Source organism: Camellia sinensis, chromosome 9 (assembly GCF_055761805.1).
Source record: "Camellia sinensis isolate YWXY chromosome 9, ASM5576180v1, whole genome shotgun sequence".
Taxonomy (NCBI): domain Eukaryota; kingdom Viridiplantae; phylum Streptophyta; class Magnoliopsida; order Ericales; family Theaceae; genus Camellia; species Camellia sinensis.
Genome location: NC_138969.1, coordinates 151,412,197 through 151,484,285, shown reverse-complemented (window position 1 = coordinate 151,484,285; position 72,089 = coordinate 151,412,197). Strand labels below are relative to the sequence as shown.

General features: G+C 32.4%; 2 protein-coding genes and 1 long non-coding RNA gene across 4 annotated transcripts; all 3 read right to left on the bottom strand.

Moving 5' to 3' along the window:
• Positions 1-25,743: 25,743 nt before the first annotated feature.
• LOC145799822 (uncharacterized) lies at positions 25,744-28,949 on the bottom strand. Its single transcript, XM_082889450.1, has 3 exons — positions 28,887-28,949; positions 27,079-27,339; positions 25,744-26,309 (listed from the first exon to the last, which is right to left on the bottom strand). The coding sequence occupies exons 1-3, from the start codon at positions 28,947-28,949 to the stop codon at positions 25,941-25,943; spliced, it is 693 nt and encodes a 230-aa protein (XP_082745576.1). The 3' UTR covers positions 25,744-25,940.
• A 1,137-nt stretch (positions 28,950-30,086) lies between these two features.
• On the bottom strand, positions 30,087-35,450 carry LOC145798799 (uncharacterized). Of its 2 annotated transcripts, XR_014340439.1 has the most exons (6): positions 35,234-35,450; positions 34,657-34,732; positions 34,270-34,544; positions 31,808-31,967; positions 30,691-30,806; positions 30,087-30,227 (listed from the first exon to the last, which is right to left on the bottom strand). It is a non-coding gene; the product is annotated as an uncharacterized LOC145798799 (long non-coding RNA). The 2 variants fall into 2 exon arrangements; XR_014340438.1 differs by having other exon boundaries at positions 30,089-30,227; positions 34,270-34,732.
• An 11,639-nt stretch (positions 35,451-47,089) lies between these two features.
• LOC114306444 (uncharacterized) lies at positions 47,090-51,481 on the bottom strand. The gene is made up of 3 exons (XM_028251685.2): positions 49,446-51,481; positions 48,628-48,914; positions 47,090-47,977 (listed from the first exon to the last, which is right to left on the bottom strand). Exons 1-3 carry the CDS (start codon positions 49,702-49,704, stop codon positions 47,483-47,485), a joined length of 1,041 nt encoding a protein of 346 aa, XP_028107486.2. The 5' UTR covers positions 49,705-51,481; the 3' UTR covers positions 47,090-47,482.
• Positions 51,482-72,089: the final 20,608 nt, after the last annotated feature.

The following is a 72,089-nucleotide window of genomic DNA, read 5'->3' as shown; positions in this document are numbered from 1 at the left end:
GCATTGAAAGAGTGGAACATGTGAGAGTGTGACTACACTATATACACTGAAATTACATGCTAAATGATGCCAAAACATGCACTCATCACATACACAACATGTCAAAGGCCTCAAAACCCAAAGCAAGTCAAGGCCCTTTACACTACAACCATACAAGGCAAGCCTCAAAGGACCAAGGCCACTCAAAACAGAGTTAAAGCATGCTAATACATTAGTAAAAACATGCTGAAACAAAGCTAATACATGCTAGAATGATGGACTAACCCTTTAGGCATTCAAGGCTATTAAGCAAGATTACACCACAAGTATAAGAAGCAAGCAACCAAAGACTAAACCAGCCTAAAAAAGAGTTATAGTAGGTCCAAAAAGTCACAGAAAACATGCTTAAACCAAGCTTCAAAAGGCTAGAAAAGCATGCTCACTTGGTAGGCCATTTATGCATACAAACAAGATATAAGGAGAGGGGACCACCCCCTCCTATTTTGAGCCTCAAAACCAACTTTCTACCACTGAAATTTCTCTGAGTTTCAGTGGTAGAAAGGCCAAACAAAGGTGATTACAAAGGCTAAGAAAGGTGGCTCAAGAGGCTTTGCAAGCCAAAGAGCAAAAGAGAGGAAACACCCCCTAACCAAACAAGACTCAAATCAACATTTTAAAGTCTTAAAATTAGAGTTTTTAGGAGGTTAAAACCAGCCTTAAAATTGCATGCGAAGGTGATCAAACACTTAATCAAAACAAAGCTTAAGAGGGACAAGTTGTTACCCTTGAAGAACAGTAGCAAGACAGGTCTTCCTCTGAGCCAAGACCAGCTTTTGAGCTCCAAACAAACCTTTAAGAACCTTAGCTCCAAGGTAGTGGTGTTTGACTAGGTGCTCTAGTGCAAATATGTGAAGAATACACTTTCAAGCACAATATAGAGAGAGAGTGAGAGAATTCTAGAGATTTTGCTCTTTCAAAATTCAGAACCCCTGAAAATGAGGAGGGACCTCCCTTTATATAGAAAATGCAAACCAAAGCTTCCTTGACAAGCTAGAAGCTTGTTTCCATCCCTCCATACACGTGTATGGATAATGGTTTCATTGTTCAACAGCTGGCACACAAAATATCTGAAAAAGCACAAAAAAGGCCGTCGGCCATTATCAGTGGCCGACCGGCCATCAGTGTAGCCGACCGGTCATCACTACACTGATGGCCGATGGACATAAGCCCTGGCTGATGGGTTGTAGGGCTGGCCAAGAGGCTACCCTCTTCTCCCAGAAGCAAAGCTACAAGCCCTTGGTCCACAACCAAGCACAAAACAGGCAAGTTGAGAGGCTCCAAGGGAAGGCGCACAGCTGAGACCTTCAGGAACTCAAAACGAACACGAACATGGATGATCATCGAGTGTTCAAACGATGACGTCCAAGTCTTGAGGACGGTCAAAAATGAGGTGTCTACAAGGAGTATTGAAGATCTCATCTTCATTAGTTTCAGTAGGTAAACTAGAAGTACTATGGCGAGAGGATTGACTATTAGGTCTATTAAATCGAATATGGACAGATCTGTCATTAAATTGTTGAATATTTTGAATATCATGACTAGTAGAGGATTGTTGATGTTAGGAATAATTTTCATTGATAGTAACCCAATCATCAAAAAGATTAATATCTTTCCAACAAATCATTTTTGGAATAGAAATATTAGTTTCAGTAGTGCTATCTTGGATTAATAAGGTTTTATCTTTGGGACTTTTAGTTAAAGCTTGAACATTCAAATTAGTTTTGATACACTTGTAATAAATTCGATAAATTAAAGCAATGTTATGAGTACTTTCTAACATGTTAGTATATTCACTAGATAATTGAATATTCAATGTTAAAGCTTTTAATATATGGGGATCCCGTAAACTTAAAGTAAAATTAGGAAAACAATTAAAATGTACTGATCCTTTATGAAGGCCAGATTCCATCATTCCCATTACACTGGCATTATAATCAATAAAACGAGCATCGCGTAAACATAAAAGGACAGAAGTATTTTTCCCTGGTTTATTCCGACTTGGATTAATCCTAAATGGATAAAATTATGACCAGCTTTAAGATGTTTTCTGATTGACTCTTTAGATATTAATTAATAAGTTTCTCTTACTTTGGTTAAAGCATAAACTTGTTCAACAGTTTTACCTTGTAAATCAACATGAAAGGTAGATAGTAAAAAACTGGTTTTGGATATTTCTTTAGTTTTGACTCTAGGAATATTCCAACTTGAATCAATTTTAATATCTTGATATTCATGTTCTTCTTCATTAATTAGTACATCCGTACTAGGAATAGGAGTTAGAGTTGTAGATCTAGAGCTAACTGAAGAGTTACTTCTGAATAATCGACTCATTTTGATTCTATAAAATTAAATCCAATTTTCTAAAACTTGTTTTGTAACTTATTATGTTTTCACGTATAGTGTGTTCGCTCATACTCTTTTCGGGAACCCCTTTATCCTTCAACTGCCTAAACCTAAGGATTTACACTGGATTGGGACGAAAAGTGGGTGGCTACTGGCAAAGTGGAATACAAAGATAAGTTAAACAAGAATAGAGAGACTGGAGTTAATTTAAATAGAGTAAAAATGAGAAGAATATAAACAGAAAAGATAACTCAACAAGAAACTCAACATAATAACAACTTGGCTCTGATACCAAAGAAACGTAAATCCATTGTTCACCTTATTTGCTTACAAATGACAAGGCCTTCTAGTAAAGCCATTGTTCCAACTAGTAAATCCATTGTTGTTCCTCCTATTGACTTAGTCACCAGATATCATCCTATTGACACTATCAACCGTTACCAAGTTCTTGGTAATATCCCTAAACCTAGTTATACATCCGCTCTTGCTTCAGATCCATTGGCTTCTTCCTCTCAGTCACTCACTCTTTATCCTCCTAACCCAGTCAAATCAGTCCAATCTGATTATGTCAAATTTCAATCAACTAATCTCTTTTTCAAAGAACCTATTCACAAGAATACCCATAATGTTCTTGATCTAGTTAAATCCTATTTCCCTCCTGGATGGCATTTTGTTCCACTCCATCCAGAAAAGTCAATTACCTACTACAAAGATATTCTCTTTCATCATCAGTCAATAGTCATTAAACCCATCTATGATCATACATACACTAGTAAAATTATTTACCATTCTCTTTACATCCACAATATAATTTCTCTTGATGAATGGGGTCCTTATTTTCAACTCAGAGATTTACCTGGTTATACAATCCAGTATAGTTGTTATGACTATATGGATGCCTGGTTTAAAGTTCTCCTATATCAAAATGAGTCATACAGTCACTACTGGTTCCTCCAATTTGACCATAAATTCAAGTCAGAATTTCCCACTTGGTTTCTTCGATGATGGTCTCAGCATGGTGCTATTCTTGAGATCTTCCCCTCTGTTTTAATTGAACAAGTAAATTGTTTCTCTTCTGTTTTTAAACTCAGTCAACAACAAAAACAATTTCCTTAGTTACTCATTTTTATATCTAAATACAAAGTCCCCTGGATATTTAAATGGCAATATGCTATTTCTGATAACCTGGTTGTTCGCCAACACTTTGTTAAATGGTAGGATAATTTTAAACCCCAACGCATAATTGATCAAGTTCAAAAAGAATTCCCAGTCAATCTCCATGCACCAACACCTCTAATGGTCAAAGCTCAGCAGAACCCAACTGCTTCAGTCACCCAAGGAACTCAAGGAAGCCCAATTCCACCAGTCAGACTTGGAAGCCCAACAACCAGCTCTTCCAAGCCCAAATCATCCAAATCCAAGTCAGCTCAGTCAAAGCCCAAAGTTAAGATCAAGTCATCCAGTGATGAATTGATCCAGATGGCCAAGCTATTGATGGCCCAAGCCAAGTCACAGGTTGGAGATGACACCTCTGAAGAATCTAGTTCCTCTGAGGCCTCAACCAATAATGATCCTTATGGGCCCCAGTTTCAAGATGCTCAAGACCCATATGCTTAAACAATCAGCCATTGGATTCTCTATATGTATAAATCAGCTTCAGTCACTACTCTTACTTTGAGAAAAGCTGCTGATATATATATATATATATATTGATTCCCCATCGGTCAACTGTGCAGTCACGTTCCCTCACTGCAAGTATAAAAAAAAAAATAGTAAGAAAATTCTCAGTCACAAAAAGATGCTCTTTGCACCCATGTATCTCTTATTTTCAAGCTTTTCAGAAGTCACAAGTTTCACAGCATTTTCTAATTTTTGAAGTCACAAGCCTCACAGCTCCAATCATAGGTCTCACAGTTCCAAGTTTCACAAGCTCAACAGTTATCCACTTTGCCTATAAAAGGGACTTCTCAGTCAAGACCAAGGCAGAGGGAGAAAAAAAAAAAAAAAAAGGAGTCCACAATTTTCTTTCGTAATTTCTATTAGTCTTTGAAAAATTTTAAGTCTGTTTTCAAAAATTCAGTTTCTAAGGATGCAAGTAGAAGCTGTATTTTCCAATTACTTCTAGTAAACAATTTTGTATTTTCCAGTAACCAATTGTAAATTAATATTGTGAGCTTAATTTACTTATTTGTTCTTATTTAAAAATATTTTATTTAGTTTATTTAACTTGTTTGTTTTCAATTTTAAACTTGTTGTTTATTTAACTTATTGTTGTTTATTTAACTTACTGCTTCCGTTTCTTGTGTTTTAAATTTTTATCCATGTGCATCTATCCAAAAATATAACTAGTAGTCTACCCAAATATTTTCCATACACATCTATCCAAAAATATATAATTCCTTAAAAAATGTAACAAGTACCAATTAGTCCTGTACAATTCAGCTTGTTGCATGAGTTCATCTATCTGTACAAAATAAAAAGACAAAAAAAATGTCATTTAATGTTTTTATGAAAATATTTTCACATCAAACGATTGTAAAATTAGACAAAAAAAATAAAAAGTTCCATAGAAAATAAAGTTAATATGAACAAGAAAGTAAAGGTAAAAATTAAAATGATACTTTTTGCCTTTTTTCCTCACATTTTTGTGTCTAATTCTCTTACCATGCTTCCTAGCAATTCACTGCTTGCTCTCACAAGTTTGTTTAATCTAGGCTGAGGTAACCGTGATGATCTCGGAGCTGTTACCAATTTTTTCTCCCAAATGACCCGTTTTCGCCTTTTATCTCACATTTTATTGTCTAAATCTCTAACCATGTGTCTTATCGATGCACCACTTGCTCTCACAAGTTTTTTTAATCTAGGTTGAGGTGACCGTTATGATCTCGAAGCTATTTGGGCATGTTTCCAATTTTCGCCCCAAACGGCCTGTTTTTGCCTTTTTCTCTCACATTTTTTTTGGGTCTAAATCTCTAACCATGTGTCCTATTGATGTGCCGCTTGCTTTCACAAGTTTGTTTAATCTAGGTCGAGGTGACCGTAATGATCTCGGGCTATTTGGGGCCTGTTTCCAATTTTTGACCCAAATGGCCTGTTTTCGCCTTTTTCTCTCACATTTTGTTTTGTTCTAAATCTTTAACCGTGTGTCCTATCAATGCGCCGCTTGTTCTCACAAGTTTGTTTTACCTAGGCCGATGTAACCGTTACGATCTCGAGGTAGTTTGGGGGCTATTTTCCATTTTCGCTCCCAAATGGCCTGTTTTCACCTTTTTCTCTCACATTTTTTATGCTATTGACGCGCCGCTTACTCTCACAAGTTTGTTTAATCTAGTCCGAGGTGACCATGATGATCTCGGGGTTATTTGGGGGCTGTTTCCAATTTTCGCCCCCACATACCATCCTTCAAAATAAAAAAAAAACCAAACTAGAAGTGATCAAAGCAAAATAGAGAACAACCCTCAATAGCAACAGAGCAAATGAGCGCCTGCCCTAAACTATGGGACCATCACAGGAGCAGCAATAGAGCAAAGGCTCTTTTGTTTGGTCAGTAAAAACTTAAGGCTAATTACTTCTATTTGTGTGGATCCTTATATATACTCTTGAAATTTAACTTGAGAAGATATATTGCATATTGATGTTATGTTTGATCTATTGTTTGTTATGTTTCAATAAATAATTTATAATTAGATCAAACACCAAAAACTGACAACAAAAACATTACCTATAAACTCTTTAACATACTTCCAATTGCAAGGTGGTGATTTCCCTCTCAATACCTAAAGCATGATAAAAGTCCAACTAACTACCATTACCAATTGGACATAAGAAATATATTTTTCTCAATATGCAGCAGGCTCAGCATCCTCATGAGTGTTTAAACTGAAAAAAAAAAAAAAAAAAACTAAAGAGAAAAAGTTTCCATACTGGACATAGAAATAACTTGCTTCATGAGTAATCTCAAAGATGTTAATAATATAAAACACAACTGTCCATATTGGGAAAGGAAATATATGATATATGACTATAAGAGGTTTGAGAAATTCTATGACTATGTTATTTTACTTTCATCAGTAATCAATTTCTACGACTACGTTATTCTACTTTCATGCAAACACAGACAGAACACTACTATAATCAGCAGCTATGGCTGTGATTGATTGTTGTAGCTAAAATGCATTGCAGGGAAATATATCACACTATAAATTGGTTCATCAATGAGTTGCAAGCGGACGACAACATTATGAATCACCAGCCATAAGTCCAATATACTTTTAAGTTATTTCCAATCTTAAAGGGTTAGAATATTGAACATGAATGATGGAAGGGGAATTCTAACCGAACAACACAAAAGGTAAGGTAAAACTTACCAAGAGATGGAGCAAAGAGCTTAAACTAGGTCATGTTGAGAAGCTCCTAATCGCCCACTAAAGTAGGGTCCAGATGAACCCTATACATAGAGAGTGAAGAGTTTGTTGAAGATGCTTCACTGGTAGAGAAACAGATTCCTGTATGTGGAGTAACATCCATTCAAATATTAAGTCCTGATAAACTGATAATATAAAAGTTGATCAACTCTATCTAGGAAACCTGCAAACCAAGTTGAGAAGCAAATTCTTCTAAAAAAAGACTTCAATTTGAGTTTGATGAGACATTCAAAAGGAGAAGGTTAAGCTTTATAAGGTACACGCAATGGCAATCTTGGAACGCTCGTTTCACCACCATGTCTGGTCCACAACAGTCTGGAGAATAATAATTCAATGCCAATGTTAATACCAATGTAAAATGCCATAACAATGAAGGGTTGTATGAAAGTAGAATAACATAGTCATAGAAATTGATTACTCATGAAGCAAGTTCAATCCCAAAGATCTTAAAAATATAAAACACAAAAGTCCATATTGGGAAAAGAAAATATATGATATATGACTATTAAAAGTTTGAGGAATTCTATATAAAGTGAAATGGTAAAATACAATTAATATAATTGATCCTATATAGTAGGGAGTAGGATTTGTCTAATTATGTTTTTTATATTAGCAAGAATGGCAATCAGAGAGTTTCAAGAGTATATCAAATAACTTACCAGCTGACCACAAGTTTATTATATCCTTGCAGCAAAACAGAATATCTATCTCATCTATTGTCCAAAACATTGGTATTTTATGAACATGTTTTCGCGTTCTCAATTGATCCCAAGGATTGCAAAAAAAAAAAAAAAAAAAAAAAAAAAACCTCCACAACCAGCTACAAGTTAAATACAAGAAGCAAAAAACTAATGAAAAAATAGCCAAGAAGAATCATCAAAGGAACCAAATGAACTTATTGTCAAACACCAAAAACCAGACACGAAAGTTAGGTAGCCAAGTAAGAGGTAGCAACATTTCAGGATACCTCAGGCTCCAAGAGACCTCATTTTTCAAACAAATGTCCTAAAATTTATCATCCACCAAATTCTACCAACCCATAAATATTCTTAATCATATTCCATGCACCAAACTTGACAAGAAAAAAATATAAAATAAAAAGGAGATGGCATTCTCACTATCGTTCTTTTTCTTTTTCTTTTTCTTTTTCTTTCTTTTCTTTTCTTCTTCTTCTTCTTATTCTTCTTCTTCTTCTTCATTTATTTTTATTTTTTTAAAGTTCAAAAACTAGCTAAAAACTTTTAGCTGCAGCAAATAAAAGAGAAATTTTGATTTATGTTACAATGCCATCTAACCACGTGATTTTTTGCATTTTTCCATAGCAACATTTGAATATTTAAAACATATATACAATAGGATTAAAAGAAAGAGAGAAGAAATACATATAAGGGGTCCCTCATCATTTATACTACTAATATTTTTAAATCATTAGTTTGGTTTTGCGTAGAGAATTTGCTTACCCATATGCAGAACTCCATTGTGATAAACCTTTCCAAACAAATAATGCCTCAATTATTCCACGTTTTGCACCCAAAAAATAAATAAATAAATAAACAAAAAATAAAAAGAAAATAATTTTAAACAAAACAAAGTTAACAAGGCTATAGAGCTTATACAAGTGGCACAAATGAGATAGCTCAACTAGAAAATCATAGTCAACTTATTAGAGGGAAGAGTAAAACAGAGAGCAACTATCTAGTAATGCATAACAAGTCAATACGAATAAAGTACATGTCCCCTCACAAAATTAACAAAACTTAAGAACCACACACACTTAGGCAGGTGGAATCCTTCCAAATTTGCTAAGCATCATTCAAATATTCCATTGTTAGGAAAAATGATTAAATAAAATGATCCAATGCTCACTATTAAGTTAGGCAAATATAAAGCTCACTATTAAATTGGACCTTCTACCACTTGTTACTTGCTTCTCATAAAAAGTTGTCATAAATATATTTCTTACCATGGTCAAATAGACGATTGCAAAAATATAGACGCAAAAAGTCAATTTTCTAATAGTGTCACCTCAAAAAGACAATATAACTAGTCCCTACTTTTATACCCTTACCAAAAAAATCAATGAAAAAATATTCAAATAATTGGAAGAAAAAAAAACATTAAATCTTCATTTATTAAGCAAAGAGCACTTACTAATATATATATATATATATATGTGCAAAATTACCTACATTGATGAATTAGAAAGAATATATTATTTAGTATTTCATAAGACAATAAATGTCATGAATTGGAAGTACTGTATATGTAACAATAAATGTCTTTACTTCTTCAGATCATTACACTTATATGCATACTGATATTGAATATGAATTCAAAAAGAAACTTACTTGTCATGCAGCTGGAATCCTATTTTTTTGAAGTATGCATATTGAACCTCACATGTTACTAAAGTTTAGGACCTCACTTGTTACTTGAAAAGCTCTTAAATCCATAGAAACTCATATGATATATGTGTGTGTGTATGGAACATGGAATGCAAGTGCAACAAAGGTATACCAAAAACACCAAATTACATCTGGTTTCTATCTCAGTCAAAATCCCAGGTTGGAAAAACAGACCAGCCTTACTACATAATAGAAAAGTGGAAGAATTCTGATATGCTCAAACAACTTCCCTAATTCAAACATCAAGCACAACCTGAATAAAATATTATGACTCACAACACAATTTTTTTCTTAATTATAAAGTGAATAAAAAAAATTATACTACAATTTATAGATGTTTATTTAAATTCAAACAAAAGTTCAAGTAACAAGTCTTTTATTTTAATTATTAAAAACTATTTCTATAACACTTGGGTTCTATAAACTACTCTGTATTCAATTTAATTATTTTAATTTTGGGAATATTTGGTGTTGTTGTATCTTGGTTTTGGAGGAGTAAAATTCGATTTAATCTTGTTAGGATTGTTCCTTCACGCTTATTTACGTCGAAAAGTTGTTTGGGAACATGAAAATCTTGTTCTGGGGTCGACACCAATCTTGGTGGCGTCGACACTTGCCTTTTGTTATTGGCCTCAAGGGTCGACCCTTGTATGTTGCAGAATCTGGGTGTTAGTTGCTGGAATTTGGTGTCGACCCTTCCTGTCTAAAGGTCGACACCTTGCCTGTTGCACACATTGTTTTTCTTCCTGAAGGGTCGACACCTCTGCCCGAAGGGTCGATACCTGTGTGTAATTTTTAGATTTTTGGATTGGTTTAGGCCCTACTTTTTGGGGGTTTTTGACTTATTCTTTTCATTGACCTTAGGGCTATTTTCTACTACTATAAATAGACCCAAACCACTTCTCTCTCATTGTTTTTCCTCTCATTTCTCCTCCCAAGCCGTGAGTTCTCTTCTCTCTCTCTAAACGCAAACTTTTCCACCCAAGATCGTTAGATCTACTCACCTAGAGTGATCTTTTCACCTTGGTCCTTTGAGAAAGATTGTGGATCTCGTCAAGGGCTTCCTTTTGGTCCGAATAGTTCGTGGTTTCGTCACCAATGATTTTTGGGTCGTCATCTCTTTGTTTCAAAAGGTAGGGGTTTCTAGTTCTTCTTCAATACCCTTATTTATATAAATATAAAGTTTATATTTTTCATGCATATTGTATCTAATCATGAGATTGGGGGTTAGGGTTTGAAAAGTTGGGGTTTACTTGTTAGGTTATAAGCTTGGGTCATGAGTTTGGGTGTAAAATTAATAAAAGAGTTGGAATAAAAAGTGTTTTTGTGAAAAGCCTTAATTTCTCATAAAAAGCCTAGTTTGGTTCATGAAGATAGATGATGGTTGTGCTTAAATTGAAAGTAGTATCATGAAATTAAGGCGTTAAATTACACATGTACAAGTTTAATTAAAATTTTAAAGAGTTTGAAAATTTATGTAAAGTTGCGATTGAACCCTCAATGTTGATGTTTTAAATTATGTCATAATATGAAACTAAACTTGGGGAAAAGAAATTATTAATGGTATGGATGATATGAGCTTTGTGATGAAATGATGATGTGGATGTTTAAGAGTTGCATTGGATTATGCTGAATTGTATTGAATGGTGTTGAAATGGTTGTGTTAATTTTGTTGTGTGTTATGTTGAATTGCATTGATTTATGTTTAAACGTGTTGAGTTGAGTTGAGTTGTGTTGAGTTGTGTTGTGTGGAGTTGAGTTGTGTTGTGTCGGTATCCATGTGGGGAGTTGAAAAAAGTTTTTGGGGGCCCACGTCCCGCCGTATAATAGCCGGCAAGTGTGGGGGTGGTTTGAATTAAAGGTGCCCAAATGCCCTATCTAGGCTTATCGCTGGACGAATGTGGGAAAAATGTTTTTGGGTGTCCACACAGTCCTGTCGTATAATAGTCGGCAAAAGTGGAAAAATGATTTTTTGGTGTCCACATAGCCTTGCCGTATAATAGCTAGCAAAAGTGAAAAAACGGATGATTTTTGAAAATGTTTTGGGTGTCCACCTGCCATATAATAGCTGGCAAATGTGGGGGATGGTTTTAAAAAAAAAAAAAAAGTTGAAAGTGGTTTTTGGAAGAAAATGGTTTTTGAGAAAATGGTTTTTGGAAGTCCACTTCCCGCCCTATAATAGCCGGCAAAAGGTGGAAAGTGTTATGGATTGGGTGTCTGCTGTCCCGCCGTATCAAGTCGGCAAAAGGTGGAAGGTATTATGAGTTGGGTGCCCATTACCCCGCCGTGTCAAATCGACAAAAGGTGAAATGTGTTGAGAAATGTGTTGAGTCGATGATAATATGTGTGAGTTGAGATGAACTTATGAAATTACAATTGATGTGTAATTTGGCACGAAATGGGAATGCATATAGAAATTATTTGAAATTGAATTAAAAGGGATTTATTATCCTTGTGATAAGTTGAATTATAATTGATAATGCAAATGTGAATGTGATGTATTTGTTAGGCAAGTAGGAGTTGAGTATAGGATAATTGTTATTGAATATAAAGGAGTTATAGCCATAATGGAAGGACAAGTGGGAATGGAGTATATGAGAGCAGTTTTTTTGAGTATTAAGGGAACTTGAACGTTGAGGTTATGGAGTTATAATAAATGTAATTAGTAAAAAAGGAAAATGGAAATAAAAAGAGGAGTGTTATAATGGATTTAAATGAGGAATATTTTGGAATTGGCTAATAAATTTAAAATGATGTTGTTCCTTAAACATATTTGTTTTCAAAAAGGATTTATGGTTTTCTGATGATAAGGGAAAATGTTTATGGCTAAAGGTTTTTCTTAAATGTTCAAATAAATTTTGAGAAAAAGAAACTCTCCGTATGATATTTTGAAATTACAAAACATTACCTTACTATATGGTATCACCATGCATGCATGATCATTTCTGTCTATAGGATGGTTATTATTTTAGAACTATGAGATTCCTACTACGCAATTGTGCTCACCCCTTGTTGTTTCATTTTCCTACAGGAAGAGAAGTCAGATTGATTGGTTCGAGGATTAAGAAGTTCATGTGTTTGTTACGTGTAATTTCATAGTAGATGTGAAAGAAATGAATTTTGTACATTGATATTTATAATTATTTATTTGTAACTCCATAGCGGGAGCATAGCATGTATTATTATTGTTGTTGTATTTATCATGAGAGAGTACTATTATGTTTCTATTACTCAAGAGTAATAGATATTTGTTTTCAAAAAAAAAAAAAAAAAGAGGACCTAAATTAAAGGCTTTTGGTAATAATTCCCAGTAATTAAAAATTGGGGTGTGACAATTTCACATCTACCTTTTTCAAACATTCACATGAACCCAACACAATTTCCTCACAATATTTTACAAACAAAACAGAAAAAATGTCACACAAGTTGCATCTAAGCAAGCCATACCATACATACCAAAACCCAACCAATTTGAAACCATTTATTGCCCTAACAATTCAATACTTGCATGAATCATCAATGACAAAATGTATCACAGTTCATAAAATATCTATCATTTAAAGCGTCTCATTCTATTAACCCTAGATTAACCTTAAATCATTAAAACAGTAAAAACCCAACAAGAAATTTAAAATCAAATTGATGATCAAACACAGTTGAATTAGAAATAGACATGAAAGAGATTGATAGAACACCATAATAGTTACACGAAGATTACTTGAAAATGTATTTTGAAAGGGAGATAAGTGTTAATTTTGACATACAAACACAAGAGAGGAAGATGTGCAAGGCTATGTTTCAACAAACCTGTTGCAACAAGCTAGCATAAAAACCAACAATCCAACAATTCCCACACCTAGGAAACAATAAACAAGGCTATGTATCAAACTATAATTAACAACATATCCATGACTTCTTCTGTAGGCTTGCCTAAAACAAATTTTTAAGCACACCATAAAAAATAAAAAAACAACAAACAACACTAACCACCAAGGCACTAACCTTTCCATCAAAGACAATTGATAAGGGGATAACCTCCATACAAGACCTAACAGAATCAAAAACCTCGAGGGTAGAAAGGGAATAACGGTACCACTTTTAATTGGGAATATTGATATTAAATATGAGTCCTAAAAGGAACTAGTCATGCAGCTAGAAAACTCTATTTTTAAGCATGTATATTCATATTGGATATGAATGAAAAAGAAACTAGAAGCCTTATAATGTTTCCTAACAATGATTCACCATCCATGATCAAAATGGGATATAATTTTGCATACCTTTGGCAAATTGCTAACAAAATTTCATATGAGAGTGTGGATGGCAAAAACATAGCTATCATAACAGGAAAGTGTAATTTCCCTAAGTTAGAATGGGATATAATTGCACATACAACAGAGCTATCACAGAATTATATCCAAATTTAGGGTTAAAAACAGAGCTATCACAGTAGATATATTGCACATTGATGTTGTGTTTTATCTATTTACTTAATTTTTGTGATCTACTAGGATGTGTTTGGATGCCTCAATACTAGTGAGAATGCTCCCATTTCACTATCTATGGCATTCAAAGTGAATATTTGTTACAAAGCTATTACAAAACTAAGGGTGTCATCCCACTTTCTTAAATGATTCTATTGTAGGCAATAGATTTTTAAATAATGGAATTGTAAAATGAAGTAAAATAAAAAACAAAAAAAAAACTAACATTTAATAGGTTCATTTTTGTCTGCATGGACATGATTACCAATACCATTTATATTTGTTATTCATTGGTTACATCCCCATGGTGCTATAAAGAATACTAGATGTATAATTTTATTATAAAAGGACACTAAAGTCTCTAAAAAGTTGAAAAATAATAATTAAAAAAGTATGAAAGCAATGGCATATCCATTTACCAAAAAGGATCAAAACAATTTAATAGGATTTGTATTTTGTATTTTATTACAACCCAAATAAATTAGTTATACACAAATGAAAATAAAAACAAACAAAACATTGAGATCTGGATTGTATGCCTCCATACACCATAATCTATCAAAGATTTATGTACCCACAAAAATTTATAAAAAAAAAACTGCAAATAATAGATTGATCACTCAAGAAATAGATACATCTTTCAGTTAAGTATGCATAAAACACAAATATATAAGAATTTCAAGCTAGAAAACACAACAAAACAATGATCAATATATTTGCTATGTAAGGAAAACATGATAAATCCCAAAACTAGATTAGCCACAAAGTCAACCTCTATAAATAATAATAATAATAATAATAATAATAATAATAACAGAAAAAAAAAATCACCGAGATCTATAACTTCAGTCCTTAGATCATCCAAACAAGAAAATCTCCCAACAAATACACACACACACATATATATATACACATTATATTTATGCAAGAACATGAAACCAAAAGAATTGAATAACCCAGAAGTTAGCAAGATCGGATTAAGAAAATACATATTGGGCTCAGCAATAGCCAATAGTGTCAAATTTCATAATCACATTAGTTCTATTTGACTGTAGGAATGCTAGATTCTAATAAACAACTAAACTAAACCATATATATTAATATGCAAAATTGATGATTGATAGTATGGGTGAGCAGCGGATATACCGATCCGCCAAAACCGACCAAAGCAAATCGATCCGCCGCATTTTGGACGGATGCGTGATGACGAACGGATGGTTACGGATTGATTTTCTCCAATCCGCAAATCTATCGGACGGATGGCGGATTTGAGATTCCTTTGGCCGCAACTGAACCGCCAAACCGCGAACATCCCTAGTAATTTATACAACTTTGTATTTTCAGTTTGTTTAAATATTCTATTTGTGTTTTCATTTAAAAAAGAGTTTAAATATTCTGTTGAAAAAAAATTTTCAACTTGAATATCTTTTTTGAATTGAAAAAAATAAACGTGTTATTTATCTATATTTTTTGGTTTTTAAATCTATCTCTAAAAATAATAAATAGAAAATATGATATATGCTGGCTGGTTTTTATTTTCAAAAACAGATATAGATGTAACAATACAAAGGCATACAATCTCTACTACTGCTCTATTTATGGTTTTCGTGGTTTGAATTGTTTTTATATTTTAAGAACCACAGATTGTAATACTTTATGTGAATGAGGCATACTGTGATTGTAGTATGTGAATGAGGCATGCAGTGATTGTGATATTTTTAAGTTTCAAATTTCTTACTTTGAATGAGGTATTCAGTGCTTGTAATATTTTTTTAAGTCATTAACTGTAATACTTTCTTCTTTTTTCTTTTTTTTTTAGAGGAAGTGTACAAGTTGAATTATATTGAAAATTTATAAAATTTTAAACCGCTAAACCGATTCGCATCCATCCGCCAAACTGCCAATCTGTTTAATCCACATCCGCCGGATTGGTGGACGGATGCGGATTGAATTTCTCTAATCCACCAATCTGGCGGACGGATGGCGGATTAGATGTTCCATGGCCGCAACCGACCTGTGCCCACCCCTAATTGATAGGGTTTTGAAAAATTAGGGAAAACAAAGAGAAGAAATCATTTATGAACATAAACAGTGAAAGAGAGAGAGAGAGGGTTTATACCTCAAATTGAATTTAGGGAGAGTTGAAGATGCTATAGAAAATGGAGAGGTCCAGGGCCCTATTGGGTGAGACATTGTAGAGCAAGAAGAGTATGAGAAAGACTAGTGGTGAGGTAAAGAAAAGGTAAGAGAGAGAGAGAGAGATAGATAGATAGATAGATAGAGATATACAAAACCCTTATCTAGATGACGGTGGTGAGGCAAAGACGAACGGTGGCGAGGTGAAGACGGACGGTGATGCTAACGGTGGAGAGGAGAGGACAGCAGGTAGCGGTGCTGATGGTGAAGACGCGAGGTGAGTAGAGCGATTTAGAGGGCCAATTGTGATTAGGCACGATTTTGGTGAAATATACATTAGAAGGCTTTGAATTTGTTTTAATTTGTTTTCCCTACAATAGTGCTGGTCGGCCAAAATTACACGACATAGCAAAATGATGTCATTTTGACATTTAGACCAAATTGCATCAGTCGCTAAAAGATTTTAGTCTCCCACCCAATTTTTCACCATCCCGTATAATTTTTGGTGACTAAAATTTCAAATTAGTCGCAAAAAATCACTTTTGTGCGACTATAAACTTTAGTCGGTAAAAGTAAAAAAAATTTAGCTACCCATTTTTTTATTTGTCGGAAAAAATATTTTTTTGCAATCAAAATTTTTTCAATCAGCAAAAGTGGTCGGTAAAAGTGTAATTTCCTATAGTGTAACCACGTAAGATTTAATTGAACAATAAGCAAAGCTAAAGAGAAATTCCCATTTTACGCACTAATACATTTATCAAACCCTAACTTTCTCAAATCTCATAACTATCAAGAATAGCACATAAAAACATTAAATAACATGCACATCGTTAATGAAATCCCTACTTCAAGAAAAGAGAGAGAAATGAGAGAGAGAGAGAGAGAGAGTCAACGCCCAAAATCTCGCAGCGACGAAAATGCGAACTCTTCCTATTAAAATGTTGCTCTTGATGTGCTCTAGCTTTTGGCCTTTAGAACTACGGGTAAATAATGAGTGGAACTAGATGAAATCAAAGGTTTTAAAGCTCAAAGGCTCAAGAATGGCAGACAGAGCTATGAGGAAGAATGGGTCTAAAAATGGGTTTTTATGCACTAAGTATTATTTTTAAAATTCGGAATATCGCGGGTGCGAAAACAAGTTCATAGGCACGAACCCCCCATCACGAACACAGTAAAGAGGTTGCGGCTGCGACCAAGTTGGCAGTGCACACTGCTATGGTTTTTCTAAGGACAATATCAAGGCGACTTGTGTACAACTCAAGCAAAAGAAGTAGAATTCAAACCCAACAGGGTGAAATGTATAACTGGATAAAGTAGAAAGGGTCGGGTCTTGACCCGGGCCGTTATAACACGAGTCTAAATATTTGTTGCAATCTAGAATTAGTATAAAAGTTCAGAATTTTTAGTTAGCTTTAAGCTTAGAATTCATGAAAATGAAGATATGTTTAATTTCTCATGAAAATGACGATATGTTTAATTTCTCATTAATAGCTTGTGAGAATAATTTTAAAAACTTCACAAAATTTAACTAAATTAAAAGGATGATTCAGTGCACGAGACTCTCACTAGAGCGAGATTAGAAAAAGTGCAAGATGTAGGCAAATATATGCATCTTTATTCTTTACCCAAATTTTGTATACTGTTTCTGTTACTACCGGGCTACTAAAATGTTACCATTGGATGCCGTTTCATTAAAGTCAAATATTAGTGAAAAGAATGAAAATACAAAAAACCTATTTTCATGAAACTATTTTCAAACTGTTAATTTGATTTTCCTAATAAAAGAATGAAAATGAATTATGTTTTCAATCTTCTATTTCTTTTTAATTTCAAAAAATACAAAAAGTATGAACTGCAAATGAGAGTAGATAGGAACAATGAATATGATTGCCAAATGGGTTGGTTTTAAAAGTTCAACCAAAGCATACTGAAGTTCACCATCAAGTGCAAAAGTTTTTTGGACCATCAAACTACCATGAAGTCTAGTGATACAAAATCAATTACAAAAAAATAATAATCAGGTGATGAGGCCATCATTAAAGTGACTGTTTCACTAATAAGAATGATAAATTCTATTAGCAAGCTATTCAAAGTTTATGCTTCTCTTTAACTTTTTGGGATGCTTTGGAATCCTGGTAGTCTTTTTCCGCTGGCAAAGATACTGTAAAAGTGGATTGCAAATGAGGATCAATTTGGGACATCTCTCTATGGTGAAGTCTTCTTGGCCCAATTTGATATGGGCCATCTTTCCCAAGCCCACAATATCCTTTTTGATTTCTGTCTTTTTGGTGTTTTAAAGAGGACAGGACCACATGGGCTTTCATCAAAAATGGATCTTCCTGAGTTTAAATTCAGATAAATAGCCCATAAAACTACCTTAACCAACTTGTTCAAACCCTGTGAAGGCTCCCCTTTCAAATCACGTATTTAGATAGTTTGATAGGAGAGAGAAATTGGGAGAATTGGAGCTTAAGTTTTATCTTATACCCCACTTTTTGAAACCTTCTAAAAATTAGAGAGAAAAAGACATAAGAGTTACCAATGAATTTGCTAAATGGGGGCTCATTAGATTTGGACTTGTGTGCTAACCAACCCCTTCAAATTTCGTCTTTCGACGACTCCTAATCATGCTAGTGTTAAAACTTAATTGTATGCATGGCCCATTTTGGACACATTATAAAGTCGGTGCATATATAAATTAAGAAAGGGAGAGTTATGATACAGTAGTAAAGTTGTTCCCTTGTGAATTAGTATCATAGATTCAAATTACAAAAATAGTCTCACTGCCCGAGATATGTTGTATGTAAGATTAGTTTGCATACATTTCACTTTACTATGACAAGAGTTTCATGCACTGGAAGTGTCTTACTAACATATAGAGATTTAATAGATGCATAACAAATGAACATGAAAAATGCATTGGTTTTCATCCTTCAATGGGTGATCTCAAAGGCAACCTTTGAATCCCTTTCTTCAGCATGCCATGGGATAATGCTTTATTTATTTATTAATATAATTTATTTATTTTTTATTTTCTTCCATCAAAAATAAAAATAAAAATAAGAATAACTTCTAGTTCAATTTAGCTATGCCTTCCCTTGCCAAGGGAATCTTGTGATAGTGTATGCTTTAATTTAAAATCCTCTGGTTTCAGTATACTCTTTTGGGGATTCTTTTCTTTTCTTTGTTCAGTATTTTAAAGCTTTTTATTTTTCAGTGCTTTTGCAAAAGGAAAAAAAAAAAAAAAAGTATTCCATCATATGTGGCATGCTCTTTTTTTATTCCTTTTTTATGCTAGCATGCCTGCATTACAGCTAATCACAGCAGTATCAAACAACTTAATTTTGTTTATTAGAGAGAGAGGGAGAGGCATATGGCAACACAAAGTCCACTTCGAACATTTTTAACAATCTTATCCACAAGTAAATGCATTTTTTTTTGAAACACCTGATAAGTTTGTCACCATAAATAAACTACTTAGACTCAATCTTAATCAACGCACTGATAATGTTAGTGTATAATTGTTAATAGTTGTTATAGCATCATAGCTTAGCATTATAGCTTTAGCACTTTATCTTTTATATTGTAAATGCTTTATGCTTTCGGTGGGCATCCAATGCATCATATCCTCTCTATAAAGAGAGTGCATTCTCTTTGTAAACTAATATACACAATTACAGACAATTCAGTCTTTCTCTCTCTCTCTCTCTCTATCCTCTCTCTCTCTATCAAACTATTGTTTCATGGTATCAGAGCCCAGGTATACAATTCTGGCATTTTTCAATTTTGGTGTTTAGTCCCGTACACATTGGAACTACACCAAACGGCTCGGAATCTCCTTACGATTCCAACGGCACCACGCACGTCATCAGAAACTCCTTCACGCGCTCTTACGCGCCTTCTTTGTGATCAGCGCGTCTCTTCTTCCGTCGCCACTCTCACATGCGCCTTCAGGTCTGCTCCTTCGTGCGCCGCGCCTGCTACCGTGCACCCGCGTGCATCATCCCTCTACCGTGAGCCGCGCCTGCGCCGTTCCACTATCGTGCACCCGCCTACGCCATCCTGCTATTGTGAGCCGCACGTGCGCCAGTTTTGCTAACGTGCACCACTAACATCATCTTGCATTCTGCTGACATCATCTCTACACAGCACACATTTCCTAACTATTTTCGACCTTCCGGACTCATTGGTACACTCTGTTTTACCTAATTTTGCTCCTACAGGTCTATTCCTATTAATTTAGCCCGACTCAACTAGTATTATAGATCGTCATGATGCCTCGCATCCCATTTCCATTATTTTGAATGGTTCAAACTATGTTCTGTGGGCCCAAGCCATGTCTTCCTTCCTCAAAGGAAAGAAGCTCTGGCGAATTGTCACCCCGGATGTGACCAAACCGATAAAAGACAGTGACACTAATGAAACTACTGCTACTACTGCTACATATGAAGACCGACTTGAGGAATGGGACAATAAGAATTACCAAATCATTACCTGGTTTCGTAATACCTCTGTTACCTCTATCAGTCTTCAGTTTGGTCGCTTTCAGCTTGACTCTGTAACTACTCCTGCAAAAGACATCTGGGATTTTTTGAAAGAACGATACCAGACTATTGGTCTTGCCCATCAATATCAACTTCAGAACCAACTTCACCGCATGCACCAAGAATCTACTCAGTCCATTAATGACTTCCTTTCTCAAATGTACTCTGTTTGGAATCAGCTTGCTCTTTTAGAACCAACTTGGCATGACCGAGAAGATGCTGTTTTATTTACTATCTATCATAACCAGCAAAGGTTGGTGCACTTTCTCATGGCTCTTACTTCCTCTTTTGAGCCCGTACGTGCCTCTCTGTTTCATCGCCATCCATTGCCCACTCTTGAACAAGCAATTTCTGAGTTGCTATCAGAGGAGACTCGTCTCGGTACTCTTCAAACTCATCATGTGGACTCTGTTCTTGCCACTCCTCCGTACCGGCCATCATTTACCCAGCGGACCACTGCTTGCCTCTATTGTCAGAATCGAGGCCTTCCTTCAATCCATCTCCTGGTCAATTGCCCCGTCAGATCCTACCGCTACTGCAACAAACTTGGTCCTGGTCATCTGCAACAGGATTGTTTTCGCAATCCATCCCGATCATCCTCCACTAGCCACTCCTCTCACGGTGGCTCTTCCCGGGGGAGCTTTCATCATTCCGAGAATCAGTCTCATTACACTGCTGCTGCTACTTCCGAGAATCAGTCTCATCACACTACTGCTGCTGCTTTTGGGAATCAGTCTCATCACACTGCTGCTGCTGCCTCTGAGGGGTTCTCTGAGTCACCTGCTCCGTCTACCCCTCTCTTTTCTCCAACGGATGTAGAGGCCATGCTCAAACATCTTCTCTCCCCTTCTGGTACACCTCCTCCTACTAGGGCTGCTCGCGGGTCGGTTCTGGCCGGGTGCGGGTCAAAACCGACCCGACCCGCACTTATGCGGTTGGGGAAAAATGGACCCGCAACCGCCCGCGATGCGGTTCGCGGTTTGTGCATGCGGGTGCGGTTCGGTTTGCGGTTTAGTGTGTGTGTGTGTGTGTGTGTTTTTTTTTTTTTTGTTTTTTTTTATTTTTATTATTTTTTTTTTTTATAACTTAAGCAAATTTGACATTTTTTGTTACTTTCTAAACAATTTTTTTTTTTAGAAGAGTTATAAATTAAATTACAAGATATACAATTCATGATCATAATAAATAGTCCACATGTTAGATAAGATGATATGGAACCATGCTTGAGGATAGTAATTAATCTTCCTCCTTAGCTTGCAAAAACAAACCCTTAAAAGTCAAACTAGTAACACTAATTTAAATATGCAAAAATAAACCCTTAAAAGTCAAACTAGTAACACTAATTTTAATAGTGGATTAATCTTCACTGTTTAATTTTTAATATGCAATAATGTGTAATAGAATGACAATTCAAAATACTAGACTAATGGAATATAATGATTTTTTTTTATATATATATAAATAAAAGTCAAACTAGTAACACTAATTTAAATATCATTATATCATGATAATGTATATAAGTGCTCATATAATAAATTTTACTTTCATCCAAAATGTAAAAATAAAAATAATAACTAGTTATCTCCATCCATCCAAAATGCAAAAAATAATAATAATAGCTAGTTATTTTTTCTTAAAAAAAAAAAAAACTTGTGGGTTGCAGGCAGGTCGGGTTTGACCCGAACCCGATCTTTTACGAATTTCTTGACCCGCACCCGCCCGCCTACCTACATCGAAACCACCCAAAGCACTGCGGGTAGGGTAGGGTCGGGCGGTTTGTGCGAGCGGGTGGGTTTGTTGCCCAGCCCTACCTCCTATTGCTTTGTCTATGATCCCAAGTAACTCTTCTTGGTATTTTGACTCTGCCTGTTGTAATCATATGACCTCCAGTTCTACTATATTTTCTTCCTTCTCCTCATCTACTCATATTCCCTCAATTCATACTGCTGATGGTTCCCTCATGTCTGTCCGTCATGTTGGTACTGTTTCCACATCTTCTTTATCTATACCTCAAGTTTATTATATCCTTGCTCTCACCTTAAACCTTATTTCCATTGGTCAATTATGTGAACTTGGTCTAACTGTCACATTTTCTGCTACTGATTGTTTGGTACAGGACCCTCAGACGGGGCAGACTATTGGGATCGGCCATAAGCATGGACGTCTCTATGAACTCATTCACCTTCATGTTCCTGCCTCTCCTCAGATCGCTGCTCCTGCATCTACTTCCTCATTATCTCCCTTTCATCTTTGGCATTGTCGCTTAGGGCATATTTCTGTTAATCACTTAAAGTCTTTGGTTTCTAGTGGACAATTGGGTCATGTAATTCCAGATAATTTCGATTGTATACCTTGTCAACTTGCCAAACAACTTGCTTTATCATTTAATAAAAGTACTTCTATTTCCCTTGCACCTTTTGATCTTACACATTCAGATATTTGGGGCCCCTCCCCTACTACTACTATGGGGGGATCTCGCTATTTTGTTATTTTTATTAATGATTTTTCCCAGTTTACTTGGTTTTGTCTCATAAAAAAATAGGTCTAAACTTAAACACATTTATTATAGATTTGCCCAAATAGTCCACACCCAATTCTCCAAAGCCATCAAAATTTTTCGCTCTAATAATGCTATGGAATATCGGGATTCAGATTTCCTTTCCTTTCTTCAGCATCATGGTACACTGCCTCATCGTTCCTGTGCTGGCACGTCCCAGCAAAATGGCCGCGCTGAACGGAAACATAGGCATATTCTTGACACTACTTGCGCTCTCCTTCTATCTTCTTCCTGCCTTGAAAACTTTTGGGGGGAAGCTGCCCTCACTGCTATTTACACTATCAATTGTGCTCCTACCCCTGCCATCCATAATCAAACTCCCTTTGAACGTCTGCATGGCACTCCCCCTCCTTACGCCAATCTTCGGGTTTTTGGCTCTGCTTGCTTTGTTCTGCTTCAATCCCATGAACACACCAAGCTTGAACCTCGTTCTCGTCTTTGTTGTTTTCTTGGGTATGGAATTGAACATAAAGGCTTTCGCTGTTGGGGTCCTCTCTCTAAACGTCTTCGTATCTCCCGACATGTCGTTTTTTGGGTGCACCAAATGTTTTCCTCGCTATCCTCCTTTCACTTACCCGCACTTTCCACTAATGTACTGTTTACTAATCCTTTCATAGATCTTTTCTCTGATGATTTTGATACAGGTTCCTCCTTCATCGAGACGCCCTTGCTCACTCCTGAACCCGTCCAGCCTGCTCTCCCTGAAGGTCCACCTCTCATTACCAGACCTCCTTCTCCACCTGTTCTTCCTCCCATCGATCCTCCTACGGGTCAATCACGCCGGGTAACTCAACCTCCTATCCATCTTCGTGATTATATTGTTGGATCTGCTGCCTTCTCTACTTATGAACCTACCTCCTATCGTGAGGCTTGTACTAATCCTCTTTGGCAACAAGCTATGACTGATGAACTCCAGGCCTTGGACAAAGCTCATACTTGGGATCTTGTTGATCTTCCTCCTGGCAAGACTGCGATTGGCTGCAAATGGGTTTACAAAATCAAAACACATTCTGATAGCTCTATTGAACGCTACAAAGCTCGTCTTGTTGCCAAGGGTTTCAACCAGGAATATGGTATTGATTATGAGGAGACATTCTCTCCTGTTGCTCGGCTTACCTCTGTTCGCAGTTTACTTGTTGTTGCTGCTGCTCGCCACTAGGGGCTCTTTCAGATGGATGTCAAAAATGCTTTCCTCAATGGTCATCTTCTTGAAGAGGTCTACATGCAACCTCCACCTGGGTCCACTTTTCCACCTCATCAAGTTTGCAAACTACAGCGTGCTCTCTATGGCCTCAAGCAAGCGCCTCGTGCTTAGTTTGCTAAATTCAGTTCTACCATTCATGACTTCGGGTTCACCTCTAGCTTTTATGACTCTGCTCTTTTTATACGAACTACTCCTCATGGTACCACTCTTCTTCTTCTGTATGTGGATGATATAATTATCACTGGTAATGATGAAGCTGGTATTCTCCACCGTCAGTTTGAGATGAAGGACCTTGGTACTCTTAACTACTTCTTAGGCCTTGAAGTCTCTCATGATTCTACTGGTTCCTATTTGTCCCAGGCCAAATATGCATCCGATCTTCTGGCTCGTGCTGGTCTTACTGATTGCAAAACTACCTCTACTCCAGTTGATCCTCAGATTCGTCTCACTCCTCTCGATGGGACTCTTCTCTCCGATGCTACTCTTTATCGCCAGCTCGTCGGCAGTCTTGTCTATCTCACAGTGACTCGTCCTGACATTGCCTATGATGTTCACATTGTCAGTCAGTACATGTCGGCTTCTCGCACTCCCCACTATACTGCTCTACTCTGCATCATTCGCTACCTCAAAGGCACTCTGTTCCATGGCCTTCACTTCTCTGCTTCCTCCTCTCTTAAACTGTGTGCCTTTTTCGATGCTGATTGGGCTGGGGATCCTACGGATCGACGCTCTACCACGGGATTCTGCTTCTTCTTAGGGGATTCTCTTCTTGCTTGGCGTAGCAAAAAACAATCCCTCACTGCCCGCTCTAGCACTGAAGCTGAATACCGAGCTCTTGCCGATACTACTCAGGAACTTCTCTGGCTTCGCTGGCTCCTTACTGATATGGGTGTTTCTTTTTCTGGTCCTACCCCTCTCTATTGTGACAATCGGAGTGCCATTCAGATTGCTCACAATGATGTTTTTCATGATCGCACCAAACATATTGAGATTGATTGTCGTTTCATTCGCCAGCATGTTACCTGTGGTACTGTTCATCTTCTCCCTATTGCTTCAGTCGATTAACCCGCTGATATCTTCACTAAGGCTCATCCTCTTGGACGCTTCAATGATCTTGTTTCCAAACTCAACTTGGTTGATACTTTTCCTCCTTGAGTTTGCGAGGGGGTGTTAGTGTATAATTGTTAATAGCTGTTATAGCATCACAGCTTAGCATTATAGCTTTAGCACTTTATCTTTTATATTGTAAATGCTTTATGCTTTCGGTGGGCATCTAATGCATCATATTCTCTCTATAAAGAGAGTGCATGCTCTTTGTAAACTAATATACACAATTGCAGACAATTCAGTCTCTCTCTCTCTCTCTCTCTCTCTCTCTCTCTCTCTCTCTCTCTCTCTCTCTCTCTCTCTCTCTCTCTCTCTCTCTCTCTCTCTCTCTCTCTCTCTCTCTCTCTCTCTCTCTCTCTCTCTCTCAAACTATTGTTTCAGATAAATATATTATAGCAAATGCTTTAGACAAGCTACAACTTTGCTTACTTCTATGTCATCAGTGACATCATATTTTCCATATCATAAAATTCATGAAGAATAAAATAATATATACTTAGAAAAGCATCCAGAATTTAAATTCATGGTATAGATTTAAATTTGACAAAATAAATTTGATCCGCACATTTCAAATTTTGGATATTTTTCTGATTATTTTTTCTGGGTACATGGTATTTCTGTTCTTGGACTAGTTCGCTGAGAGATATTGAAAATGCTCGACTTGTCCAAGTTGCTACAAGTGAGTGTGAAAAGTCTCTTATTGGGTGTAATTAGCAAATTGTTGTTCATCCAAGGCTCCAATTGAGAGAACTCTTTTGATGGTTTCAAGTGTAGCTTTCATTGAGAAGATTGTGGAAGATTGGATTTCGGAATCTATATTGAAAATCAAGTGCTCTGAAGATCCTCCATGGAAGTCAATGTGTCCTTGTTCATCTACCACTTCACCTTCTTGCGGAACCACTTCAGAGTCTTTCAGAAAATTCATTTTTTCCATGATATCTCTTTCTTCAAAGGGCCCAATGTCAAGTTGTTGAGGGAAGCTTTTGTTGTTGCTTTCTTGGCTCTCTTTTCTTGGAATTGGTATGTTGTTTTTTTGGCGAACGCGGCATAGAACCCAGTCATCCAACTGTATCAAGAAAATAGAAGAGAGAGGTTCACTATGAGTATGTACTAAATCCAATTCATATAAATTAAAATGTGAAAAAAAAAAAGAAAAAAATTTATCTGATGATATATAGTAGCTCTTTAAATTATATTGAGTAAGTTGGTGTGCAAACCGAAAGTACACATGTGCATTAAGAGAGAGAGATAGTGAGGTAACGCAAGTTTGGTAAACCAAAACATTATTGGTTGATTGGGGTAAATAATGGAGAAGTTCCATGAAGTTGGTACACTTTAAAATAAAAAATAAATGAAAAATTATCATTTGAAGTTGATGATCATGCTAATGATGTTCCCCTTCAGCTACCAGCTGGACATGTTTGTTTCAGTGTTAATTTCTCTCCAACAAAGAGTTCCATTTATAGTTTTTAATGTTTTTTCCTCTAGACTTCACTTAAGTCTCCACTTGATTAGCTCTGTTTGTGGTTAGTTTCATTTGGGTGCAGCTCCTCTGTAAGCAGACTCAGTGTTCTTTGTTCCATTTAGCTGTAGCAGATTTAGCTGGTCAGTTTCTTTTGGTTTTGTTCATTGTCTTTCCGTTGGTTTCTCACCAACGAGGAGGTTGGAGCTCCGTCTAGCTCCAAGCTCCTCTTTGTTGATGTATTACGTTTGCATTCATCAATAAAGTTTCATTTGCCGATCAAAAAAAAAAAAAAAGTCTCCATAACACTACATTCTGAACACTTTTGTTAAATATTTTTAAGTCTGTAGCATTGTTGTATCGTTAAACTTACTCTCATTGATCCTCTAATCCTCATGGATTGACGATTATCATCGAGAAGTCTGTATTCATACATCATCCAATCGGTTTTGATGCCCTTGGGAGGACGACCTCCATAGAACACAAGAGCTTTCTTCACACCAACACACTGTGATCCATAAGAGGAAAGAATCGGTTTATCGGTCCCAGTGGCTTTCCAATAACCCGATGAAGCCGCTCTATTAGGGCGAGCCCCATTTGGATATTTCCGGTCTCTTGGGGTAAAAAAAAACCACTAAGAAAATTGATGTTATAAAAAAAAGAAAATTTTCTTAGGATATTTCCAATATTGGTGGACGCATTGCGTGGGTATCGGAATTAGTCGAGGTACACGTAAATTAGCCTGAACACCTAGTTATAAAAAAAAGTGATGTTATGGTGACAATGTAGGGGTACTAATTAACCCTAAGAAAATTATTTAATACTTTCGAAGTATTCTATGGCTCGTCTACATGCTACTCTTGGCTAATGAAAAATTATAATACATACTAAGTGTGAGTTATTTTTTATTTCCTAACTATCTAATATAGTTGAGTCAATATGTTATACTCGTAAAATTTTCTGTTACATAATTAATTCATAATATCATGTAAAGAATATCACATGCTGCTTTGAGATTTCTTCTGATTATTTAATTATGAGTCTTGAGTCTTCAACGACCCCTAAAATTGGTCATTACCCAAATTAAAAAAGCCCTCGATACTTGACTCTGTCTTTAATCTATTTATCTCTATTAACGAAGACTATGATTTATGATGTTCATTTCAGATTTATCCTTGCAATAGGTGGAGCAAGGGTTAAACAATTGCTGCTATAGGCTCCCACTTCAACATGGAATTTAACTAACATATGAGGAAAGGAATACTTATAATGTGAAAATGGAATATAAATGTTTATTTCCTATAATTAATGTTTTGTGAAAGAGTCATATCAATATATTTTGAGTAAATTATAATTCGCCTCCTCTATATTCGGCCATTTTCCCATTTTAATCTTTAAAATTTGATTTTTTTTATTTTTTATTTTGGTATTTCATATTTCAAGTTTTTTTTTTTTTTCATTTTACTCTTAAAATTAATTATGTTAAAAAATAGATAGAAAATGTCATGTTTACTGTCACATAATATAAAAATATATTATTATATTAGGATTTAGATTTGTGTCAGAATTGTGCGTTATATATAATAAAATATTTTTAAATCATGTGATTGTTAATTTATCATTTTTTTGTCTTTTTTTTAATTTTATTTTTATTTTTTTACATAAGTTAGCTTATGGAGTAAATTGATAAAAATTAAAAGATGAAAGGCCAGATGGGAATTCCCACACACACACACATACATAAAGAATCAAACTTATCCCCCCCTACCCACACACACGCGCGCGTATATACTAGCGGTTGCCACACGCGATGCATGTGTAATTCAAATAAATAGAAATAAAATAAAATATTTATCATATATTGTGTGTTAGTTAAGTGGTAAGAATCTTATTCATTTGACATAAGTCTAAGGGTCAAATCTCCTCCTTTTATTTATCTAATCTAATTTTTTTTTTTTATTTCAAATAAAAAAGTTCAAAACAAAAATTTTAAATTTAAATTTGTGTAACAATTAAATGCTGATGATTTTGGATTTTAATGATGTGTCCTAATGACAAATAACAAATAACTAATTTTGTTATTACTAGTAATTTGTAAGTTTAATTATCACAAATGACAAAACTCAATACTATAAGAGTTATAACTAAAAACAAATAAAAAATTTAATAATTAAATATTACATGAGATATAATCAAACGACTCGTAATCAAAATTTTGTCATAACCAACATCATAATATTTCATAATTAACAACACAGACGTATGTACCATATAATTTCTCTGTTATTGAACACAGTCACTACAGGAAATGCCACTTTTGGCGACCAAAATATTGGTCGCCAAAAGCCCCATTTTTGGTCGCCGAAACAATTAGCGACTAAAATATTTTGTCGCCAAACTAGTCGCCTATACGCTGTCGGCGATAGTATTGGCGACTAAACTATTTTTGGTCGCTGAAAGTGAACGTTTTGGCTACTAAACTCTGGTTAGTCGGCAAAGGTTATCTTTTGGCGACTAAAATATTAGTCGCCAAAAGTGAACATTCGGCTACCAAACTCTGAGTAGTCGGGAAAGGGTATGTTTTGGCGACTAAATATTTAGTCGCCAAAAGTGTTGAAATAAAATAAATTAAATTTTCAGCGACTAAAATTTTTTGTCGGGAATAAGTTTTAGTGACACCATTACTACATTTAGGGACTAAAGAATTTAGTCGCCAAAAATATTATTTTTCATTTTATTAAACTTTTGGCTACTAACCATTTAGTCACTAAAAGTTCTACCTTAGGCGTGGTGACTTTTGCCGACTAAAACTGTTCGTAGCCAAAAACCTATTAAGATTCATTTCTTTACTTTTTGCCACCAAAAGTTTTAGTCGCCAAATGATACCATTTTTTCCGTGACTAAAAAATTTAGTAGCCAATAGTTTATTTCTCTAATTCTCAAATTTTTTAGCTACTAATTATTTGGTGGCAAAAACGTTTTGGGTTATGTTTTTGCTACTAAATTATTAGTAGCCAAAACTTTTGATTACCTATTTGGCTACCAAAACATTTGGTGGCCAAATAATTTTCTGTTTTTTTTTAAAAAAAAAAAAAAAATTTGTAAACAACCTGTATTCATTTATATTACATGTACCCTGTATAAACAATATAATCCATCAACACTAAAATATATTATCAACCATTAAAGCATTCAACATAATACATGAATAACCATGATTTAAATCACATACATAATACATGAATAACCAACGTCAATAATTTAAATTACAACCTGTACCCTGTATAAACAATATAATCCATCAATACTAAAATATATTAGGGTCAATAATCCATACATAATCCATACAAATTTCATACACTCCAAGTCTAATCCAACGTCAATAATTTAAATCCATACATAATACATGAATAACCAAATTAATTTGTTCGAACCACTATATATACAAATAGAGGTATAAAAACAATGCCCTCCCGTAATTGTCAAAAAATTATATATCCACATTTGTATGTCCAAAATCATCTGAAAAAAAAAATAAAATTCATTAGTTGGGTGCCTATAAAATGTTAAGAAGGGTTAAAAGCTTTCCCTGTTAATGACATAGATATTCTTACATATAACACTTCTATGTTGAGATATCAGTTCCACAAATTAACTCTACATTTTAGTTAAAATAAGGAGAGAGAAACAATTTATAAAATTAAATGTCTCAGAGAAACAATAGAAAAATAATGATATTCACACAACACTTTTAGAAAAGGGCCACCACATATGTGACCACACTCAAATGTCTACCAACTTCCTTTATTAAATAATCAAATATAGGATATATTATGGCAGAATGATCTATAATCACCGAGAGCTTCAAATTCTTACCATAACACAACACAATAATCTGCTACCCTCTCAATCAAGAAAGCAAAAGGATTTAATTACTTATGACAAATAGGTTTTATGTGGAGCCTTCTATAAACATATCCATTACCTTCCCACTTCTGAACTTCAAGCACTTAAAGCAAACCAGGCTCAACAACCGCTTCAGTTCGCTCACATGGGAAGGATGATATACTGGAATTGGTAATTCTATATACCCAAAGTGACCTGAAAGGTAAAAAAATGAACAAAACTTTAGCAATACTTCAATGTGTCCAGATTGGGCCAAACCTAGAGTGGCATATATTTCCTTACTTTCCCTTAATCATCATTAGGTAAATCACACATTTTGATCTTCAAATTCCTTTTAACATGAATCCCAACCCTCCATTTTATGGCTCCCAAAAGAAAAAAATGACCATTAAAACATTATGAATAAAACATTAAAACATGACCATTCTTCTTTTTCTTCTTCTTTCCTGACAAAGTAAAAAATTAATTCTTGTAAGAAAAACGATGACATACTCCAATGCATAAGGACCAACTTGTTTCTCTCCATAATGACATACTCCAATGAGTCTACCCCTCGCACAACAATAGGTAAAACCAACAAAGCTAAAAGTGGACAAAAAATCTAAGCAGCACAAAACTCATTAATGAAGTGGTCCCAAGCAACTGCCAATTCATTATCAACATCTGCTGCATCAATGTTTACTAAGTAACAAGGAATAATATACATATACAAATAGAAAAAGTACAGAGTGGAAAGAATTGATTTTTGATTTACTAATGGACATGTAGGGCAGCTCCACTAAGATCCACACTTGCCACAAATTTTAATTCAGTGACAGTGTTATCGGTAACCCAAATATGCAATCAATCACCAAGTGTAGAGGCCTAATAAAGTATGAAATATATACATGCACAGCTCAAGACTTCATAGTCTCCTTAGAAGCCCAAATTTGCCTCTCTGACATAATTTCACTGTAGGAACTGGATACATGCTTCTAATATTTTTTTTCTTCTACAAATAATATTGATAAAAACTCTCCAACAATAATCAATTTCGTCAAAAAAAATTAATGAGCAACATTTAAATATTCTACATGAAATAACAGTCCTCATCACTAAAAATGTAAAGCCATTGCCATGCCATCAACATAATCATCAAAAAGCACCAACCCAACACCCTACACTAAATTGATGAACTCAAAATGGAAGAACTATACCTGTTATCTCACAAGCAATTATCAATTGTGGAAGGCTGCCTCAAGAGTTCTTCTGCCTGCACAAATTCAGCATTCCAAAGTGCTGCTGGGTACTTTGGAATGCAAGCTTGCACAGTATACACCTGAACTGAGTAATTGCCATTAAATTCTTGTTTGGATTCTGCAAATAACTCAAGACAAGACAAATCCAAATTAACATTTCTTCCCTGCTGTTGGCAACAGGATTATCCATAACTAAGAACTACAGAAACTCATTAAGAAAAACTTCATCTTTCACATTTCTCAGAAGAAAAGAAATACATTTGGATTTCTACCAGGCAGATATTAGAGAATGATAATTGTTAGTTTCAGTACATGGTAGCCTCAATTAAATGACAAAAGACAACCTAGTAAAACAGGAACAATTTATATTACCCAAATTTCATACTAACTAACTAAAGAGCAGCAACATTTTAGTCCATATCTAATATCTTCAAACTGCATGTAACTAAAAATTTTAAAGGCTTATATCTTCAAATGTGTACAATATTTGAATTATTCTAAGGGCATCCACACCGATGGAAGTGATGAGTGATGTAGTGGTTCTAATTGAAAGCACCAGATTAACAATATGAACATTTGCATACATGCATACTATAAAGCATGAACACCTTGACAGGCCAAAACTTCCAAGCATTCAAGATAGCATAGCAGGGGACAAAGCAGACTCTGTGCATGTAAAAAAATGTATGGTGTTTCTCGAACAACTTGATGTTAGAAACTATATTAAAAGAGCTTATTTAACAAATTAAAAAGAAAAAAGAGAGATGGTTCAATAAGTAGTTAGAAATTAGGAATAAGGATTTTTCATAGCATTAACAATGAATATAGCTATCATTATTACAAATAGAATGAGTTTTTTTTTTTTTCATAGCATTAACAATGCATATATATATAGCTATCATTATGCAAATACAAGGGGTTATAAAATTATAAATTGGAAAAGGTCTTCTTTAGAAGAAAAAAAAAAGAATTAAAAATAACGTCATCAAATACTAGTGTATAAGTGAGAGGAGGGAATGGAAGGTTATGTTATTTTGTGTGATATGTGGTGTGTTGAGAGAGAGAGAGATCTTTTTGAGGGGAAGGAGCTTCAGATTTCTAGCCCAAAGGGATGCCCCATGGCTCTTGAAAGTCTATTTGTGTGGCTTAAGGAATCATTCCCTATTAATTAACTAGGTGTAACCTAGTTGGCCACTACGACTTTCCTAAGGGCTTGGTCTCTAGGGGGAGGTCATGGGTTCAACTCTCTCTAGGGGGTGCTTTACAATGGGTGGGGAGACCAACTCCTGTAGGTACTAATCTAACAACTAACAACTAACTTTCACCGATCAAAAAAAAAAAAAAAGTAATCATTCCCTGTTTATTTTTATTCTTTGAACCTTTTGGGTGTGGTACCTTATTCAAGATATAAAGGGGGAAAAGGGGGATTCACTTTTATACTTTGCACGTGAAGAGTTTGTTCTCTTTTTTTTTTCTTTTTTGCTGCCATAATAATTGAAGTTCATTTATTTATTCCCAAGACGTAAAAAAAATCAATTTAAATATCGTTCTTTTTTAACTTGGTTACATGAACTTCTTACATCAAATTCATTGACATGTAATCATGCACCAGGCCTTGTAATGTCTTTTATCAAGGCAGAAAGCATATCTATTTTTGTAATAAACAATAAAGCATTCATTTAACCTACTACATGAATATTTCCTTTCCTCTGTATGGAAGTATTCAATTTTATTATTTTATTTAAAAACATATATTATAAATAAACAAAACAAAAAAAAAAATCTTAGAACATACCCTTCAACAACTGTTGCAAGCATATTACTGAATATTGTTTCACATATACCTGTCCCTGTCATGTCCCAATTTCTCTTTTTTAAGATGTGACTTAATATGTGCCTATGTCCTATCAAATTCATGTACAGCATCATGCCCACACCTCGCAGATGACTTTAATGCGATCTAATTTACATCCACTTTGCTCCCCAATAATTTCTAGGACTCAAACAGATCCTACACAACAAATCTTAAAGAAAGTTTGTTTCATAAAATCCGAAGAATAATTTTGGTATGCACAAAAGGGGTAAGAGGTATAGATGAATAACAGTAGACATTGAACATATATGAAATTTAAAGGTCTTATTCATCTCCATGATTAGTAAATGGCTAGCTGATTCTTTGAAGTATCAAGGTGGTTATAGAGTTTTTAGTTTTCTTAAAAAACAGAAAATAAAACTAACATAACAAACAAGGAATCTTCAGATATAATATAACATGTCAAATTAAATAAATATCAAAACTACTTAATTGAAGAATAAGAACACAAATAAAGCATTTCTATGTTTAGAGATATCAAATCAATATTAACTTAAAATCAAGAGACCATGAATCTCTGTAAGAAAGCCAATTAGAATGAACTTACAAAATTTTGAGATCAGACAATTCACCAATGTAATCTGGGATTGGGCCAGTAATTAAGCAATTTCTCAGTATCCTATGTAACAAAAATAAAATAAACAAATCGGTTAGGTAACCACACCACAAAGTAATGACACAAGATTGCACTCTTCCCATGAATTACATCTGGATTCAACTTACAGTGTGTTCACCCTTCTGTTTTAATAATCATATAGCCATGATCAGCTGACTAAAAGCATCACTGAAATTTACAGATTAAATAGGCAGCTGATAGTGCAGCTGAAAATATGACAAGACTACTTTAAATATAACATGGTTTCATTGATCAACAAGTATGCAAGTAATTTAAAACCAAAATACATCTGAAGAATAATGGTGACAAGAGGATGACCTGAATAAGTGAGTATTGTGGCTGACCTTTGCTCTGTCTTGCAGCTTAAACTCAAGCCACTTATTTGGATTGAGGGCTGGGGAAATCAAACCCATGTGATATTGAGATTAGAAAATTACCAAATTCCAATGTCAATTTCCATAATAACTATAGCATTATTCAGAATATCCAAAAGTCTAATTTCCAAATGCAATTACACTCAAATTCCATATTGCCATAAGCCTTTAACTGATGATTATACACATGTTCACATCCAAATGTACCAACATAATTCAAACTACGCACTTCAATCAGGTAAATTCGAACACTTTTAATACCCCTAATACATAATTCTTAAATTCTATATACATACTCAGGTTTGATGACTTATGATGAATATTTTTTCAATATTAACACTACCAAAAAACCCAAGTCCACAATCATCAACATATTTCAATCCACATACTTTGAGCAAAACCCAACATTCAAAGCCCTCAATACAAACATCTAATTGCAAAGAATTCATTTTCAGAAAACGACACACTTCATTTCCATAAAGTTAAAATCAAACCCAAATGAAATTGAGATTAGAAATTACCAAATTCGGTGAAGAAAAGTAGTAGTAATACGAGATTCCACCAGAAATCGCAGTAATTGCTCCGAAGGGAACTCGAAAACTGGGGAAACTCGATTTGGGTTGGTCACGAAATGCGTGACTGAATGCGATCGATATATATTTATTTATTTGGGGCAGATATATAGGAAGGACAATTGGGGACATATAAAACCCTAGCAAGTGTGAGAAATGAAAAAATAGAGAGAGAGAGACCGAGAGTGACAGAAAGCGAGAGAAAAATCTGTGAATTTTTCAGATTGGGTATTTTGGTTCAAGAGATGGGGAGGGGGGAAGCCGAGCGGGAATGGAAAAAAGGGGGTGGAAAATCGAGCGGGAAATTTTTTTTGTTTTTTTGGTAATATTTAAACAGCAAAATGATTCTTTTTTTAAAAAAAAAAATTATTTTTTGTTAAAATAATTTTTTTTTTATAGTTAATGAATTTATTTTTTTTGCTTCTTTATTTTTTCCAGTTATAAAGGTTGAAAATTTATTTGTTTCATTTTTATTTTAATGAATAAAAAATTATTCTTATTTTTTTACTTTGGTAGAAGTAGGAGTAATATTTTAATGAAAAATAATTTCCATAAATTTTATAAATTGGTTTTTGTTTATTTTTAGAAAAATATAAATTACAAACGCGTTTGGTTTGAACAAAATGTTTAAAAAAAATTAAAAACATAAACTAAAAAGCATGTTTGTTTAGGCCTAAAATATTTATATTTATTTTTTGTATTATTTATGACGATGGAATTATACACATTATAATTGAAAAAAAATATTTGAAAAAATATATATTTGAAAAGAGATGAGAGAGATAGAGAAGAGAAATGAGTAAGAGAGATGAGTGAAAGAGAGAGAAGAGAAATGAGTAAGAGACATAGAGAGTAAGAGACAGAGAGAAAGAGAGACCCATTTCATTTTTTGACTTTTTCCTCTTTCAATAATAATGGGCTCAGAGAAAGAGATGAGTGTGATTGAGAGAAATGAACGATTGAGAGAGAAGAGAAATGAGTGAGAGAGAGAGAGAGACAGAGAGAAAGAAAAAAAGAGAAAGATAAACAAGATGAGCGAGAGATAGACAAAGAGAGAGAGAGAGAGAAAGACAGCAAAAAGAGATGAACAAGAGATATAGAGAGAGTGAGAGGGAGAATAAAGATAAGCAAGAGAGATAGAGAGAGCCAGCGAGAAGAGTGATAAATGACAGAGAGAGAGAAAAAAAAGAGAGAGAGAAACAAGATGAGCGAGAGATAGACACAGAGAAAGAGAGATAGAGAGAGAAAGACAACAAAAAGAAATGAACAAGAGATAGAGAAAGAGACATAGAGAGAGAGAGAAGAAAGATGAACAAGAGAGATAAAAAGCGGAGAGTTTTGAGAGAGCCAGAGACAGAGAGAGAGTGTGTGTGAACACAACAACACCCATCTCTTTCTTTCTCTGTACTACAACACATTGACCGAGATCCACCAACGTGAGAGAGAACGTGGAGAGATAGAGTTCTAAGAGACGTGTTTGGCAGACGTGGGCGAGAGAGAGGGTAGAGAGTGTTTGGGCGGGAAAAAATTTAATCTGCACCCTTAGATATTGATTAGGAATCATCCCAACCATTCAAATGAAATGTATCTCTTATACATTTTAACATATTTTCAAAAACCTTCCTCCCTTATTATATAGATATATATATATATATATATAATAAGAAAGAAAAGAAAGAAAGAAAATTTAAAAAAAAAGAAGGAAAATTTTTTCTCCAAAAAATTATGAGCCAACTCAACCCTTGTTTTTTTTTTTTTGGGACTCCTGCATGACTAACTAGGCACTAATCAATATTTTATAATTTTAGAACATGCAATATGTATATTTTCTCATAGATAAAGACAGATGAAGAAATCATGTGTCAAGTGGATTTAATTAATTTATTATTCAGTTGTAACTAGCAGTCAAAATCATTTTCTCAAGCATATCTTAGCAGTCAAAATCATTTTCTCAAGCATATCTTAGCAGTCAAAATCATTAACGTACAACTAAAAAATATATACGCACAGCCCCAGCTTAGGCCTTTAGTTCAATTAGCATTAAATCGTCAATTACTTTTATAAATCCCTCAAATTGAAAAAATATATATATCTAAATTAAGTGAATCTAAAAAATAATTAAGTGAATCTAAAAAATAAACAAATTTGCTTTAAATATTTTAAAAAGTTGAAAAAATTAATTATTAAAAAATTAAGAAAAATTTTAAAATCTGAAATAATATCAATAAGTCTTACAAATATGTATTATTTACTCATAAGCCATGATGAGTGAATTTTTTTTATACACTTAGCCCTCGCAAAAAGTGTGAATTTTTTTTACACACTTAGCCCTCGCGAAAGAGATTAGTGGTGAAGTTGTGGTAGTGGTAGTGTAAATGGAGTGGCAGGGGTGAAAGAGAGGTAATGGTAGTAGTGGTGGTAGTGGAGTGGTGGTGATGATAGTAGTAATAGTAGTCGTAGAGGTGAAGTGGCGATAGTGGAAGTAGTGGTGGGGGTGGAATGGCGTTTGTAGTAGTGGTGAAGGTGGTACTAGAGATGGATGGTGAGAGACAGAAATGAGTGAGAGACAGATAGAGGAGAGAGAAAGAGAGAGAGAGAGAGAGAAAGAAAGAGATAAAGAGTGAGAGTGAGAGACAGAAAAGAGACATAGAGAGAAGAGAGATGGACGAGAGAGACAGAGAGACAGAGAGAAGAGAGATGAGCGAGAGAGACATAAAGAGAAGAGAGATGAACGACAAACAGCCAATAACAAGTTTACTGGTAATAATATTGAAAAATTTATTAAAATGATAAATAATTGGGATATTTTGTCTTTTATTTGTGAATTTTGATTTATTCTTAATTTATTAGTGTTATTGAAATATGATGATGTAAAAAGTATAAATAGTTTAATTGTACTTTTTAAAAATAATAAATTTATTATTAAAAATTAAATTCATCAGACTGACCTGTAACTATGCCTTTAAATTTTTGCAATGTAAAACTATCGACAAACAGCCAATAACAAGTTGCCCATTTTAGCATACCTTTCGCGTGAGGGCCCAATTATTACAAGATGTGTTCAACCATCAAATGAAAGCCGACTACTTCTTCCATCTAAAAATAATAATCTATTTTCAGAATTTAATTTCTTTTTATAATACAATTATTACATTTTAAAAATATTAATTTTTCAAAATTACCGTTTGATAGTATATTTTTTTAGACATATCAATTGTCATAATTGTACTTTTTGTATTATTAATGTATTTAAAAAAAGGACAAAATCAGAAATTCATATTATTTTAATAATTAATTTTTAAAAAAAATTAATATTTTGAGATAATAAAAAAAAATAAGATATTAATATTTTTGGATGGTGGGTGTACAACCTCTTAATAAAAATAAAAATAAAAATAATTAATTTTCTTATTTTCATTCGGCTACCAAACAATTAGTAGCCAAAAGTAGGTATACAGCGACTAAAAAAAAGTTTGTCGCCGAAACATGGCATTTGGCGACCAAAAGTTTGGTCGGGAAAGATTAAAAATTAATTTTTTTATTTTCATTCGGCTACCAAACAATTTAGTAGCCGAAAGTAGGTATACAGCGACTAAAAAAAAATTTGTCGCCGAAACATGGCATTTGGCGACCAAATGTTTGGTCGGGAAAGATTAAAATTTAATTTTTTTATTTTCATTCGGCTACCAAACAATTTAGTAGCCGAAAGTAGGTATACAGCGACTAAAAAAAATTTTGTCGCCGAAACATGGCATTTGGCGACCAAATGTTTGGTCGGGAAAGATTAAAAATTAATTTTTTTATTTTCATTTGGCTACCAAACAATTTAGTAGCCGAAAGTAGGTATACAGCGACTAAAAAAAATTTTGTCGCCGAAACATGGCATTTGGCGACCAAATGTTTGGTCGGGAAAGATTAAAAATTAATTTTTTTATTTTCATTCGGTTACCAAATAATTTAGTAGCTAAAGGTACCTCTACGGCTACTAAATTTTTATTTAGTCGCCAATTGTCATATGTTTAGCTACTAAAAATTGTTTTAGTCGCCAATTGTAATATCTTTAGCTACTAAATTTTTTTTAGTAGCCAATAATCAACATTCCCCTACTAAAAAAAATTAGTAGCTAAAAAGTTGACTTTTGCCGACTAATATTATTTTTGGTAGCCAATTCCGTGACTTTTGGCGACTAAATTCGTTTTGGTAGCTAAAAGTGGTCGGCAAAAATGCTTTTTCTTGTAGTGAGTACAACGACTAAGTTTAAGTCTACAAATGAAATTCACATATTAGATATGGTTTTATTTATCAGTCATTGCATTATTTATATGTCGATACGTATTGGTATTTTGGACCTCTTGAAACGAATAAGTTTAAGTATACAAATGAAATTCGCATAATAGACATAGTTTTAAATATCAACGGTTACATTATTTAATATGTATTGGTATTTTGGGCCTCTTATACTATTTTTACCAATATATAGGCGATACTGTTTGATATGGATTGTATTTGATTGTATCATTGATACTGACCATGATAATAGAACATAAATGTGAGACAAATATTGAGTTGCACATGTGGATCTCACATTATGTGTGATCCACCTTTTCCCTCACATCTATATCTTATCTCGTAAATTTTATGTGTATTGTGAGACTTGCCACACTTATGAGTGAGTTTTAAAATTTTTGGTCATATATTTGGGACATCTCAACATTTTTTACTAGATCTTTAGACTATGTTTGAATAATGAATTTAGATAAAAAAAAATTGAAAAGAAAAAGAAAAAGAAAAATGTCAAAGAGTTATAAATGAAATATTAGTTCAATTTTTTTTTTCTTTATTTTTCTTTATTTTTTCAAATTCTTATTCAAATTTATTATTCAAAGAAGATATGAAGGACTACATGTAGAAGGGTTCAGTCTCCAACGAAATTGCAATATGAACACAATACTAGCTCAAAGATCTTCTGAAATCAAAGTATGATCAGACCTTTTGAAAATCATATATTATCCGCCATGAAAATTCTTGTTTGGTGAACTTGTCTATTTCTCAATGCATTGTAGTTCTCGTAGCATCAAAAAGTCCGTTGGGGTGGCCCAGCCAAACGACACCTTAAAGTAAAGTCCTTTTTTTCAATAAGTTTTGGATAATATAATATAATCTGATCAACTTCTTGTGAAATGCAAATTAGTGATCAAATCAAAGCCCATTTCATATCTAAACCAAAAAAGCGACTTCATGACAATTAAACCTAATCTCTCTTAATTAAGTTATGTTATGACATTGTATACCTTGAGGTTGACTCCAATATTGTTTATTTAAATAGCATGTATGCCGTACAATGACCTTTTTAAATTTTGATAAATTACAATTACAATTCTTGAAATTTTTTTAAAATACGAATTGTTCCCTATGATTTTGAAAATTACAAGTACCCTTTTCAAAAAAATTTATTTAACAGAAAAATAAAATAAAATAGAATTCCTAACTAATCTTATACAACAATAAAATTGCTAGAATTGTTAATTAAAATATATTTCTGACATCATTGAAATTGTTAATTGACTTAATGATATATTAATATAATTGGTCATTTGTTATACGATTAGAAATTTGAAGATGTAAGATGTAATTTCAAAAACCGTAAGGAACAATCTGTATTTTAAATAAATATTAGAACGTATATTTGTAATTTACAAATTTTTTAAAGCTCTTTATGGACTCTTGATACGTATAATTTTTTGTTTATATATGTGTGTGTATATATATATATATATATCTGTGAGGGGTGGTTTCATAATACTCTTTCGCTCCAAACAAACCTTGAAAGATCCTAACCTTGATGCCTGAAACAAGAAAAGTATTTCGATTGAGGGTGCCGGAATTAGCACTTCGACGAGCAAATCAGTATCTGGTTGAGAGAAGAAATGTTTTATATTTCTAGTGAATCTCAGTGATCCAAAAAACATGCCTTCCTACTTTGAATTGCCCCCTTCTATAGAGGTCCTTCCCAAATATTTCTCAAGTAGCTTTCATATTTACCTCATGATCATCACCATACCAGAGCCTGACTTTCTAATACACCACCGGAAAGGGACAGTTTAGGCCCACGTGAAGTGGATTGATTCGCCAATCCGACTTCAACATTCAGCATCAATGTATATAGGCTCAACATCACATGATCGACACACGTCTCAATCTCCTTGGTTCACTCAGCGTACATCTACTTAAGCCCAATGGGTCCAAGTTAAATTTGGCTAATTAGTGATGGGCTTGGGTTTGCCCTGTTTACTGATTAAGGAATTTATGTACTCAGCTCCCACAATATCAAATAATTATCAAGCCTAAACTAACTAGAAAATTAAATTTGTGTCTCAATTGTTTAACGAAGGTAGATGATTATTGTTTCATTCCTAAAGTCTTTCATTACGCTACCAATTGTGAGTATTACATAATATATATATATATATATATACTTATTTATTTTATAAAGTAAAAATAGGTAATGAAACTAGAGAATATTACCCATGAGAGCATAGAATCTACTTTGGGACAATCCATTTGGTTACCTATCTCTATCTCTCTTTTATATTAAATTAGATTTAAAATAGTTTTATGTCACATCCGTGCATGCATATATTTAATTCAATTTAAAGAGAATTTGCTTGCTTGAAAGGAAGGGATTCTTGATAGAGAAAGAGATAGATTTCAGGTGATATGCTTCATCTTCTCCAACATTTTTTAGTCAATCAAGTCATTGTTGTGAAAGATTCCGGCAGGATTTTGTGTGTAATATATTAATTATACTTTCAGGGCAATGCATGATCAGATTACAACCTAATCACATATTCATGGAGTCATGTATGTGTATTCCAAGTCATGAATTATTTGATTAATAAAGTAATACAGTCAGCATTGCTTAAAGCATACCTTAACAGACTAATAATAAAATTTATGAATTGTTTATAGAAGGCCAATATATGTATACTTTTCATGATAATGGTTTTTGTTTTCTCTTTTTCCTTTCTTTTAGTATGTGTAATTTCTTGTCTCGCATATATTAAACAATTACTAAATTTGAGCATGGAGTGGCCTTAAAGATTGTGGGTATAAAACTTTTGACTAGTGATTCACTTTTATATGTTTTAAGAAAATTAAATTTGTTGACTTACTTTTTTTAGTGTAACAACCATACATAAAAAATGATTGGTGTTAATATGCGGACTCCATACTCAAAAAGTGTAATGATCTCATCCAAAATCGGAGGTCCCATCATTTTATACCAATCAAAATATGTGTATTGGTTACATACTCAATAAGTGGTTGAATAAAATCAAACTCTATTTGCCTCCAATTGTTCTCTGGTCCATTTGGAAGTCAAGAAATGATTGTATTTTTAATGAGTGCAGCTTTGTGGATCAAAGTTATGTGAGACTATCAAGATCAGATTTGTCTTGTGGATTAAAGCTTCTTCAAAAGGGATTATGTGCTTCGTTAATGACTTCATCAACAACTTGGATCAGATAAAGGAATGCATCTGAGGGTTGCCAACTGGTTTTGAAAGAGGCAGATGATTAGGCTGAGAATTGGGCTTTTTGATCTGCTGCTGCTATTTGGTCTGAGCTGTGGTTTTTGCCATCCGTGAATTTTGCCTTTAGTTTGGTTTCAGGCAACAGTTTGGTTCTTTAGTTTTGTTTGAGCCTTGTTTGGTGTTTGTTTCTTTGCTTTCATTTTATTTCTAATTTTCCCCTCATTTGTTGGTTTCTCACCAACTTTCATGACTTGAGATAGCATATGATTATTTGATCTTCTTGGTACCAACCTTTTAGGGTTTGGATCGCCACTATGTTGCTCTTTGCTCTTGCCTCCCCTTTATTGTATTACCATATTTATTGTATATGTTCTATCATTAATAAAGTTTCAGTTTTGCTGATCAAAAATCAAACTGTATTTTGAGTGTTTATATATACAAAAAAGAATATATACATATATATATATTGCCTTTTTTTTTTCTTTTTTTTTTTAACCTCTCGATAGTGATGCATTATAAGATATCAATGGGAATGAAAATTTGAAATTTATTGGCTGATTCATAATACGCATTAACTCATGACTCGGTTCACTGTTAATAATAACAACTTCATATAATCGGTATGAGAAATTTAACTACCTATTACTTAGTACTGTTACCTTGCAATAGATACAAATACCATTATGTGAAACCTTGCTAAAGACAATGAATTAAAGAGAATGACATATGAAAAAAAGTCATGACAAATAAAAAAAGAATGGCGAAATAAATGATTCAGACCCAGTCCAAGATTTTCTTTGGCACAAAACTAGTAGATTTGAAGAGATATGCTTCATATTCACCAACATTTTATAGCCAATCGTATCATTGTTGTGAATCATTCCGGCAGGATTTTGTGTGTATTTGGTGTAGGTTTATTAATTATTTTTTCTCATTCAACCTAATCACATCATTTTGTATGTAACTACTACTTTGACCAATAATTAAGTTATTGTTAGTTTATAGAAGATACTTTTCATCATACTTTTTTTCTTAGGTATAATACAATTGGGAAATTGTATTTTAGCCAAACAGTGAAGAAATAATTTTATTTTTATGGTAGTATAAGTTTATTCATATGTTCGGTGTAGATCTTTTCTATGTGTCAAAGTTGTACAAAAAAATATATTTGTGGTGCAATTATTTTATAATTGTCTCATTTATTTGTTATTTTCTCTATATATTTTTTTATCTCACATATATCAAATAATTATCAAACTAAAGCCTTGAAATGGTCCAAGGGGATATGGGAATAAAACTTTTAACCATTGATCCATCTGCTAAAACTTGAATGCATTACTTCTCATATGTTTTCAGTATTTTTGTGTATATATGAAAATGTTTTTCTCACAAATTATTAGGTTTGGCAAAGCCACAAGACACTCAAATTTTAAATATTGGTTGATAAGTATTTGATTTTTTTTTAACCATCGGTGGAAATGATAATTAAATATTTATCATTTAGTTTGTGATATATATTGTTTTATAGTCGATTCATGACTTTGTTCGGTATAGTTGCTTTACAACAGATATGGTCAGATTAACTCTTTTATGCAACAGATAATTTTAAAAAATATACAACTACATTACTTAGTTATCAATTATACATATTCTTTGATACTGTTACCTCGCAACTCGCAACTGATACAAATAGTGTCTTGATTTCTCATAACTAAGACTTCATTTGGAAAGTTGGATTTTTTAACTTTTTTAACCTAAGTTAAAAAGTTCGTTTGGGTTTGATTTTTTTGATTTTTTTTATTTTTATGAGAGAAAAAATAAATTGATTGTGATTTTGATGTGACATTTTTTTATTGATTTTTTAATCTATTTAATTTTTTTTTTTTTGACTAATTTAATTAAAAAAACCAACTAAACTTAATTGCCAAAGGACAGCTGAGTAGATTTGAGGTGATGTACTCATATTCTCCAACATTTTATAGCCAATCATATCATTGTTGTGAAAGATCCCAGCAGGATTTTGTGTGTCCTTAGTGTTTGTATATTAATTATTTTTTCTTGGTATCAGGGTCATATCACAATCTAATCTTATCATCATGGATTCATGGAGTCTACTTTGATTAATAAACTCATAAAGTCACCTCACCATTGTTTAGAGCGTGTTCTAATAGACCAAAAAAAAGTTTCGAATAGCCCATTACATTTAGATATTTTTCATGATATGTTTCAATTGTTTTTGTGTATATGGAATAATTTTATTGGTCAATCATCACATTCGGCAAAGTTTAAAAAAATCTAAATTTTAAATATTGATTAATACATATTACTTTTTTACGTTTCAATAATGATTGCTTTCAGATGTATCAATGAAATAAAAATTACATACATATGAAGTACTTGTTTGGCACATGCTAAAATGGCAAATGCTATTTTAACACATTATTCTATTTGGGTTACAATCATCTTATTTGGGTCATATCACTTCTCTACCACATTACTTCCAACCCAACTCATATTTCATATTTTTTTGTAAAAAGTCAAAAAATATACTAATCTGGCACTTCCCAAACAATCCCTGACTTATTCACTATACGTATTGATTCATAATTGATTCATAACTCAATTTACAATTGATGTAGCCAAGACGACCAACTTTGTTATTTTTCACTGTAGATGATTTAAAAAAATATATAATTAAAAATTCCTGAGCTTATTACTTGATTTCAAATTTTATATATTGCTTAATACTATGGATATCACTACATTACAGTTGTAACTGATTTGTTCCCAATATTGCTATTTGAAACCTTATTGAAGACAATGAGTTAAGAGTGACAAGTGAAAAATGTCATACCTAATCAAATAAGAATGATGAAGTAAATTATCTAAACCCGCTCCAAGATTTTCTTCGGTACAATACTAGTTGTGTTGGGTACCATACCCTAGAACCATTACCAGTTGTTAGATCCGGATAAGAAAAAAATTGAGTTGCTAATTGATGATTGATGATGAGTAAAATCGGATCGCAAAAAAATAAAAATGAGGTGGGACTCTAGAAAATTAGTGATTTTTGAATCATACTTATCACTGAAAATGATCACATTTCGCTATAATAGGAGTCTCAAATTGATTTTATACCTGAACAAAAAATGAGATCTACTCACCATTGAAATTGACAATGAATTGACAATTTTTTTCAAGCATTTACTAAGTTTATTTGCACAAGTAAGCTAACATGGGACAACTGATTAAATTATATATTGAAATTTCACTGTCTTTACACGAAAGGAAACAAGAAGAGAGACGGAGAACCTTGGGTAGTATATTCCTAAGATGTAAGAAAATGTTTTTGACCTAGCATATAGCAAGATTAATTGAATAAGGAGCAACATTGGATTTGCCAATATTTGATTGAGTCATTTGGAGGAACCACAGAGTGACAAGTGTCACTTAACATGCAATAAATCAATAAATAAATGGATTTGGGAGTTGGTGCGTTTAATGGATTTTGCTTCCACAAAGAGGACTAACATGTAAACATCTAGGGTTCTAATTGATGACGTATGCTATTACGAATGTAAACGGTTTTGCTGTTTTGTTCTTTCTTATTGTCATTTTCCTTAGGAATGTACATATCAATTTTTATATGTAGGAGAGGAAGTTGGTTTCTTGTGAGTGAGTTAATTTGTTGAGGAGATGCTCCTTGTGGTGAATCTAAAATTTTCCCATGAAAAATACACAAACAATTTCTACCAAAAATCCTAATATGTGTCATCGATTGGACCAATTAGAGACAAAATCCAAATATCAAGAGAAAAATTGATACAAGTGGTACTACATAGACCAAATTAATACAAACAACGAAGTATAGAGACCACTAGTTTAATTTACCATAAAAAAAATATTAAAATCCACTTGATATTTTTCATGCACAACAATGATTCATCCCACTAAAAACACAATCACTAATAGCACTAATGCATTAAAAAAGTAAAAAAAAAAAAAAAATACAACTCCAAGACCAAAACATCACATCATTAATGGCGGGACCCACTGCCACCTAATCAGTGGGAGCACTAATTAGTGCTCCCAAGCATTTTTCTTTTCATGCATGAATTTTTTTGTTGGTTGGGATGCCATTCAGCTCAGTGAGTTTATGGGATGAAATTGCTTCATCAATTGTTATAATATGCTAGTAAAAAAAATTAAAAATTAAAAAACTTCCATATTAATTAAACACATACTAGCTTTCATTTGCACAAATAAAAACAAACTTTAAGCAAATAGTTTTCTTGTATATCTCACAGTAATATATCTAACTACATCTATTTTCCTTTCTACAAATCTCAGTTCCTCTTATGTTGTGTTTGGTTGAGGGATTTGAGGAGGGATTTGGAAAGCGAAATGAAAAAGGTAGGTGAAATGTGAAAAAAATATACCTACATTTCACATAGTTTCACACACCTTTTTCCTTTCTCTTTCTAAATCCCTCCCTAAATCCCCAATCAAACACAGCATTAATCTCTTTCTAGGAACAGAAAGAACTAATAGACAAGAAAATAAATGAAAAACACAGGGTAAATATCTAACACCATCATAAAATTGTTTTAAAGCGTCATCGCGCATTTTCAAGAACACTTAGAATGCTTTCATTGCTTTCATTTCATTCATACACAGTTAGCAAGATAACAGATTTGGAAAATGCTTGAATCCTCCATGCTATCAGTTGGTGCTGTGTGCAGCCTCTTGTCATTACTTGGCGAGAATGGAAATTCTTCGCCAAAAGACACGACAGAGATCGATCTTTTGAGGGATTTGAAAACATCTTTGATTGGCAAAACCGATTCTTCATTTGCGTACTGAGAACTTCCATCTGTGCTTGAGGACATGGATTGTCCTCCTTGAAAGTTTAAGTACCATTGTGCTTGTGCTTGTTCTTGTTCTTGATCATTTAGTCCTGTTCTCGCTTTGGGCGATTGGAGATGAGTTTTGATTTCGTTGCCAGAGTCTATTGAGTGTATTGTGTTTTTGTTATGTGGATCATTCAAGAATGGGAAATTGAGTCCAGGGATGGAATTGAAACTGCTTTCTTCTGAGAATTCTGAGATTTGTTGTGGGATGTTGCTTTTTTGGCGTACTCGGCATAGTACCCAATCATCCAACTGAAAAATACAATGGAGAAACTGTTAATTACTACAAGTCTAAAATAGAGCATCTCACAAGAAAGAACAATTTGTGATTAAAATTGAAAATCTTAACTAGATTTGTAAAGTGTTTTCAAAGTTGTACTAAAAACTAACATGATTGGCAACAATGCTACCTACTCAGAAAAATATTTTTCAATGTGTAGATCAAACTCATTATTGTGACCGAGTTTAAAAGCACACCGCAAATCCAATTAGATACTCTATGTTTTTTTAGTGCAAATTACATTCATATCCATGCAATTTGCCTCTAATATGAATTTAGTTATTTTATTTTTAATTGCTTCAAGTTTAACATTAAATTTTTTATATTGTATCAATTTAAGCAAAATAGAGTAAAATGAAATAAAATAGTCCATTCGAGTGGTTAACGTCAAAATAGTCAACTCAAAATGATTCATTCTCTTTTGAATTGACCATTCACACGCGATTCTTATCCTCTGTTTCAAATCACCTTTCTATCACGCAACGAACCAATCATATTTTGAAATATGACATAGAAGTAATGAAAAACAGGGGAGATGAAAACAGAGTGGATTCAAAAGCTAAAGCACTTATGATTGCGGAAACAGAAAACAGAGCAGAAGCTTTTGTCAATGGTGGCTTACCCGCATCGATCCCCTGAGTCTCGGGAGCGAATGGGAATCTTCGAGAAGTCTGTACTCATGCATCACCCAATCAGTCTTCACGCCCTTTGGAGGACGGCCTTGATAGAAGACCAGAGCCTTTTTCACACCAATACACTGCAACCCACCCGAGTTTAGGATCGGTTTGTCAGTACCAGTTGCTTTCCAGTACCCAGCTCCAGCTGTCCTGTTTGGACGAGCTCCGTTTGGATACTTCCTATCTCTCGGTGTGAAGAAAAACCACTCGTTACTGCCAAACAGAGCCTTGCCTGTAGAAATTCAGACAACTATTATAAGCAAATTGAATGGAAAAAAAAAAATGTTTAAATAGATGTTCAACTGATCAGTTAAGAAACTCTGTTCCCAAATTTCTCGCTTCAAAAGAAAATAATTGTTTTTAAAAAAAAATTGTACGCCAACCTGCCAATCACTTTGAAGATAGTGAATTGACTGTTTTATCCCTTGATATCGGTTCAATTTTTAAACGGCGTGCTATCAATTGAATAAAGTTGACACAATGTGAAAAATTCAAGAGAAAATTTGATATAGAGTCGAATTACAAAGATCAAATCGACACAAGATGCATACTACAAAGATTACGAGTTTGGTTTACCTTATAATTTAAGAGCAATTTAAAACAGAAAGATAAGGAGATTTCAAAACAGAGGATCCTCCCGAGCCTCAAAAGACAAGAACCCATTATTATTTGCATCTTTCTCTTGCAAATACAAGCACAAACAACACCAACCAACATATGCATAACCACATATGAAAAGAGATGATAAAGAAATTGAAAATACCAGGAAGCTCCCATGGATTGAACTTGTAGAGATCAATATCAGCTATGATAGAGAACAGAGGACTAGTAGGTGATGAGACCTTTTTCTTCAGATAATAGACGATGAGCTCTTCGTCAGTGGGATGAAATCTAAAACCTGGTGGGAGATGTGGACTACACATTCTAATCTGACCTCTGATTGGACAATTACTCAAGGAATTTTGAGACTCTGTTTCCCAAGTTGTGGGATAAGCTATTGTCTTAGTGTTCCTGAAAACCATGGTGTCTCTTTTTATAAAGGCTAACAAGCAATGGGTTGAGAAAATTTTGTTGTGTGTTGGAGAGACCACCCATCACTTTCTATATAATATTTGGTACAACAGGCCATGATATTCCAACATGACCTTTTGTGTTTGATTTGCTCAATATTTTTATGAATATTATATCCACATAATCAAATGGCAAATTAGACCCTATAGTTTTGTGTCAATTTGGTTTTTGTTTTTGTTATTTTATTATTTGCCAATTGGTAAGAAATTTATAAGTATAAGAAGAGAATTACATCAAATGGAAAATCATAGTCCAACTACTAAACTAACCCAACAGCTCAATATTAACCACCAACATAAGAACAAGTCCATAATGAGAGGAAATAAATCCAATACAACAAAGGTTCAATAGGGGAGAAATAATCAATCTTGCCTTGGATAATGATTGACTCCCTGACATTTAGTTAGGAGAATACATGAGTAGCTAACCCGATTACTGTGGTTGGTGGACTATTTGTTTGCGAAGGCCGAAGGACTGAACTAGCTTAGTTGGTTCAATTTGGCCATTGTAGTTTTAATTGTATCAATATATATTTAAATTTGCCTCCGTTTGGAAAGTGGGTTGGCTTTTTGGCTTTTTGGCTTTTTGGCTATTTTAGCCTGGTTTGGGAAGGGCTTTTTGGCTTTTTGACTTTTTTGACTTTTTTTGTGAGAGAGGATTGTAATGATTATGGGTTGGATTTGATATTTTGTTTTTTGTGGCTAAAATAGCCTATTTTATTTTTTGTGGCTATTTTAGCCCCAAACCAAGTTCCCAAACAATGCCTTTGGCACATTACGTTAATTTAGTCCAATTGAAAACAATTTTAAAAATTGAATTGAAATCAACTGATGAAATTGTCAATTCACCATTCTCAAAGTAATCGAATGATTGTTTGATATCCAATTTGAAATGGCTCACTGAAGCCCACTGATTGTTGTGTTTCGAATTCAGCTTGGATTATGCTTATTATCCATTGGCGTATGATCGGTTATTTATATTTGGATCTATTTTAATATGATTTTATTAGTTTCAAATTCGTGCATATGTTGGATTGTTTCAAGGTTTTAGGTTATGATGATTTTATGAGATTCTATAAAAGGGTTGTTGAGAGTGAGAGCCGGCTCATTGTAATATCTATATTTATGGTGAAATTTCTTCGTCATTCTTCATGCATGACCGTAAACTGAATCAAGCAAATTCTTACATTCTTGACTGTTTGTTATGTTTTAACTCTTCTCAATTTTACATTTGGTATGACAAGAATCTTGAAAAATTCATGTATCAACTGCTTTGAAGTAAATTCTTTAGCTTTCTTATTCAAACATTGATCTATTTGATTTAATTCGAAATAAATTTTTCTTAAAATATAAATTAATTTAACAAAAAAAATATTAAAAAGATATTTTTGAAATTAAAAAAAAAAAATTGTTGTAAAGAAAGGTAAAACCATGGGAGGATGATGAGTGTTTTTTTATTATTTATTAGGATTAATTACCCAAAAGTCCTAGCTACATATTTAGTAGTAGCTTAGGTCCTGTCAAAAAGTTTTTTAACCAACAAGTCCCATTTACAGGTAAAAAGACGTTTTGCCCTTTAACCTAAGCAAGTGTATATATAATAGCATTGCTGTTAAACTAGATCAACACCAAAAATGAGAATATTCTCAATTTCAAAATAGAGAATGATTTCAGTGTATAATTATCAAAACTAAGAAATTTCTCAATTTTTTTCTAGTATGAATTGAGAATATTATTAGTTTTAAAAAATTCTCAATTTTTTTCATGATTAAAATTGAGAATATTATAAACTGATAATGTTCTCAATTTCAAAATAGAGAATGATTTCAGTTTATAATTATCAAAACTAAGAAATTTCTTAAATTTTTTTTCTAATATTAACTGAGAATATTATCAATTTCGAGAAATTTCTCAAATTTTTCATGATTAAAATTGAGAATATTATCAATCTACTCTCTCTCTTACATTTACCTTCTCCTTCTCCATCTACACTTTTTAGATCTGAAAATCTCCTAATCTAGTTCTAGATCTAGTATTTTAGACAACAAGTTTGAAATACCTTGTCTCCGACGAGAACGGTTTTCAGAACAACATCAACGAGTCGTCACATTCACACCATCAGCAAAACACTTTTGGTCATTCTGTTAATAATATCATCATCAACGATGACGACCATCATCAAGCAGACAAAGAAGAAGATGATGATGATCAAGTAGTAGAATGCCCTGCCAGAAATAATGTTATTGTAAAAACTCCAAGTTTGAGGCAGCGGCGTACAAGAGAACGGCAACCACGTTTCCGTCTTTGCAAGAGACGAATGATTGTGAGCTATGGTGGTTGAAAACTTTCTCTTCTATGGAGTTTTGAGAGAGAGAGAGAGATAGATAGAGAGAGAGAGAGAGAGAGAGAAAGAGAGAGTCTGTTTGGTTGTTGTCATTAGGGAGTGGGAGTAAAAGTAAGAAAGAGAGAATGAAGACAGCAATTGTTGGTAGCAATGAAGGAGGCATTGGAAGGGTAAATTGGTATATTAAAAATTAATGGGACTTGAAGGAGCAAATAATTTTATTTAGGACTTAATGGATTATAAGTTCATAAAATAGGACTTGTATGTAAATACCCCTATTTATTATTATTATTATTATTTCACTAAATTAATTTTTAGTTTAAAAAATAAAATCAAACAAATTTTGAAAATCAAACCAAGCATAGCCACATGTGGTCTAAATTCAAACTTAGCGTCATATCATTCGCGTTAAGAATAAACTAGCCTATCACATGTGCTATGCACAGGATAATTATAGATATTTATATTTGTGTTAGATTTTTTTAATATATAAATTATGTTTTTTAAGATTTTTTATAAAAATAATTTAACAATCTTATCACTAACCATAGTGTATGAGAGAAATTAAAAAGGGTACTGCAGTAACTATACATGGGTTGTATCTATAATTATTTGTATGAGGGAATTTTAAATGCTAATCAGGGGATTTTGACCAAATCAATAAATGCAAGCATGTAGAAAGACATGTGGATTGAAAAAAGTTAATAAATGCTGATCAGGGAATTTTGATCAAATCAATAAATGCTGAGTTTTTTTTTTTAATAAAAAATTTAGAAAATTCAGATTGGGATATTGGAGCTCCCACAGGCCTTGGGAATAAAGACCCCCTTTTACTTAATACATAGTATAGATTTGATTTAAACACTATATTTTTTATAACTTTTGCAAATAATTTTTCCGGATTCCAAAACATTGTTTCAAAGGAGTTAGAAAATTATTCAGGTTCATGGAACCCATTATAGATCTCGTTTTGATGAGAATCATTGATTACCTTTATTGTATATTATCTATAAAAGAAATTAAATCAATTCTATAAAAAAGGATAATTATTTTTAAAAATACACTTACATTTTCATATTTTTACAATTATTATTGTTATTATTATTTCTCACTAATTCGGAAATTACGCTAATTATTTTGGGCAAATTACCCACAAGTTCTTTTTGAAAAGTGTGTATTTTATTTAATCCCAAAACCTTTTAGATAGACCAAAAAGTTCAATGCCTATTTATCTTCTCCTCTTTTTCTGTACCTTACTTCTTCTCTTTATCTCTTTTCGCTACTATTAGTGACAACACGACTACGCCTTCCTTTTTTTTCTTTGTCTTTCTAATCTACAGTCACTAGCGACCACTATTGATTGGGGTTCACCGGCAACCACCAAGCACCGACTCCTTACTTTGCGTTCACCGACAACGAAGGAGATGAGTTTTCAACAAAGAAGATGAGTAGATCTACTCAAATCTAATGTAGATCTACTCAAATTTACATAAGATTTAAGTAGATTTATGTCAAATCCGGCTAGATCTAAATAAAAAATAATTGTCGGAGTACAAGCCTCTCTCTCTCTATATCTATCTCTTTTCTTCGATCTTTTAGTTTTTTGACTTTTTCTATACTATATAATTCTATTTTCCTGTTATAATAAAAAAAAAATTCAAATTCTGAATAAGTTGTTTTCGAGTTTTAGTTACAAACAGTGAAAACTATAAAATTTTACAGTTTCAGTTTTTTTTTAGTGAATTGAATCATTCTTTAGAACTACAGTTCCATAACATTTTTTTCAGTTTGATTAATAAGAATGAATGCTTAATCAGTTTCAAAACTTGTTTTTCAATTTGATCAATATTGGAGATTATTTGCTTAAACCCTACCAAAATTGAAAATATCATTTTTTTCCCCCATTGTTGCTGTTTGTTGTTCTTAAGTTTTTTTCTTATTTCAGTTTATCAATATTTAACACATTTGTTATGTTTTTTCGCTATAATTTCTCAATTTATTCTTTTTTTTCCGAGCAATATTCTGGATATTCCAGTGAGTTTCTAGCTCTTGATATCCAGCGAACATTCTAGACATTCCAATAACTTCCGGTGACGTTTAGAACGGTTCAACGATACTCCGGCGAGTTTCTGATGATATTCTGCGACTTCTCGGTGATGTTGAATATTCCGGTGAGTCTCCGACAACGTCTTTAAATTTTAAAAAAATAAAAAAATAGTAACAATTAAAAATATATAAGTGGTACAAGTATTTTGTTTTGAGATTAGATAGGTTTTAAATTTTGTGTAAATGACTTATCATTAAGTTTTGGGTGATGCACCAATAAATTCCAAATTAACAACTTATACACTGTTTAGTTCTAAAAGTTTTCTTATAGACTAAAAGGTCCTATTATAGGAAAATTGACCATAGAGGGCATATACATCAAACATCATTATCATCAAAACAACATCATCATCATCAAAACAACATCAAACATCACAACATCATTATCAAAACAACATCAAACATCATCATCAAAACAACATCAAACATCACAAACATCATCATCAAAACAACATCAAACATCACAACATCATCATCAACATCAAACGTCATCACATCATCAACAACACAACATCACAACATCAAACATCACAACAACATGTCACTTTCTCCAAATCCAACCATAATTACCCCATAAATGCTTCACTTTTTTATCCAAATCTTGCCAACAACAGGCCTCATAATCAAAGAAACCTACACTGCCCATCTCTTCCTTTCAACAAATCCACCACTGGCTTTGTTGAGTCTGGGTTCAAAATCTCCAACCATGTCCACTTACTTGGTTCTTCTTCAAAACCCACTTCTCAGATCTCTCATCGAACCACACATTTCAATCGAATCTATGGACACCCATTTGAGTTTTCTTTCAAACCGACCTCACAAATCCTCAAAGTAGCCTCTGGGACCCCACAAGAAGCCAACCCAGATGGAAAAATTGAGGTTTCAAATCCAAACAAAACCCTCCAACTAGCTGTTGTTTTTGGTCTCTGGTAATTCCAACCAAAACATTGTGTTCAACATCTATAACAAAAAGGTTTTGAACATCTTTCCATTTCCATGGCTTCTTACCTCATTTCAGCTCTTTGTTGGGTCTGTTTGATCGTCCTCTGCGAAGAAAACAGAACGAATGGAACAAATAGAGAGGAAAAGGAAGAAGTAACCGTCTTCTTCAAGGTCGTTGCCGGAATCGACGGGATCGAACTCAGAGACAATGGAATCGGCGGCGGGAGGAGGAACCTGAAGAGACTCGCTTTCGATGATGTGAGAAGTGCAAGATCGGACGCCGAGGAAGTTAGGGTTAGAAACAACACCGAAAGCTTTGTAGTTGTCGAGAACACTGCCTTGGTCGTCCCATTTGGGATCGGAGGAATCGATCATGGAACGAAGCTTTGGAGGGAGAGAGAAGGAAGGTTTGAATATGCGAGGGTTCTTCTTTGGTAGTCCCAGATGTTGTTTGATGATGATGTTGTGATGTTTGATGTTTTGATGATGATGTTTGATGTTGTTTTGATGATGATATTGTGATGTAAAAAAAGGACTAAATGGTTTACAAAAAAACATTTAGGACTAGATGGAGTAACATTTTTCAATATGGGATTTATGAGTAATTTTTCCTTAAGTTTTCCAATTATTTTTGCACCATGAAATAAAGGATGGACTTGAATTAAAGACTGGCATGCTAAATGACAAGAAGAGTAGGGGTGCAACTCAGCCAAATTGAGAGGTTGTTTAAGTTTAATTTAAATTGTGATGAGAGCTGTCCAGGCCACTTAAATCCAAATTGTAACCTAAGGTTGTTTGCCCAGTTAAATTTGAATTGCATGAATTACACATAAATTTCAAATTATTTTTTCAGTGCAGCTAAATTAATTAATTTGTTAAAATTAGACCATTTATATTTTTTTTTTTATAAAATTATTAATAATATTAAAACAAATAATTTATATAATGTATGTGAGATACCTTTATGATGGTCTTTACAATTTATGAGTGAGAAAAAATAAATAAATTTATAATGTGTTACTTATGTATATAATATATATTCAATATGATCTAACAATCTAAATTATTTTAATATTATCTAATGACTAATAATTTATATGTATATTTAATATTTTTATATATTTATATATATAATTCGGGGTTCGGATTGCTCAGATTGTTTAATATCTTTGCCCAAGCCTGCTAGAATTTAATTCAAACTTTTGAATTTTTGTTTAAGCCCATACCAAATTTAAAAATATTTTGCCCAAACTCTAATAAATTTTGGGCTAGGGTTGGATTGATCCTGCTCAAATTACATCCTAATGAAGAGTATGTGTTTGTTTTGAAGGATTAGGATGTGGGATTGGACTATTAGTCTCACCGGACTAATAGTCCATTGTTTGTTTGAAAAATTTTGCTCCGGACTAATAGTCCTCCCTCGGACTATTAGTCCTACATATATGGAACTATGCTATCCCATGCACCGGGGGGGGGGGGGGGGGGGATTATTTCCATGGGATTGGTATCCCATGGGATTAAGCTCTGAAATGTCCATTTTACCCCCATGTTGTTACTTAACAAACAAATAGAAAAGGGTAAAATCATCTTTTGAACATTTATAAATTATTTTTTTAGTGTTGTTAATTTAAAATTATATATTAAATAAAAAATTTAAATTATAAATTATAAATTAAATTTAATTAAAAATTATGGCCTTATAAATTAAATTTTTTTAGTGTTGTTAAAAAATTAAATTTACATATTAAATAAAATTATTTTTTTAGTGTTGTTAATTTAAAATTATATATTAAATAAAAAATATAAATTATAAATTAATTTTATTTAAAAATAATAAATTATAAATTATGGCCTTATAAATTAAATTTTTTTAGTGTTGTTGAAAATTTAATTTATATATTAAATAAAATTATTTTTTATTGTCGTTAATTTAAAATTATATATTAAATAAAAAATATAAATTATAAATTTAATTTAATTGAAAATAATAAATTATAAATTATGGCCTTATAAATTAAATTTTTTTAGTGTTGTTAAATTATAAATTATAAATTATAGATTACAAATTTAAAATTATATATTAAATAAAAATTATAAATTACAAGGGTAAAATAGTCTTTTGAACATTTATCTTTATCCAGTCCGTCTAACCAAACATTGGATTCACTTAAAATAGTTCAATCCAAACATCTAATCCCATGATTAAACAAACATAGGATACAAATCTAATCCAACCAAATAGTCTGGGGACAATGTATCCCGGGACTAACAGTCTGATGGATTACAATCCTCACTTATCCAGTCCGTCCAAACAAACACAACTGGAGATGCTAAGACTGCTACTTTCACCGTAAACAGGTCGGTACAAATCATAATAAACAATTGATGAAAAAGAAATATGGCAAAAACTCCCTCGTAACAAAATTTTTATGCATTAAGGACATCACATAAATTTTGCCTTGAAAATGTCAATACATACCATTATTATCAAAATATTGTTATGACTAATTTCATATTAAACTTTAAAATGATATATCTTTTTATATATATGCCAATTTTTAATAAAATTAGTATTTTTTTAATCATCTCGTCAAAATCTATTAAATAAGATCCATGTTGGCCATGAATTTTTTTTTTTAAATTATCAAAATTTTTAATGTTGAAATTAATTTCAACAGTAAATTTATTCTGTTTTTAACGGTAAAATTTTACTCTGATTCACAGTAAAGTTTACTATGAAATTTTAGTATTTAAATAGTGAAATACTATCATCTACACCATAGTCACTGTATTGTCACAAGTAAAAATATTGAATAAAATATTTATTAAAATAATGAAATAATAATGTTAACTGAGTAAAATTTTACTATTAATTTAAAGCAGAGTCAAACAAACAAAAGAAATATTATATATTGTCATAGCAAATGAGAGTAAAATTTTCTTGTCACTTTAAAACATAGCATATCAACAAATAAAACTAGGGGTGCAACTCGGGCGGGTTCGGTCGGGTTGGGGGTCTGCCCAAGCCCGACCCGAATTGTATTTGGCAGTGCCCAAGCCCGCCCAAGCCCGACCATGAACCCGAGCATTGCTGCCCAAGCCCGGCCCGAGCTTTGTATTTTGAACTCGGGTTTGCCCGAATTGCCCGAGTCTAGAAACCTGTAGGTAGATCTAAGGGTAGGCATAAAAGATGTTAATCTAATGGTAGAAGACTAACCAAAAAAAAATAAAAAATAAAAATTAAGACTAACTCTTTTACTTAATAGAAGACTAACCAAAAAAAAATAAAAAATAAAAATTAAGACTAACTCTTTTACGTAATTTATATATATTATATAATTTATTAAATTATATATAATTTATTATATAATTTATATAATATATTAAATTCAATTCGGGTTCGGGTTGCTCGGGTTGGCAATTGGTTCTGCCCAAGCCCGGCCCGGCCCGAATTGCAATTCGGGCATCAAAAATTTGCCCAAGCCCGTCCAGATTACAAGATATAGTTGCCCAAGCCCTAAAAAAACTCGGGCTGGGCTCGGGTTACTCAGGTTGAGCCCGCCCGAGTTGCACCCCTAAATAAAACACAATTCACATAAAAAATATTATTATTCACCCAAAAAAAAAAATTCACATATTACCAGAGCAAATAAAAGTAAAGTTAATATAACAACAAGCAAAAGCATCGTCATTCAATCAAACTCAATAAAAAAATAATCATAAAAAATGAAATACACATTGTTCAACCTTCTATCTCACTAAAAAATCTTTCAACAATTATTCACTCTTTCATCTAAAGAAACAAGTGAAATACACATCTCTTAGACAGTTCAATCGTAAGTTTCGATCCAAACAATTATCAAAATATAACAAATAAAGTTCAAAATATGGCAATTATCAAAATTCTACAATTCGATTGTGGAACCATCACTTACAATTTTGTAAGAATTTTTAATTTGAAATACTGAAGAATATATATATAGCAATTATCAAAATTCTACAATTGGATCGTGGAACCATCTCTTACAATTTTGTAAGAATTTTTAACTTGAAATACTGAAGACCATATATATATATATATATAGAGAGAGAGAGAGAGAGAATGAAAGATAAAAAGGCAAAATTATCTAAAATAAAAAGCGTGTTTTTATTATTATTTTATAATCCATGATAAATAAATTTTAAAGGACTTTATGCATTATGAAATATTTATTTGTTCTTTTAACACTATTTATTTCCCTTGATGGTGAAACATATTCTTTTTTTTTTCCTTTTATTTATTTATTTATTTATTAGTTTAAGAAAGTTGTATTATATTTAATATAAATTACAAATGCACCATTTAATGTTTGTCAAAATATAAATTCCCCACTCATGTTCTAAAAATTATTAGTTCTCCCTTATCAGAATTTTAACTGCAATTAACCTAATAAAAAATACTCAAATTAATACCCTCTAATATCAAAATGAAATTGTCATACTACTCTCATTTCCATCGATCCATCACCAAATCTATTTCGCTACACCACCACAATATTTCCCAATCCTCATAATTGGCAACACACCAAATGATTATAGATAATAGTGACCGTAGTACATTAAGAGTGGGAGATTGGTTGGAGTGTAAAATTGGTCCACAGCATGGGGTGGCCCCGGTCCGTTTAGGCCCGAGCCCAACCCCAGCCCCTAGGGCTTGGGCTTGGGCTTGGGCCATCATTTTGAAGCCGGCTCGGTTTGTGGGCCCGACCCGCCTGGCCCGACCCGTGACCCGTTTAAGGTCCACTCAAGGTCGGACCCGCCCGAAGCATAGTGTCTTTTTTAGTGAAAAATAATAAAATTTTGATAGAAAAAATTTAAAAAAAAAAAAAAGAGTCAAGTCTGCCCAAGCCTGAGCCAAGTCCAAGGCCAAGCCTAGGCCCACCCAAGGCCCGAATACCCCTGGGCCTGGGCCTAATTTTTTTGGCCCGTGGCCTGACTCGGTCCGAATTTTGACGAAAGCTCGCAAGGTCCAACATTGGTTGGGCCGGCCCAGGCCAGATTTACACCCCTAGAGATTGGTTTGCAACGGTTGAGAAAATGGTGAATGAAGAATGTGTGATATGAAAAAGAAAATAAATAAATAAAGTATTTAACTTCATAAAGGTTTATATAAATATTTTTAAATAAAAAAAAAAAGGTTGTAGCTTATTTTATACATTCTGTATGTTTGACTTGACGGTTGATTAATGAAAGACGATAATTTGTTATGCGATTGAAAATGTGAAAGGATTTGATGTAATTTTTCATCTGTAAAAAGGGATTCTATATTTTTAATAAAACTCAAAGGAATTTATAATTTTAACTTTTTTTTTATCACAGCAAGATGCTCAGGGTTCGTTTGGTTTGAATTTCTCAAAAAATTTTGGGAAAATTTCTCTACAAATGAGTTTTCAGAAAAACTCAAATCAAACAAATTTTCTCAAATTTTTTTTTCAAAACTTGTAAACCAAACAAGTTTTCCAAACAAATCTCTCTCTCATACACATCAAATCAATCACTTTTTTCAAAATTCTCTCTCAAAATAATTTTTCAAAACATCTTTCCAAAAAAATCAAACCAAACAACTTTTTGTACTTTTTATCTTCCAAACTCATCTCCCAAAATCAAACCAAACAAGCCCTCAGTCTTCCAGTACTACATTCAGTTCAATTGGACTAAAATCTTAACTTGATCTCAAATTGTCATCCATTAATTACGTACGTCATAGAAAAGAAAAAATAACTCAGATGATTTCTTTTCCCTTCATATCTTGATGGGAATCAGAGGGCATCAATTTTATTGGAATCCTTCCAAAAGTAACAAATCTACAATAGTCAAACCTGAGATTCTACAATCACTTACAATAATGGGATCTCAAGACGAAAAGAAAAAAAAAATTGACTTAATTTTCTGCTTTCTTTTTCAAAAAGTTTATAAAAAAATTTAAAGTTTCCACATGACCTAATTTTATCGGAATCCTTTTTTTTTTTTTTTTTGCTTATATTTGTTTTTAGTGATTTTTTTATAAAAAGTTTAAGTTTTTAGATTCAGCTTGACAAGATGAACCAAAAATTTATAAATTTTTTAAAAAATTCCAAAAAAAAAATTAGGAGAGACAAAAATAAACAATCTTTTTCTAGCTTATTTTCGCTATTTCAATTGTTTTTTGAAATTTTTTCAAAAAAATATACTTTTTAGATTTGTCTAGACAAGATGGACTGGAAAAATAAAAATTTTGACATAATTTTTTTAAAAAATTTACTAAAGACAAAAAAAATTGAAAAAAAAGATATGACTTTTTTTTTGGGTTACTAAAAGACGCCTCATGATATGTTGCACACTCCGCCACAATATATAAAATAAGGGTAAATTACACTCACATCAATACATATCATTTTTTGATGTTTAGAAAATTATATTCCAACTTCTATGGTTAATAGTCTCATTTCAGAAGCCCTTACTTATATAAAAGGTAATAACTCTTAGTAGAAAAAACTGAGGAAATTGCATTGGGAAAAAAATAAATAAATAAATAAATAAATAAATAAAAAGTAAAATATATATATATATATATATATAAGAAGAAGAAGAAGTATAGCAAAGCAAGAAAAGATAATATGAATTCAATATCTTTTTGATATCAACGTTAACTCCGTCTAAATAATTATAATGACAAGGGGTCAGTGTAATTTCTCAAACGTTAGGGGTGATATATATTAAAACCAAATCTCAAGAGGTGTAAGTATAATTTACCCATAATATAATTATAGTGGGTAATGATGTACAAAATGCAAGTTATGATATTTGTGGTCTTACTACAAATGTTATAACTAAATCCTATTCAGGCATAATTGAATGGGATTGAACTGTCTCTAATCCGTAATCAAACTGGACCAACTAGTCTGGTCTAGTGGGCCCATTTTTAGTCTCATTTCGATAATTCGAACCATTCACATTTTAGGATTCGTCGAGTATATCATTTTTGCAAAAAATAAGTCGATCGAATAACTTAAATTACGTGTTCGGATCAATTTTGTATAAACCATTTATTTTTTCACTGTCAATTTATTTTCATACAAAACTGATGTAAACACATGGTTGCAATTATCCAATTGACTTGATTTTTTACAAAGATGATGTACACGACGAACCTTAAAATATGAACGGTTCGAATTTTCAAAATAGGATCCAAAAGTGGGTCCATAAGGCCCAACAACACCTCTCTAGTCCAATAGTTGAGTGGAGAGAAGCTATAGCCTAACTAAAACAAATGAGTTATAAACAAATCACATAAGGTATAATAATGATATTTTGAATTATAACTAAACTAATGTCATAATAACTAAAATCCCAGTGAGTCATACCTAACACTACAAGAGTCATAATCAAATTATAACTAAAACTACAATTGGTCATAACAAAAAAATAAAAAATCATAAAAATCATAACGAGGGCATATAATACACGGTTTTTTTTGGGGAGTGTGTACTATAGAATTCTATAATTATAATATTTCATTATAAACATCACAATATATCATACTTTACTCATTAAAATGGTTTTTGATATTTCTTAGCACAAATGATTCGTAAAATTTACATCATAACGTTTATAATATAACTAAAATAGCTTTTAAGTTTCAATTTAGGGGTGGACAATATAGATTCACATATTCATAATTTTACCACAGACCGATATAGCAAAGTCACATAATATTTTTTGAAGTATGTCCCATTTTAAGGGTGCACACCAAACAATTAAAAATTATTTTCTCATTTTTCACACATCAAAGTGTAAAAATAAAAAATAAATATATATTCTTTTAAGATAAGCCAAAAAATCAAAGAATGGACTTTTAAGTTGTATGTCAAATAACATGCTCGTGTAACTATCACCAGTTCATTTTGTAAACTCTTGTGTGAAAATCATTATATTGATCTTATAACCATAAACACATAATTATATTAGATTTATCCTTGAATAAAAATAAAAATAAAAACAATAGCATCAAAGACTTAACTAGTGGTCACCCGTGCGATGCACGGGATTTTAGAAAGTCAATAATCACTAAGAAAAAATTGTTATTTGATTGTATTTCTTAATATTTTTATTTAGTTTGTGTATATAAATCTTATATTACATCATTAAAAATATTAAATATTTCACATTATTACAAATTTTAAAAAACTATCACACATTAAGTAAATCATAACATATATAACAGCTAATTTATCTAAGAATTATTTCAGACAACCAAAAATAGAGTAACAAAGGCATATTATAATTAATCACAATAACTAATATATTAAATAAAAGTAACACTAATTTTGTTTAATCAATAGTAGATACAATATAATAAATTAAAATAAAATTAATTTTAATTCCCATTATATCAGTTAGTGGTTAAAAATTTTTTGCATGCTATTTGTTTTTTTGGTTATATTGACTCATTAAACACAAATGGTTTGGAATGATTAAAAAAAAAAAAGCTTGGAAATGAGTTAAACTTGAATTGACAAACATAAAGAATATAAATATTTAAATTATTCAAAAAAAATTAACATTTTATATATGAGATATTTTTCATTTATTCAAACTTTGAATCTAAATAAAAATAAAATAAAATAAGAAAAAATTTGTGGTTTAGCTCTCAAAGGAAATGAGTTCCTAAAAATAAATTTAATCATAAGTTATTTTAACAGGATAATCAATAATAAAAAATCAACTGATGAATACATTTAAAGTATAAACCTATATCCAATAAATTTTGATGTGTTCTTCATTTTCAATCTAACATCTGCACCAAAAAAAAATTAAACACAAATAATCAATAAGTGAGAAAGTTACAAATTGATAGCAGTAGGGCTTTTATAAATATATAAAAAAAAATCTCAATTAAATGACACATTATTAACAAAAAGAAAGAAATAAGAAAAAATACAGATTGTAAGAAAAAAATTTAAAAATAAAATAGCAGTATTCATTTACATAAACTCACTTTCTCACAAATGGAAAAACTCATGCATGTACACAATTCAAATGTAAAGCAAATATTTAAGATTTTTAGGTACCGAAAGGGATCAGAAATGGCTCAATATTGATTGTTTTCCTCCCAATCTTCTGTTCATGGTTTCTTTTGCAGGAACTTGTTTTTATATTGAAAAGATTATGCTTAAACAATATATATATATATATATATATGGAATTCTATAATATTTAAAATTTGTATGGATAATTAATTGATGGTTTTAAAAGATAAATATTAAGCTCAACTTGAAGATAAACTTTAAAAAGATTAAGTTGAAATATATGAAAATTCTATAACAAACTAACAAGAGATAAATATAGATCGTTAAAAAAATTATCTTCTTTTTTGGGATATTTATATCCCAATCTTAATATTTTTTTATTTAAATATTTTGTTATTTTTTATTTAAATTTTCATTTTGCAGTTCAAATCTAAATAGTTATATTTTTATTTTTGTATATTTCTTCATCTCTATTTTTTTTTTATATTATTGTGTGGTTGAAATTTGAATAGTTATCTTTTTAATTTATTTTATATTATTTTTTTATTTTTATATTATTGTGTGGTTGAAATTTGAATAGTTATCTTTTTAATTTATTTTATTTTTTATATTTTTATCTCTACCTCTTTGTTGTTCATATCTAAACTAGCCTATCACCCGCGCTATGCACGGATTATGTTTACAATTATCTATATATGTGAATTGTGATTTTTAAATGTCTTCTTTTTTTTCCTTTTTTATATTATATTAAAGTTTAATATTTTGATAATAATCATATGTGTTGGACTTTTCAAATAATTAAATATCTTTTTTTTATTATTATATTATATTAAAGTTTAATATTTTGATAATAATCATTTGTGTTGGACTTTTCAAGATTTTTTTTTTTATGTTTGTAAATAATCATATGTGCTGGGACTTTTCAAGAAATTCATATGTGTTGGATTTCAAAGAATTTTTTTATGCTTGTTTTTAATGCATTAAAGTGTTATTATGAGAGTAAGACTTGGGAGTTGGGAAAAGTTAATAAATACTAAGTTTTTTTTTTTTCTTACATCAAAAAATCAGGAAATTTAGATTGAGAGATTAGAGTTTCCATAGAACTTGGAGTTAAAAACACCCTTTTACTTAATATATAGTATAGATATTTATCATTTTATTTAAATATATACAATCCTTTTGGCTTTTGAAATTTAGATAATTGACAAATGATTAAAAATTAGGAAAAGTGGGAGGGGAGACTTGAGAAGTGGCACATAAGAAAGAGAATCCATAAGAATTTAGTATTAAGATTTTGAAAAATTCTCATACTCCACTACATTTAGTATAGATTCAAAATAAAAAAGAATAATATCTGATAGAAGGAGAAAAAAATATAAGTAAATCAAAACAAAGATTTAGATAGATATGTTTTTCACAGATAAAGATTAACAAATCATATCTTTATTTAAATTTTATTATTTTAATTTTTTGTAAATCAATTATTTAATCTTTATCTTTATCTATAGGCCACGAAATTAATTTTTATGAATTATTTATCAATTTTTATATGTTTATTTATCTATAAGTCATGAAACTAATTTTTTTAAATAATTTTTTTAATTTTTTTCTTTATCTCTAGGTCATGAAATAATTTTTCATAAATTATTTTTGAAATTTTATATGTTTATCTTTCATTTTTTAAAATCAATTTTTTAACCTTTATCTGTAGGTCATGAAATTAATTTTTATAAGTTATTTATCAATTTTTGTAAGTTCATTTACGGGAAGAAATTTTAAATTATCTATAAGTTGTGAAATTAATTTTTTTTAAATTAGTTATTTAATTTTTATCTTTATCTGTAGACCATGAAATTAATTTTTATAAATTATTTATTAATTTTTATATGTTTATCTATATGGAGGAACTTTGAAATTCAAATCTTTATCCATAAACCATGAAATTAATTTTCATTTTAATTAATCAAACAAATAGAAAATGGAGGAAAATAGAAAACATGAAAGACAATCAAAGAGGGTTGCCACGTAGGAAATAGAGAGTTTTAAAATTATGAGAATTTAATAATGAATATTTGGAGACTTTTGCCAATACAACTACATTTGGTTGAAATTTTAAATTATCTATAGGTTGTGAAATTAATTTTTTTAAATTAGTTATTTAATTTTTATCTTTATCTGTAGACCATGAAATTAATTTTCATAAATTATTTATCAATTTTTATATGTTTATCTATATGGAGGAATTTTGAAATTCAAATCTTTATCCATAAATCATAAAATTAATTTTCATTTTAATTAATCAAACAAATAGAAAATGGAGGAAAATAAAAAACATGAAAGACAATCAAAGAGGGTTGTCATGTAAAAAAGAGAGAGTTTTAAAATTATGAGAATTTAATAATGAATATTTGGTGACTTTTTCCAATACAACTACTACAAAATGAAGGGCAAAGAAAAGGAGTAATTTCATTTTCTTAAAATCAATTTATTAACCTTTATTTGTAGGTCATAAAATTAATTTTTATAAATTATTTATCAATTTTCATAAATTCATTATTGGGAAGAAATTTTAAATTATCTATAAGTTGTGAAATTAATTTTTTAAAATTAGTTATTTAATTTTTATCTTTATCTGTAGACCATGAAATTAATTTTCATAAATTATTTATTAATTTTTATATGTTTATCTATATGGAGGAATTTTGAAATTCAAATCTTTATCCATAAACCATGAAATTAATTTTCATTTTAATTAATCAAACAAATAAAAAATGGAGGAAAATAGAAAACATGAAAAACGATCAAAGAAGGTTGTCACGTAAGAAAGAGAGAGTTTTAAAATTATGAGAATTTAATAATGAATATTTGGAGACTTTTGCCAGTACAACTACATTTGATTATATATATAGTATAGTATAGATTTCACTCTTATCCCCTTAAACTATCACTATTTCTTCTATTTCATCAATCTATTTAATCTCTAAAGTTCTAATCTTAGCTAATGTGATACAATTGGAGATGATGGTCTAAATTTGAGCAATTTAAATCATACAACCAAACATTTATTTTTTATTCACTATTTTGCATTGAGGGTGAAAAATAAAATCCGTGTTTGGTTGTAGGTTTTAAGTTGTCCAATATAGTATATGAATGGCGAAGAAGGTTTGGCCATATGATTTAAGTTATCCAGATCCATATTATAAAATTACTTTTTTGCCTCTTAAGTTGGATTTCCAACATTACTGATTTGGACAAATTATTTCCAATTGGACCATATGAGTTGAAATTAATAAATATACAAAATTAAGAGTAAATAGACGAAATTGCCAATTTAGAGATAAAGTAGAAAATGACAATAGCTTAAGAGAAAAAAATGAAATTCACCTTAACAAGTTTTAATTTTAAAGACAAATCTAATGACAACCTTTTTAAAAAAGGGTACCTGGGTGATAAATCCATTTTTGGATTTTTTTTGCCCAAAAGTTCAGGCGTTGAAACATTATGTCCATAAGGACAACTTCACGCAAAATGACCACAATACCCACCTTTATATATATATATATATAGAGAGAGAGAGAGAGAGAGTATACACGATCGAATCGAGACAAAACCAAACCCAACCCTCTTCTTTCTCTCTTCATCTCCTCCTCTCTATCTCCAACGATCTAAGATCTGAAACACATCTAAGGTAATTCTCTATGCCACCGATCTTCTATGTCCAACGATCTCTCTCTGACCGCCGAAAATAGACAAAATGGACTCTGATAAGTTACTTCTGCCACTCTCTTTCTATACTCTTCTGCTAACTTCTGCGACAATCTCTCACTCCTCTTCTAGGATTCACCATTTGGTTTTCTGGAACAAATTCGAGCTCAGTCTACTCTAATTCATCGTTGATCTATCTTCAGACCTTTAATTTCTCTACGATCTCTGTGTTCTCGTGTTCTAAACAAGGTTGCCGGCAATAATGTCGAAAGGCAGGCACTGCCTCTTTTAAGATCGATGAAGATAGTTAAATGATGTTAATAAAGGATTTTTCTTGATAGTTCATTCGTTCTATACAAAATTCACTTGCTGCAATGAATTTTAGTAGATTTAGGATTCATATGGTAGGTAGGATTTATGATGTGAATTGTTTTGCTTAGTTGGTAGGTGTTGTATCAATTTCATTCCATAAATGAAAATTCTCTACTATCAAATTGTGAAAATATAAGGTTCTATTTCTTGTCGGATTGTGAATGCTTTTGTACAGATAAAAATTATACAAATAAAAATTCGTACAAATAAAATTTGGATAGAAAATTTGTACAGATAAAAATATTAAACAGATAAAAAATTGGATAGGCAAAATTTGGACAGAGAAATTTTGCATAGATACAATTTGGACATATAGGAAATTTGCACGAACAAATTTGAACAGATGGACAAACAAATTAAACAGATAGATAAAAAAATTTCAACAGATAGATAAAAATTTTGAACAAATAGATATAAATTTGAACAAATAGTCAACGAAAAGTCAAATAGATTAAAAAAAAGTGTGGACTTCTTACCAATAAAAAAAAAAAGAAGAGAAAATTAGTCAAGGTCCCTATCCCATTTTTAGTAATGAAAAAGGTTCACAATATTATTTTGCGATATCTAAAGTTCCTCAACCCCAACACCCGTACATCATAGAAAAATTTGATTTTCTCAAATCAAACCTCATTTCTCTCACTCTCTCTTTTTCTTCATTTATCGTCGTTATCCGATCTGCTATCGCTACTAGCCACCATCTGTCGCCATCGTGCTTCTCTCATTCTTATGTCATTGATCTCATTTCTCTCTCTTCTTCACTTTCCCTCTTCTTCATCTGCTCTCTCAGAACCCTAGCACCACCTTTGATAGAAATTCTAATGGCTTTAAATACCAAAGGAACAGCCACAGGCTCACTCTTGGCTTGGCCACTGAGAGGCTCGGGCAGATCAAGATACGGATCAGCCTCGGTGATGGTGATGGTAGTGGTGATGCTTCTCTTGTTATAGTGGGAGGAGATGAGTTTGAGATACCTTACCAAGAACCTCTTGAGATCAAATATATATATGACTTAGTTGAGCTCCAATCTAGATCTTTGGTACTAAAGATATGCCTTAATTAAGACTAAAGAAGTTGGTGAATTTTGTTATCTTTTTTTTGAAAGCCTTTGAATTTGACTATGGTGTACCGGTGGTATTCACACTCTCTCCGATCTTAACCGTCCATTCTTAACCATTCGTCTACAGATAGCTCTGGTATTCGTCTTCTCTTCTTATATTAATTATTTGAACTTCATATTTCGTATATATATATATATATATGTATGTATAATTTGTGTGTTGCTAATTTGAGTGATTTGTATATCTATCATCATTACCAGGTTCATGGCGATAATGATTTATATATGTATGTATATTCATATTCATCTTTTGGATTTATAATTTGGGTGTTGTTGTTGCAAATTTGGGTGTCCTTTTCTCTGGATTTTCAGAGAATTTCTCTGGAAAGCCAAAAGAGAGAGATAAAGTTGAGAGTAGTGGTGGTGGTGGTGGTGGTGGTGGGTTTTGAAGAAATGAATTCCAGAGAAATTCACTTCATCTTTTTTAATCTAAGCTCTATCCAATTTTGAAAATTGGGGGCAAGTAATTAATTTTTGTGTGGGGTTCATTTCTAAATCGATCTCAATTTCATAATTTTTTCTAAAATCCAGGGAGTTTTTTTGAATTTCCAAAGAATTTCTCTAGAAAGCCAGAGGAGAGAGATGAAGAATAGGATGGTGGTGGTGGTGGTGGTGGTGGTGGTGGTGGTGGGTTTTGAAGGAGTGGGTTCCAGAGAAATTCACTTTATCTTTTTCAATCTAAACTCTATCCAATTTTGATAATTAGAGGCAAGTAATTAATTTTTGTGTGGGGTTCGCTTCTGAATCGACCTCAATTTCGTAATTTTCTCTGAAATCCAACGAATTTCTCTGGAAAGCCAGAGGAGAGAGATGAAGATGAGGGTGGCAATGGTGGTGGTGGGTTTTGAAAGAGTGATTTCAGAGAAATTCACTTCATCTTTTTCAATCTAAGCTCTATCCGATTCTCATATTTCTTGAAGAGAAATTCTTTAGGAAGTTCAGAATTTCTTTGAAGAGAATTTCTCTAGAGAGTGGGAAGTCTAGAGAAATTAGGTCGAATTTTCTCTGAATCGATACTGAGAGATCTTAGACATTATAAAAAATATTAGATGTTCTTTATGTTATAAAATCTTAATACCAGGGACCCTAAAAAAAAATTCCCTAAAAAAACCACTAGACCTAATACTTAGACAATTGTTAGAGTGCATTTTTCACTAATTTTCTATTTTTAAAATTATTTCTAACCAGAGATATAACTTTTTTCTTTTTTTTTTCTTTTATATATATATATATATATATATATTTAAGAAAAAGACAAATTTGATGAAATTACTTAACTGGTTTCTGCTGTAGCAAGCCCCGGGATGCTGTCCCAAGGCTGCTCTACGCTACAGGAAAAGTATAAATGAATTAAAGACCAAACCAAACAAACACAAATAATGCCAAGAAAGTGACCCCCATTAAAGCTTATCCAATTACTATAATTTGATCCAAATAAAATCTAATGGATTATGCCTGTGTCTTTTTAATCTCCCTCTAATCAATTAACCTTTATATAAATATGACTTAATTAGGAAAAATCATTAAATACTTTTGGAATATCATGTGATATTAATTATGTTTGGTATAATTTATTGTAAATTAAAAGTTAATGATAAGAAGGCATTATCCAAAATCATTCATCTTCTAACTTTGAAAAAATTAATTTTTTTTTTCAACTTATGTAAGATATTTCTATTTAATAAGTTATAAGTAGAAGTTACACCAAACAACTCTCAGAATAAAAAATAAGTTATAAGCAGCTCAGATAAGTTACACCAAATAGTCCCATTGTGTATGTGGCATTTCTAACAAATGAAAAGCCATAAAACAAATTGTGGGGACATAAATTTTGAATGACAACATGTGGCCGAGGTGTCACCGAAGTGCCAGCTGGGGTGCCACGTGTCCTAGTCATGATGCCGAGATGATGTCGACTAGGCCGAGGCTATCTGCGAAGAAACCGGAATCCGAGATAAGCGAATAAGGAACAAGAGTCCTAGAATGAGAGAGGACTTCAGTTTGGGTAAAGATAAGACTCTTAGAGAGTTTATCTCAATCCTACTGGGAGTCCAAGATTAGCAGTAATCCTAACTCCATTGAAGCTAAGCTTCTATTGGGACTAGGTTTGTGTTGGCTATAAAAGAGAGACACCCTCATGGGTCTAAGGTATATTTTTTATGCTCTGAATAGTGAGTTAAGCACTTTTGATATCTTTGAGAGATAACTGACTTGATCGTTGGAGTGCCCCGAATGGACGAACCACCGCCGGAATCTCTTCTTTTTGTGACAAGTCGTTCGGGCTTAATCTATTCTGTTAGTGTTCTCCAACTGAGTGCTTGATTGGTAGTGTGGTCAGAAATTGACACACACAATTTGGCGCCGTCTATGGGAAAGAAAGAAGAATAGATGGCCAACGATGGACAGAAAGAGAAGGTTGGGGACGACACCCCCACTGGGAGCGAGAAACATATGGACCTTGACGTCGAAGAAGACAACTGCAACGAAGAGACTCGTGATAAGAATCACGGAGAAAAGGACGTCGGCTAAGAGGGCGACGTGCCAAAGAAATCAGACCGAAACGGGTATTATAACGAGAATGACCTCCAAGTATAGAAGGATAGATGCCTGCGGAGAGACGACGAGATGAAGGGAATGGCGAACAAATTGGCGAACCTGCAAACGGTCGTCAATTTCATGATGCAGAACAACGTCATGCAGTCAC

Excerpts from the sequence above, each read along its gene's own strand:
- LOC114306444 (XM_028251685.2), bottom strand. The coding sequence starts at position 49,704 with ATGGTTTTCAGGAACACTAAGACAATAGCTTATCCCACAACTTGGGAA. Across the intron at positions 48,915-49,445 it reads CAATCCATGGGAGCTTCCTG|GCAAGGCTCTGTTTGGCAGT; the intron begins GTATTTTCAATT and ends GAATTTCTACAG. Across the intron at positions 47,978-48,627 it reads GACTCAGGGGATCGATGCGG|TTGGATGATTGGGTACTATG; the intron begins GTAAGCCACCAT and ends TGTATTTTTCAG.
- LOC145799822 (XM_082889450.1), bottom strand. The coding sequence starts at position 28,949 with ATGAAATATTATGATGTTGGTTATGACAAAATTTTGATTACGAGTCGT. Across the intron at positions 27,340-28,886 it reads GTCGTTTGATTATATCTCAT|TGGTTTTTTTTTACCCCAAG; the intron begins GTAATATTTAAT and ends CAATTTTCTTAG. Across the intron at positions 26,310-27,078 it reads GGATTAGAGGATCAATGAGA|TTGGATGACTGGGTTCTATG; the intron begins GTAAGTTTAACG and ends TTCTTGATACAG.